At 38.9% G+C, this 64,648-nt stretch overlaps 1 protein-coding gene across 1 annotated transcript; it reads left to right on the top strand.

The window, feature by feature from the left end:
- The first annotated feature begins 27,532 nt into the window (after positions 1–27,532).
- On the top strand, positions 27,533–55,015 carry LOC114647071 (urokinase-type plasminogen activator-like). Its single transcript, XM_028795588.2, has 11 exons — positions 27,533–27,783; positions 35,156–35,254; positions 37,005–37,029; positions 37,628–37,726; positions 38,597–38,768; positions 43,505–43,602; positions 44,987–45,170; positions 47,621–47,769; positions 49,784–49,909; positions 51,994–52,136; positions 53,656–55,015. Exons 2-11 carry the CDS (start codon positions 35,189–35,191, stop codon positions 53,848–53,850), a joined length of 1,257 nt encoding a protein of 418 aa, XP_028651421.2. The 5' UTR covers positions 27,533–27,783; positions 35,156–35,188; the 3' UTR covers positions 53,851–55,015.
- Positions 55,016–64,648: the final 9,633 nt, after the last annotated feature.

Below are 64,648 nucleotides of genomic sequence, written 5' to 3'. Positions count from 1 at the left end.
CCTTGATTGCCCATTTCTCACCTCCATACATCAATACTGGTCTTACCACTGTCTTAAAATATTTACCTTTAACCTTCACCTTAATTCTTTGATCATATAATACTCCTGATACCCTCTTCCAATTGTTCTATCCACACTGCACTTTGTGGGTTATCTCTACATCTAATTTTGCATTTTGTGCTACTGCTGATCCTAGATATTTAAATATATCCATTCTTTTGAATAGTTCTCCCTAGAGGCTAATTTCTGAATCCTGGACATCATTAAATATCATATATTCAATCCTCTGTCTTTCAAAGCCCTTCTCCATTCTTCCAGTTTATTTTCCACTGCATCTTTCCTGGTACTACACCATGCAATATCATCAGCAAAAAACATGCACCATGCGGACTCATCTTTTATGCTATTACTCAACACATCAATAATCAGATCAAAAATCTAAGGACTTAAAGAAGATCTCTGGTGCAGACCGACTCTAACTGGAATCTTGTCTGTTACCCCAACACTGCTTTTAACCCGAGTCTTCACTCCTACATACATATCCTGGACAATCCTCACATACTTCTCTGGTCCTTCTTTCTCTCTCATGCACCTTCAGACCTCTTGATGTGGTACTCTATCATAAGCCTTCTCCAAATCAATAGTGAAATGCAAATCAATGCTGCAACAACATACAGCTGATATAAAAATGGTGGCATGGTGGTTAATTCTCATCACAAGCAGATTAGGTCTGAATATGGCCTGGGCACTCTTTACTCAATCTGAAGGACAGTTCTCCACAGCTATTGAATCAATATAGGTTAATGTGAATGTTACAATAGGCACTCCCTGCACTTCAAAAGGTGTTGCACTGGCTTTTTAATCCCAGGTCATGGCTATTTCCTGTAATTATACATTGCTATCCTCCAGTGCTTGAACCAAATCGCTGGCAGTACTCTATGCTGATAGAGTGACATTATATCATATTGTTGTGTTGTTACAATACAATGACATTCATCCATCCTTCCATCCATCCATTTAAGATCCCCTTGATTCAATATACAGTATATTGTCATTGGGTCTATCCCTACAAAAAAAAAAAAACAGCCATGGAATGGGTATTAGTCAATCATTAAACACACTTAAACTCATTTAGAGTCACACATCTGTGATGGTCTGGGTTGGCTGAGCTGCCATATCCCTCTTTAGCCCAGGACTGTTGATAATCATGTCAAGATGAGCTGTGCAATGAGGACGCATAACCAGTGAGCGATGGTGCAAAAGTGCTTAGGTGCTTTTATTATCAAACACAAATCATGCAAACGCTACGGTGCTAAATCCATAATAAATAAATATTCCAATGAAACAGGTTAAGTGGAGGTTGAAAGTCAATGAATAAATAACAATAAATATATCTATTAAAAAACAGGTTGAAATCCCAGGCAGAATCATTTCCTTTGAAATAGTCCTGAGCCACAGTGCTTTCATTCTAAAATCGACGCCTCCTCTGCCATCCCTTTAGAGGTGACCACAGCCAGAGGAGATATCTACCAACATGCATAGTCAACCTTTAAGGGGATCGGGTCCCTGTCACCATCCCAGGCATTCAGTCAGAGAAACAGCCCTAAGTCTTACTCTGGTCTCTTCCACCGTTCAATGGCCTTCAGCCTGGAGACATCCAAAGAGGTTGGTTGCTCCTGCTCCTAAGTGTGCTCAATAAGAGCAATCTCTGCCAAACCCTCCCAAGCTCTGGCCATGTGCTTCTCTCTGGGCACATTCCCGACCGCCTGCTTTCTCTCTTCTACTGGTTCCTTTATGATTTCTGCCTTCTCTTTTACTTTCACTTTCATTTAATTTATCCTCCATTTCTCTTTCTTTGTTTCATTCTTCTCTGTTCTCCATCTCAATCCTTCTAAATTGTCTCCCTGTTTCTTGCTCTGGCTCCTTTTTATACTTTATTTGGGCGCAAGTGCTGCAATCACAGACCCCGGAACTCAAACAAGAAAATGTAAATGTGGGCTCACAAATCTTACCATCAACACTTCGGAGCCACTCGACCATGCTACTATGTGCACCAGCACCCACCATGAGCCTGAGCACTTCTTTATTTATTTAAAAATCATGCACAGCCACTGACTTCATCACACACTATACTACACCATCAAGCTAAGCAGCATGTCTTTGAGATTTGGATGAATACCAGAGGACCAGGAGGAAACCCCTCATGGATGTAGAGAGAATGCCTTCACCCAAGAAAACTCCAACAATCAAAATGCATACAATAATTTGAGTGCTAGGTAAGAGAATGCAAAATTAATAGGAAACTGCAAATGCAATCTTAGGAATAGTGAGAACATTATCAACATATTGACAAAAGGTAATATGATGGGGTCGGAAAACACCACAGATATACAGATCAGATGTGAATAGTAAGAGCAGTTGTACGGGGTGTTGCACGAAGAGCAGGGTGCTCAAGGGGCAGCTAACAGTCAATAAATGAGGAGCAGTTTGAATGGGTGCCATTGTATTTCTGTTCTTTTACAGAGTGAGCTACTTGCGTATTTGTTTGTTTTGTACTTACGTGTTCCACCTTTGTTAATTCCTCACTGTTCATTATTGTGACATAGACAGATGCTTCCAAATTAATTCCTTGGATTAGATGGTTTTGTGAAATTTAGTGTACCGTGACGGGATCTGAAGTGACTCCAGCGGCACACCCATCACAATGTGAATTAAGTCTAGGCATGAATCACTTGTCAGTATCATGGAAAGTCCCACTATTTATATTGATGACAGCAGCTATTTTTTCCTGAATAGGTCTCATCTTTCACACATACGTGCTCTAACAGGTTTTATTTATCAGAAATATTCTTTTTATAGTTGGTTTTAGGCTAGAAGTGTGTGGGCAGCAGTGAAGTGCCTGTATATTTTTTTACCCTCATATTTACTTAGATTACTCTGCAATTTAATGGCAGCCTATTCGGGGTTGTCTCCATCCTTGTGTGTATTGCTGTTAGGGTTGATTGTGGTCCCTCGCAAACCTAAATTTTTGGGAATGGAAGACAAATCAAAAAATGAATTACTACATATTGTCCACAGTGCACACACAGTAGGCTCATCTACAGAGTTCTGTAGTCATGGAAAGCTGCTGCTCTTGTTCTTGGTCCATTGATTAACTGGTTTAGACTTAGTGACAAACTAATCTTCTGGCCTACAATGTTCCTCATTATCTAAACTAATTTTCTTGCTTGTTAAAAGCACTACAGACTTAGCGAGACAGGTCTGACTGCAGCCTGCAATACCTATGACTTAGATCAGGTAATTCCCACAACGTCAGTCATGAAAGGCCCTTTGAGGGAGATAACCCTCCTACAACCCTAATCTTAACCAGAGTTTAACGGGGCCCTAATCTTAACCATGGTGTTATTCGATGAGCATTTCCTGACTGACGTTGGGGGCATTTGTGATGTTGGGGTGTTACGTGACTGACCTCATAGGTACTTCGGTCTGCACTTATGCTCTGTTGGACTTAGCAGCCCCCATTTCTGCCAGTTTTAACAAAGATGACTTCCATAAAAATTAGGAGGAAACCTCCACTTTTTGGACAGTGACTAATCCATTCTCAACACTGTCAGAGGGCAGGCAGTTAGAGTGGAGCAACCTTTATATAGTATCATGTCCTAAAAGCAGTTAAGTCAGAAAGTATATATGCATCACTTTAATCATGCACAAATTAAAACTGCACCAGTAAAAAGATGAACTTGGACAGGATTGCTGCAGTCCTTAAATTCAAAAGGACAAAGTGATGCCATGATAGCAACCCATTAAGGTGCTTATTCATTATTTCGAAGTTATAGACATGATTTTCATTACTTTGTGTGTGGTTGTGTGTAAACATGATAGCACTATAGAAAACTGTCTACAATATAAAATTAATTGGCAGGCAGTTGGAAAAGATCTCAAGCTTTCAAGTTCTTTGTTCAGTCCTCACCTCTTATTCGTAGTCTGACAATGAGCAAGTTATCTAAGCTGCCTTTGCTCCCATTAGAAAAAATATGTAAACTGGACAAAGCAATAGCAGAATATGACTTTTATGATTTTTATTGAATTGAATACAGGAGATAAAAATTAAAACAAACATCCATCCATCCATTTTCCAACCCGCTGAATCCGAACACAGGGTCACGGGGGTCTGCTGGAGCCAATCCCAGCCAACACAGGGAACCAATCCCGGGCAGGGTGCCAACCCACCTCAGGACACACACAAACTCACCCACACACCAAGCCAATTTAGAATCACCAATCCACCTAACCTGCATGTCTTTGGACTGTGGGAGGAGACCGGAGTGCCCGGAGGAAACCCACGCAGACACGGGGAGAACATGCAAACTCCACGCAGGGAGGACCCGGGAAGTGAACCCAGGTCCCCAGATCTCCCAACTGCGAGGCAGCAGCGCTACCCACTGCGCCACCGTGCCGCCCCTTAAAACAAACATTTAAACTCAAATACATTAAATAGAAATATCCTCATCATGATCTGTCCACATTATCTGAGAGGAGCCCAACAGAGAAAAGAGGAAAAAGTCAAAAAAGCCATTAGTGAGTGTAGTAGGCCACCTGCGAAGAAGCAAGAGGGGTCAGACAAAGAGGATACGGCCACCAGCCACCCAGACCATAGCCAGCTCTTTCTGATTTGGGGGTTATAGAAAGACGCCTTCCATTAATTACCAAAACAGGGAAGCTGATGATTTCCATTGAGTGGCCAGTATAGCAAAGGTACCCTGATATAGAAATAAGAGAGACAACTAAAAATGAGAATGCAGTAATTACATATTTACTCTACTGAAGCTGACCCTTGAAGTTAAATGTAAGAATACGCCCTTATCTAGTCTGAATACTCAGTTATCGTAACACTTGGCATTTAGGGTAAATGTTAAACTTTCATTTTGTGTCTGTCTGGTGTTCATGTTGGTTTACTTTTTTGTTTTTTGCTATGTGTATGGCTTGGATGGGCCTACTAGTATATATAACCTCTGGTCTACTCATACGATCACCTATACTTATCAGATTCTGCTAGTTCCAAGAAGCACAGCCTTGGTCAAGGAGGAAATAGATTTATTTGGTAATGGAAAAAATAGATCTAGGGGACTTTGTCTTTTAGTCAGGATGTGGCTATGGTTCCTGTGGGAGGTTTTGGTGGTCACAGATGCCCACTGTCTATAGAGCTCCTTACGAGTATGAACTAGGCAACAATGAAAAGTCTGTGATCTACCTTATAGTTCCTCTTCAGAACAGACCCACAACTCAAGGGTTGAAAGTTGACCCACAACCATTAGATGCTGTTCACAATCATTCTGGTTGTGTATTTCTAAAGCTCAACCAAGTGTTTCAGCCTTGATTGCTAATATTTATATATATGTTTTGGCAGTGAAATGCTGAAGAATGAATTCACACTCTTGTATGAGTAGGGGAAGCTCCTTCTTATTCCTAGTGAGGGTAGATGCAGGGCCTGCTTCAACATCAGCATGGTGGAAGAACTCATTGTGGATACTGGATGAGAGTTGCACCCTACCTGTCAACAGCAAGACTTCAGTGGAGTCCATCACTTTACAAAACCCTCATGTCAACAACCTGCAAATGATCTTCACTTTCAAGTGTATATCAATTCTCTTTAGGCAAGCAGAACTGGTTGGGCTCAAAGGCCTTGCATCAACAATGCGCCCCTAGAGGCATCTGATGGCACAAAATGAAGATGAGATATTTGAGAAAGGAGGAAGGAGCAAGAGAACAGTAACTGGACAAGTATAAAAATAAACAAAGCAAAATAGATTATTGCACTGATTACAGAGATAAGCATCAAGTCAAAAACACAAGCAAAGGATTACAAACATAAGAGAGTAGCGAAAGCAAACAATGACTCAACGGTAAAGTCCAGTTATGAGTCCGTTCAAGTAATAAAAGCCAGTGAAGTCAAACAAATGATCCACTTTCAGGATTCAAAGTACTGGACGTGGAAGAAGACAGCAGACTACTGCACTTCAGAATGTTTCTCAGCTGCTGGAGTGTACTTCAGTTAATATGGATAGGCTTTTTTTTCTGTTTCATTATTATACAAATTTGAGCCTTGAGTAACATATTATCGCGAAAAAACCTGTTCCTGTTCATACTACTTGGTAAATTTCAAAATAAGTGTATTTTTGTAACGGAAATGGTTTGCTGTGGGTGAAATAGCTCATTGGTCAGAGGATTCTGATACACAGCTCCATGGCCATGAGTTTAATTCCTGTTTTGGCCACTATCTGTGAGAATTTCATATAAAGTATTTTCCTGAAGTCCTTGTGAATTTTGCTTGGTACTTTAGTTTCATCTGATCCTCAAGATGTATTTGTTAGATGAATTCATAACTCATGTATAATTCCTAATTCCTTTGGAAGTTTTCATGTTTTATTGTTATATAACATTGAATTTAATTTGGCTTTATTGACAATGATCAACCGAAGAAGTCTCTTTGATGTCAAAGTGAAAACAGATTTCTGCAAGGTGGTCTAAACTAATTGCAAATATAAAACACAACATAATTGATTATTTAAGTATTCACCCTCTTCCAGTTAAGTTGTGGCTGCACCATTGGCAGCCATGACATCTTTGAGTCTGTGTTTCCTAACATTTATATTAACTGAACTCCAAGGGATATTCAGTGACTTGGATATTTTCTTGTTCCTATTCGCCCAACTTGTGCTTTTCAGTCACCTTTCATGGAGTTGCTTGGACTCTTCTTTTGTCTTCATTGATTCGGTTAGGCCATGATACTGACACACCACAGGTTGGACCTTACTGATAAGCTGTATTTCGACTACAATCAGTTGGAACCCCAATAAGTGATCTCCATTTAACTAATTGCATGACTTTTAAAAACCAATTGGCTGCACCGCTGATGTATTAGGTGTGTCACAATAAAGGTGATGAATATTTATGCAATCAATATTGTTGTGTTTTATATGTGTAATTAATTTGGACCACTGGGCAGAGATATGTTTTCAGTTTGACATTAAAGAGTCTTTTATGTTGATTAATGTCAAAAAGGCCAAATGAAATCCACTGTAAAAATGTGAAAAGGTGACTACTTTTTATAGACAGTGTTTATGCCAGTGCACCCAGCTCCAGTATTAGACTGGTGTCCAGTCTGAGCTTGGATTATGCTGCTGGAAGATGCTGGTCCTCCTATTAACCTTGCAATGCAAAAAATGTTCACCAAATGGATGAATAGATCATGTATTGTCTCATGTTTTATTTTCAATGGAACAGTTAAAAATGCAAGCTTTTAACAAAATCCAATAAATAACTTGTAGAAAGTCACAGACACTATGCTGTCCACAAGTAATTAGATTTACTGTCCTGAGAAGTTTAAGGCAAATGAGACATTCAGTAATTTGCATATAAAGTAATTTGCTGTCATCTACATAAATATGTTTTAATCAACAATGTTTAATATTTTATGTAAGATTCTTTCTAACCCATGTCATGCACGCGCGCTTAGGGAGCCGCGGAAGGACCCAAGACGTAACGTGCAACCTCATGCCAAATGGGAATGGCGGAGCACTAACCTCTCTCTTTGTTTTCCTAGAAAGAAGGAAGTGTCGCCACCCTGAATCCACAAGTCTCTGACCACGCCTACCCACTTACTCCTAGTCCTTCCCTTTGATGACATCGTGGCTCCCAGCATCCAGTTCACCAACAATTCCCAGCATTCCTCTGGCACTTCCGGTCCCCCCTCTATAAATGTCCCCATTTTGCCATTTTTCTTTGTCTTGTGTTGAATGTATTTCTATTCCCTGGACCTAATTGTACCTTATTGTGCAGAGTGTACAGTATACGGGGCCAGAAAACCCCAAACCTTCTTACGTTTCTCTTGTCATCATTTACACCCATTACACTCTGTTCACTTTTTTCTGATAAACAGTTTTGGTCAATCAAGACCAGGGACCTGATGTATAACAAATTGCATAGAATTCACTGTAAAACATAGTGTACGGACAAAACTAGAAATGTGCGTATGCACAAAAAAATTCAGAAGCATAAATCTCTGCATAAGTAAAGTTCTACTCACTTTTCCTTTATAAATCCCAATCAATGTGAATTTAACCCACATGCATGAGCATGCAGCACTACCCCAACTCCTCCCAGAATTAGCTTATTTGAATATGCAAATCAATATAAATAGCCTCTTCCATTCAGTGTTTTGTTAAAAGACAATGGTAAAAGCACATGGAAAAAATAAGAATTGCTATGAATGCGAAATTCAGATCCTGCTAAGTGAAATGGAAGCAAGGAAAGCATACTATTTGGTGGCTTAAGCAGTGGTATAAACAACAAAAGGAAATTGATGGTGTGGCACAGTGTGGTGGAGGTACTTAAAAGTTCAAGTTCAGAAAGCCACACAGTGCCCGAAATAAAAAAGAGGTGGTCAGATATCAAAGTTGACTTGAAAAGGCAAGTTGCAGCCCACTGTTTGAGTATCAACACCACTGAAGGTGGTAGTGGAATTTCTGCACTCACACAGTTTGAGCAACGACCTGCTCCAATTAGTGGTGAGACTCTTACAAGTGGCATTTTACCAGTGGGTGGGGGGGGGGGGGGGGGGTTGATTTTTTTGCGCTTACCATTATCCATTCTCCATTTGCATGTTTAATAAGACAAACAAGCAGACAGCAAATGTGGTATTACTATTAATTTTTTTTAAGGCAACATTATAAAAGGTGACACCTGGCGGTGATGATGCTGCTGTCCTGAGCCCATCTTCAGGCACCCCTGCCTCAGAAACTGCCAAGGGTAACATCTGGCCTTGTGCTGATAGATGCTATTCCAGAGTCACAAAATGCAATAGTAGATGCTGTAATAGATGTGGAGAAAGGAATTAAGAAATATAAATGCTGTACTATGTGATACTGACCACAAATTAAATGAATTGGTTAAAAAATAAATGCTGCATCTGATTACCTGTTTTTACACTCTGCTAATTACATTCAAATGAAGTTGTAATGCTGTCCAAATTGGCTGATTATGTGATGGGTCAGTGTCAGGTTCATTATATCGCATCTCTTCAGGTAGGGTCAAGCCACAATTGTGTGCCAAATTATGCAGCATACTATATGCTTGCATATTGTGACACAGTTTCTATGGACTATAGAGCAGCACTATCCAAGCAGCGCCAATGGCCCTAAGCTGCCTTGTAGTACATTCTAACACTGCCTGACTGGAGGTCATTATAATGTTGCTCTTGTTCAGTCAGTGGGTTGACGAGCAGGGTGAGGAGCCACATCTTCAGCCGGTACCCACTGTTACCTAATTAATTGTGGTTATATGGTTACATCATACAGATAACTTACAATTTTGACCAAAGGGGTAATATTAAATGTCTTATCTTACCGAGAACCCAGCTATTGCACACAACATAATTTTCAAGTTTGTTCCCAACACTACTATTCCCTGAATGAATGAATCATGAGTTGAGCCATCTAGCCACAACTTTAATGAGACACATTTTCACATCACATATAATTTGCACATTAATAGGGTAGAAATGCTTCCTATTTACATGAGCAAATTCATTCTCTGAATGCACTTTTATAGAAATATGCGTGTAGTTGACCTCTCAAATTATATTTGGAAATCCAGATTTTGCTGCAAATTACGCAATAATGTTTGCCTGTTCAATCACAGTGCAAGGAAATCTTATATATCTGCTTGACAAGAGGATAATACCATTCCATACAGTTGGCATGGCATGACTCAATGATGACTGAGAAATACCCAATTGGTCAGCCAGTTCACATTGAAAAGCTCCTGTGGCTAAAAACCCAAGGGTGGGCAGAACTTGCAAAGGAGCAGATACAGCACAATTCCTCAAAGTCTGCCTTTGTAAAGCCAGCCCCAGTTCAGCACACAATTCCAACAGGATAGCTCTTGGAAATCAAAATCGATTTCCAGAAATCGAAGTCAGTCATCGTCATGGGACAAGAAATGAGTATGATCTATAAATACACACTCTATTCTAATTCTTCCATTTGCAATGTCTCCTAACACTAAAGCAGATAGTTTGGCTATTCCATGCATCATTATATTGTCACAGATTGATTACGATCAAGTGAATTAAATTTGTAAATAATATACAATTAATTTTGGTGTATTTGATAAAGCCCACTTCATGGATGTGAATCTAAAAAAGAAAGGGAAACCACACAGAAACAGTAGCTATGCTTTGATGGTGGTTGCTGCCCATTTACAAAACTGAGCAGAAACATGTGTACCCATGGTCTGAGCCTGCTGTGAAAATGTACATAGCTTTATGCCATATTTCGTTTTTATATATCCTGGAGTCAGCGTGGAGTATTCGTGTGCATATGCAGTATTTATACATGAGGCCCCTGGACTACAAGATTTCATAATAGTACTTACCCTCAAGATGCCAAACGAATTAACTGAACACCTTCTATGATAATTTGATTAATATTTTAACTAAAAACAAAGTAATTTCTGTTAAAATTGTTTTAAGACTGTTGGTGAATCACTTGCTTATGGCCTTGTGCTATTATATTCGTATTGATGTTTTATTTCTACAAGCTTCACCAAATCAGACCTCATGTATCTAATCTCATTATGGAATTAAAGTAAACTAAACATTTATGAAACTGTAATGTAACCAAATTTTCAGATGCAGTTTCCTGACTGATGTTCTGATATTCTCCTTGAGGATTTACTGATATTTAGTGGAATCAATTCTTCTCTGTATATTTGCCTTATATCTCCTATGCCACTAACTGCCATACATTCATGACAGATCCAAGGTGTTGTTTTCTACAAACACTACTCCGTTTTTCTACAAATAAACCTTTAATGCTTGAGGCCAAAGAGTTCAAATTTAACATTATCTGTCCACAACACTGAATTCCAGGATCACTCTCTTTCATGCAGGTGTTGTTTTGCATACTTAAGACATTTTTGTGTGATGAGATAACAGGATGGCAGCTCTATGAAGGTCACGTGTGTGTAAGTAAAGCAGCATAGTAGAGCGGTGCACTACAACTCCTTTCTCAGATAAACCTGCCTGCAGGTCCCTTGTAGTCATATAGGAGGTTTTGCTGTGCCTTCCTCCACAGTACGTGAGTTGTTCTATTTGTCAGTTTTCTTGCTTTTCTAAAACTTTATCTTAATCTCCACGGTTCTCCAGTCATTTCGGACTGTGGAAATTAGCAGCTGGAAGTGCTTTAACATCATTTTATAGACTTCCTGTAGAGAAAGAGAGATTGGTTAGTTTAATTTTAAGATACTCAGTTAATTACTTAGAAGAGTTTGTAGTTATTTAGTATTCCACAATGTTTGAAGAGTCAAATAATTTAAAGGCTCTGGAATTGTCAACAGCAGACAATTCCTAATGGAAATTCTTGACCAGAGCTAATACCTAATAAGCTAAGCCATACCAGACCAGTTGTATTTATTATTTTTTACTTCAGTATCAACAGATATTGTAATTTGGCCAGGATTGCCCCAACTTTTCCATGGAACTGTATTTTTGAGTCAAAGTAATCTAATCCAGGGTTGTGGGATCAACATTGAGGAATTGTTTTGTTTTGGTAGAGTTCTATATTACAGTAATCCCTCCTCCATCGCGGGGTTGCGTTCCAGAGCCACCCGCGAAATAAGAAAATCCGCGAAGTAGAAACCATATGTTTATATGGTTATTTTTATATTGTCATGCTTGGGTCACAGATTTGCGCAGAAACACAGGAGGTTGTAGAGAGACAGGAACGTTATTCAAACACTGCAAACAAACATTTGTCTCTTTTACAAAAGTTTAAACTGTGCTCCATGACAAGACAGAGATGACAGTTCTGTCTCACAATTAAAAGAATGCAAACATATCTTCCTCTTCAAAGGAGTGCGCATCAGAGAGAGAGACTGTCAGAAAGAGAGAGGAAAGCAAACAAAAATCAAGCTGTTTGGCTTTTAAGTATGCGAAGCACCACGGCACAAAGCTGTTGAAGGTGGCAGCTCACACCCCCTCCGTCAGGAGCAGAGAGAGAGAGAGATAGAGAGAGACAGAGAAAAACAAACAATCAGAAATCAATACGTGCCCTTCGAGCTTTTAAGTATGCGAAGCACCGTGCAGCATGTCGCTTCACGAAGCAGCTGCACAGATGGGAGCAACATGAAGATAATCTTTCAGCATTTTTAGACGAGCGTCAGCGCAAGAGAGAGAGAGAGAAAAGTAAGTTGGGTAGCTTCTCAGCCAATAGCATCCCTTGTATGAAATCAACTGGGCAAACCAACTGAGGAAGCATGTACCAGAAATTAAAAGACCCATTGTCCGCAGAAATCCGCGAACCAGCAAAAAATCCGCGATATATATTTAAATATGCTTACATATAAAATCCACGATAGAGTGAAGCCGCGAAAGGCGAAGCGCGATATAGCGAGGGATTACTGTACTCTACTTTCCTCTTTTGTATTCTTTATTGTATAGAATTTATCAGAATGCCTCAAATCCCCTCGACTTACCACTGTTTATAAGGTATTGTACTTTAGAACTTCTCCCCAGCTTCCCTTCTAAATTTTTAACCTCAGGCAGTTATATCGAGTAAAAGGACAAGTAGGAGTTAATTTAGGTATTATTGACAATATTCAGAAAATAATAATAATAATTAAGCAGAGTCTAAGTGAATATTGATATCCATACAACCTGATAATACTAGATGTGTAGTTTCAGGCAGCATACAGAGTTGTACTTACTCAAATGTCTCCGGTCAGTTCATCATTTCTAGTCAGCATTCTTCAGGACAGGCTGCATGCCGGTCTCAATATGGCCACCGAGTTGTGCTCTTCGTTCTGTTGTTCTTTTTATGGCCATGGTGTTAGAGAGGGAGAGGGAGGGGTACAGCGACCAACTTTATATATTTCTGTCCAAATTCTTAGACCAATAGGGCATTGTGGTACAGATAACCACTCCCAAACAGTCAACTTTAGAACAACAGAATTCCAAACAACTCAACCCCCAGTTGCTTTGTTTATGGCTTTGTGGAGCTTGTAGACTCTCAGTCCAAACACAGTCAGCCTTGCCAAGCTGGTCTGATGCCCCATCCCTTCACTGTCTTTTTACACCTGCCCTGAAGTATTGGATACCATTAGTTTAGCTGAAGCTTGACAGCTATGTAGTTTATGGCTTTCCTGTGGGGGATGTCAAACCAGTTTGAGGTCCCCCCCCACCAATCCTGCAATAAAATTCACATCCTTAGTCAGTCCTAAAGACTAAGGGGGGGTTGGTTGGTTAGACAAGAAAGCATTGCTGTTCTTTTTAAATTTGCTTTGGCTGACTTACAAATTAAACATATAAAATATTTATCAAAATATCACTCCACCACAGAGATCTCTACTTGCCCATTTTGGTTATTGTCAAGGTCAGTCTGGAGCTGCTTTCTAGCACCTGTGTTAACGCTGATGCTTGATGTTTTTCTCTACAGGTTTAAACAGTAAGATTTATATACAAATGGCACTAAATCTGCACTATCGATGGCTTACATGTTATTAGGATTTGCAAAAGCTTCTTGTTAATTAGATTTTTGCTGACAAAGCTGACCATCAAACTCCTGAACTTGGAACTTAGTGTCAACCTTTGCAACTGTACTTTGGATTTCCAAGCTTACAGATTTCAGCATATGTAGATTAGCTCTATCACATCCACCAGGCACTCCACAAACAAACAGCTTCAACTTTATTATTGAATTGCCCACCAACATGATGAGATGGCCTACAGAGAGGAGTTTTATCTGCTGACTCAGTGGTGGCAGGACAAGAACATCACCCTTAATGTGAGCAAACCCACTGAGCCGATGATAGACTGTTGGGAGCGGAAAGCAGACCAGACATTCATCTACATCAGATAGGATTCTTAAGAGGGTGAGTAGGTTTGAAGTTCTTGGAGTGACAATCACTGACAGACTGAAGTGGGCACTACATATGTCTGCTATTGTCAACAAAAGTCCACCAAACTCTTTTACTTCCTCAGATGTCTGCAGAAAGGTTAGATTTCTACATCTGTTCTCATTATCTTTTACTGGTGCACAGTGGAGTCAAAGCCTGCTCCAAGATTACAAAGCACTGCAGAAGGTGGTGATGGCAGCACAGAATAGTCCTGAGACCCGGCTGCTTTTTGTTGAGGACATATACAACACTCACTGTTTTACAATAGTAAACTTTATTATTAAAGACCTCAAGCATTCTTCACAGTGGGTCTTTCCAGTACACCCTTCTGGCAGGAAGTACAGAAACATTCACATTTGCACCAGTAGATTCGGAAAGAGACAGAGAAAGTATTTCTATCCACAGACTATACAATTACTGAACAGCCAGTCATAATAACAAATTCTGAATGTGTTCTGAAGTTTCGAGGTAAGGAAGTTATGCAGGCAATGTGGTGTGTTGTAGTGGTTAAGGTTTTGGTCTTCTAACTTTGAGGTTGTGGGTTCAACTTCTGTTACTGACACTGTGTGACCATGAGCAAGTCACTTGACCTGCCTGTGCTCCAACCAGAAAACCAAAAGAAATGCCACCAATTGTATCATAAATGGATTGGATGAAGATGTCAGCCAAATAAGTAAATGTAATGCTCTGCAATCATAGTGCTGGAGTGTGGCAACGTGATGCAAGTTGATCAACACATGCTTCTACTGTACATGTGACAATGATGAAGTAATGAACCCATATATTATATACAACTGTTTCTATAATTTGCATTCTGTTTATGCTGTGTTTTTGTAATTTATGCCTGTGTTTGGATTTTTACAGGTGTATAGAGTCATTTGTTTGTATTGTGTTACTGTCTTCATTCTGAGGGGGCATTCAAGTAAGAATTTCATTGTACTATATACATCTCTCTGCTCCATACTCACACTTTCTGGAGCTTACGGCTGACCCCACCATCTTCTTGGTGTCCCTACCACTGGTAATTTCCTGCCTATAGGGCACCACCTCCCCATACTGCAATGTATGGGCAGAAAGTCTTGATTTCACATTATCAAAACATTCCAAGTGTGAAGAGTGAAGTGCTCCAACAAACTTAAAATATTTAACTGTATTCTCAAGAGCAACAGTGTTGTGAAAAACATTTGTTCTGTTATCGTATGTTATCATAGTTTGATCAACATTGAGCTAAATGATAGGCAAAATGATAAATATCCGAGTGACAATGTCATGTGCAGTTCCTTGAATGAAAGTTTGACTTTCATGGAGTAACCAAAATGATCTTTCGTGATCATCACTAACACATTATTTAACTTTGATTGCATTGTACAATACCTCAGCTGTTAGCTAGAAGTTACTGGCTACCATAGCAGTATCTGGTTTAATTGGAGTTTGTTTCCATGTTTGGTCTTACTGTTACATTTGATAAAGCAGAGTAGGACAGTCAGTGTGTTGTCGTAAAAAGCATCACTAGAAATGAATTTTATGGTTGGGATGGATTTCTTTACAACAGGTCAAAGGCCCTTCTCTAAATAACATCCATGACTAAAGCCTGATTATCCACCCCAGCGTCATGGTGGACTGTCAGGTGTAAGACAGGAGCCAGGCCTGCACAGGCCTCCAGTCCATCACTGAGAACATTCATTTGCTTATTTACACTGGCCGCGATTTGAGTATCAAACTATTTTAACATGCACAACTTTGGGATGTGGGAGCAGAAGTAGAGGAGCCTGCGGTTATGGATGTGAAGAGTAATTACAGCAACACATACTGTATACAATCAGTCAGTCATTGTCCAACCCGCTACATCCTAACACAGGGTCACGGGGTTCTGCTGGAGCCAATCCCAGCCCACCGTAGTGCACACACACACACACACCCACACACCAAGCACACACTAGGGACAATTCAGGATCGCCAATGCACCTAACCTGCATGTCTTTGGACTGTGGGAGGAAACCGGAGCACCCGGAGGAACCCACGCAGACATGGGGAGAACATGCAAACTCCACGCAGGGAGGACCCGGGAAGCGAACCCAGATCTCCTAACTGTGAAGCAGCAGCACTACCACTGCACCATCCCCATACTGTATATATGTGTAACAAAATGTCACATAGCAAGAGCCGACAGACAGCAGCACTAACAACTGCGCCATCATACTGCTATCAGATAAGCAGTATATAATAAATCAATGCCCGAGACATGAATTAAAAAAAATGTTGCTGAAAAAAAAACATGAGGTACAGACATTTTTCAGTTAGCATCCTGTCACGCCTAATTTTGTCCTCTTTGATGCAAAATGGGAAAAATATCTTGTGTTTCTAATCTATTCTACGTAGTCTCTAATGGTTGTGTCATCACATGTTGCAGACAATGCCTACAGCAAAGACATTTGACCGAGTGGCTGGCGACAATAAACCTTGCACCCCCTTGCAGGAAAGAATTCCCCAATGGGCTTCTGGAAGGGAAAGCAAGGCGGAAGGAAGTCCATCATCCTGTAGCCACAGACTGCAACCCTCTCTGTGGCCAAATGAGATTAAAGCAAAATACAGTGTTATCTAAAAATCACAAAGATGGGGAAGTGTGCCCTCATTACTCTCCCTTCTCCTCAGACACGATGGTTTGGCAACGACACCAAGGAAATCCGTCAGATGGTTTGTGGTGAATGACTCTTTCGAATGACTGTAGGCTATAACAACGAACTTTAAATCATAATGTTGCCAGTTCAATTTCTGTCCCACTGTTACTATGTGACTCTGAGCAGGTCACTTAACTTGCCATGTTCTTGTGAAAGAAAAAAAAAAGATAGATAGATAGATAGATAGATAGATAGATAGATAGATAGATAGATAGATAGATAGATAGATAGATAGATAGATAGATAGATAGATAGATTCATGTACAAAAGTAAGTACGCACCATGGAAATGGTTGACGTTTTTACCATATTTGAACAGGCAAACAGTAGACATTCATGCAAACACTTCTAGAGTTAAAGGTGATATACCTGAACAAATGACACATAAAACTGGCATGATGAATTCATTCTCATAATCAAAATTAACAAAATGCAGATTTATAAACATCCCTTCATTTATCTCAACTTCAAATCAATAAAATTGGAATCAGATGTTCCAGATTAGGTGCCTATTATTATATGATTAGAAACCCCTTAGGGAATATGCACATTCTGTTGACTTGTGTTGTGTCATCATGCCAAGACCAAAAGGGCTCTCTAAAGCCTTCAGAAAGAAGGTTATGGATTAGTCTACCAAAGAAGTTGAAAAACAATCACCAAAATTATTTGAAATCAGTTATCAATTAGAAATCAGCCATTTCACTGTGAGAAAAATTGTCAAATAAGTGGTGTAGATTTAAAACGACTCCTGGTTTGTCCAGGATTGGCTGGCTCAGGAAATTCATCCTAAAAGCTGACCCTTTGATACTAAAAAGAGTCTCCAAGAACCCCGCAATTTAATTGAAGGGTGTGCAAGTAAATCTTGAAAAAGTTGGTGTCAGAGAATACATCTAAAATTAGAAATTAAATTAGAATTAGTGCACAAATATGAACCTTCAAGGAAAATGTGTCAGGAAAAAGCCTTTGCTATTCAAAAAGAGCATATGAATAAGACTACAATTTGCTATTGAACATCTGGAACAATGTGCTCTGAACAGATCAATTAAAGATAGATAGATAGATAGATAGATAGATAGATAGATAGATAGATAGATAGATAGATAGATAGATAGATAGATAGATAGATAGATAGATAGATAGATAGATAGATAGATAGAGTTGTTTGGCTACTGTAACAATAGGCATGTTTGGCGCAAACTAAAGACAACATTTTAGGTGAAGAACGTCATATAAACTGTGAGACACGGTAGTGGAAATGTTATGGTTTGCGGTTGCTTTTCTGCAATCATCAAGTGAACTATAAATTCTGCATTATATCAAAGTGTGCTTGAGCAGAACATTAGGCAAATTGTCTGAAAGTTGAAGTAGAACCAGAAATGAACCTTCCAAAATGATAATTATCCAAGCTACATTAGCAAATCCTCCAAGGAGTGGCTCAGAAATAAAGAATAAAGGGTTATGAATTGGCCTGTCAAAGCCCTGGTTTGAGTCTCATTCAAATGTTGTAGGGGATTTGGAAGGGACAATACATGTAAGAAAACCTACAAACATCTTGCAACTGCAGGAAATGTGCATGGAGGAGTGGTCAAAAATTTAACCAAGTCAATGTGGGCAGTTATGCAGAATGTCTACAAGAAGTCACTTCTGTTAAAAGGGGTAATACCAGTTTCTGAGGTCAAGGGTGGACTACTTATTCCTCAGTATACCATTAAATTTGTTAATATTTTTTCTGCATAAATAATTGAAAAAGCACATTTTCCTTGTGTTTTTATTCAAGTATACCACTTTTACCTGTAGGCACTGTTTGCATTTAGATCTACTGCTTCATCTGTTCAGAAACAATATGTTGAGAAATTCAACGGTTTACATGGGGAGAGTAAAAAAAAAAATTGTAGTGTCTGGTCACGTAAGTCAGACAAACATATCACAACATCCTTTTCGAATATTGCAGCATACTTTTGAGCAGGCACAATTATGTGTCTGTCTTTTCTGGGAGACAAGAGATGATAAATCTTGATGAAAGGCCAACCCCGCATATTATAAATAAAATAATTTTATTATAATTTCTAGTTTCTTAAATAAAGATTTATCAATGTATATTGGGATGCTCTGAAATAGAAAATAAAGCTTGGGAAACATGTTCATCTTGACAGAATTGATTCTCCTTGCTAATGTGAGTTGGAGAGTAGACCATCTGTTCACATCTTGTTTGATTTTTTTTCACGTTAATAGCAAAATTGTGTTGAAAATGATCTTTATATTTACTTATGATGTTTACCCTTAGATATTGAAACTGTTCTGATAAAATAAACAGATAGATGTTCAGTCTAGTATTCTGTGCTAGTGAGTTCACTGGAAAAAGCACACTTTTATTCAAATTGATTTTGAGTCAAGAAATCTTTTAAAATTCTGTTAGTGCCTTAAGAACTACTGGTAAAGATGTTTGTGGGTCTGATATATATTATACCATATCATCTGAGTAAAGTGATATTTTCCGTTCAAGTCCTTCTCTGATAATCCCCATTATCTCTAATGCATTTCGAAAGTGAATGACCAATGGCTCAATAGTAGTTTGAGATCACATTGTTAATATAGAAAGAGGCTTCTGGACTGGTATAAATAAGTTTTGTCTATGCACATATGTTTGGGCCAAACACAAATTTGTGCAATGTGGTGAATAAGTAGTCCCATTCCCACTCTGCTTGTCAAAAGCTTTTTCTGTGTCCAAAGATAACAAGATCTCTGGTGTGTTTGATTTTATGGGTGAGTATATTACATTCAACATATGCCAAAGGTTTGAAGCCAAGTGTCTGCCTGTAATAAATGCAGTTTTGTCTTGGGATATTACAGAAGGAAGCACTTTCTCAATCCTTCTAGCTAGAACTTTGGAGCATATCTTAACATCATTAGTCAGAAGTGAAATTGGTCTGTATGATGCACATTGTAGTAAGTCCTTATCTTAATTTGGAAAGACAGCAATTAATGCTTGGTGAAAAGTCTGAGTTAGAATTTTGTTGTCTCTAGCATCCATAAACTTGCTAATAATAGTTTAGCTAACTTAGCTGAAATTTTTTTTTATAAAATTTCACTGGATAGCCACCAGGGCATGCTGCTTTCCCACACTGGAGTAAGTTTATAGCATGCAGTACTTCTGTGAGTGTCAGATGTTTCTCCAGTTTCTCTACACTAGCAGTATCTAGCTCTGGTATTTGTTTTGTGTCAAAAAATCCTTAGATTGTGTCTTATCTTCTTTAAACTGAGTAGGATATAAATATCTCAGGCATTTTTTACTAAGTTAATTTACATCTGTGAAATGAAGCTGAAGCCTGGTGTGATGGGCGGCCTGAAATTAAGTAATTAACTGATTAATGAGTTTTTATGCAAAGTAAGATGAAAATTGTTTTTATTGAAGACATACACATTCACAGATTAACACAAAAGCTATTGATAAACATGTTTAGTGCAGCAGCCAAAGGAAATGACAGTACCTTCTGAGGAACATACTTAGTGTTACAGACCTTATGTTTCTGTCTCATCAGATTATATAACATTCTAAGAATTCTGAAGACTGTGAACATGCATTACATCTTGCCTGAAGTAGGGGCGTGAGTTGCCTCAGAAGCTTGCATATTGTAATCTTTTTAGTTAGCCAATAAAATGTGTCATTTTTCTTAATGTCTCACTGCATCCATAATGGCTAACACAGTACAACATCCTAGTACTAAGAACTGTGAATTAACAAATGAGAAAACTGTCATCTATGCATGACAAGAGCTGATACATATGTGGTTTTACAGCCAGTGTTACACACTATTATGGTTATTAAGGATCATTCATTCATTTTACGGGAAGCTTTTAAATTCATCTAGCATGAACAAAACTGGAACATCTATAGGACAGTAGTGAGACCAGCTATGTTATATGGGCTGCAAACAATGGCACTGACCAGAAAGCAGGAGACAGAGGTGGAGATGGCAGAGTTAAAGATGCTAATATTTGCACTGGGTGTGACGAGGATGGACAGGATTAGAAAGTACATTATAGGATCAGCTCAAGTTGGACGGTTGGGAGACAAAGTCAGAGAGGCGAGATTGCGTTGGTTTAGACATGTGCAGAGGAGAGATGCTGGGTATATTGGGAGAAGGATGCTAAGGATAGAGCGGCCAGGGAAGAGGAAAAGAGGAAGGCCTAAGCAAAGGTTTATGGATGTGGTGAGAGAGGACATGCAGGTGATGGGTGTAACAGAGCAAGATACAGAGGACAGAAAGATATGGAAGAAGATGATCCGCTGTGGCAACCCCTAATGGGAGCAGCCAAAAGAAGAAGAAGAAAAAGAAGAAGTTCTCTTGTCTGAAAACATATAAAGGCAGTTTTCTACCTTTTCAGCCTATGTAAGTGAATGTATTCTGTAACAGAGAGGTTCTTTAACATTACCACTACAGTACATGCTGAGCAAACTCAGTCATCTTAAGTCTAATTTAGGTTTTCAATGTAGCAACGCTGTCACACCGCGTAATTATTTTTTTCACTTCCTCTGAATAAATAAAGCACATATCATAGATAGATAGATAGATAGATAGATAGATAGATAGATAGATAGATAGATAGATAGATAGATAGATAGATAGATAGATAGATAGATAGATAGATAGATAGATAGATAGATAGATAGATAGATACTTTATTAATCCCAAGGGGAAATTCACATACTCCAGCATCAGTATTGGCAGTCCAGTCCAATTTATCATCCAGCTGCACTCCCAGGTATTTATAGGTCTGTACCCTCTGCACACAGTCACCTCTGATGATCACAGGGTCCATGAGGGGCCTGGGCCTCCTAAAATCCACCACCAGCTCTTTGGTTTTGCTGGTGTTCAGTTGTAGGTGGTCTGAGTTGCACCATTTAACAAAGTCCTTGATTAGGTTCCTATACTCCTCCTCCTGCCCACTCCTGATGCAGCCCATGATAGCAGTGTCGTGAGCGAACTTTTGCATGTGGCAGGACTCCGAGTTGTATTGGAAGTCCAATATATCGGCTGAACAGGACCATAATATGTTTAATGATTCCTATTATTCCCACAATATATACCAAAGAGGAAAAGAAATGTGACATTTTCTGGAATGAGAACTTCACTATAGCATATTGTACTTTCTGAAGGAGTGGTCAAATTGTTTTAGCCCTCTGATAAGCAATCCAGCGTAATAGGATGGAAAGTCCTGACCAATAAAATAAACACATTTTTGGTTTCCAGATTTGTTACTTGCCCCTTTATGTGTTTGTTGTGAATGTCATCTTATGTTGTTCTTTGACACTGGAGCATGATTGATGCCTCAGACCTGAGATGTCTGAGTTATGGCTGTTGTACACTGACACCTTTAAACATTTATCACACTTAGCAAATGCAACTTGTTTCCTTTCTCATCACAGCTGTATGTCTGATTTTATTTTTCTTATTATTAGTTTTGAGAATGTTACATTATGTTATTCTAATGACTTTTTAATATCATTTTTCAGAGTTGGAGCCTCTCTTTTCACCTGCCTACACTGACCTGCAGTCCAACTATAGCTTTCTGTGTGAAGGGAGCATGTCACACTGTCTGTATCCTCATTGCCTTCCATATTTCATGACCAGTAGAACACTTTCCATACAAGTTCATAAGCATCAAATTAGTTAATTAGGTAGCAGAGATTTAGTGATGTTATAGAAGACACAAAGCTAAAGCCATTAACAGTAAAGGTCTACAGATTCTGGAAACAGTGCTAAATTCAAAATTCTAAACAAAACTACATTTGTACCTTGTATAATTATAACTATAAAAGTATTCAAAAGCAAAGCCTTTCCTTACTTTTCCAACATAGTGACTGTGTATGATGCCATGATATTGCAGGTTACATGATGCCTACACCATCTGACTAGCAACTACATAGCATCATATTGGCCAGACACACACAATGACAGTGCCCATGAAAGCAATAAACACAAAATGAAGGTATAATTGAAAGTATAATCTTACAAAAAGGCAATAAATTGATGGCATTCAAATTAAAATAAAATAATTCTTCTTCTTTCGGCTGCTCACATTTCGGGTTGCCAATCAATAAATAAATAAAATAAATAATAAATCAAATAATTAATAAGTTAAAAATCAATAATGGGATAGTATTTGCACTTGATACTGTGTTGGCAGACATTGCCTAAAACACTGCCAGCTGGAGCACAAAAAATAATGATTCATATTAATCCAGTAACTGAAAAAAAAGGAAAATATGTTTTGAAAGGCTCAAATTATTTTGGTCCTGCGTCATATTCCTTGTCCACCCACACCACTAGAGTGCCACTTAGATGAACTTATTCCAGAGGAACTCAGAGAGGTATAAACTACACTGAGGCCGTCCACGTAGAACTTCAGAGCCCTCTGACAGCTCCTCATGCGGATACCAAACTCAATTCTCTAATATGCCGTACATGAAACAAACAATAAGCAGACTGGCACAGCGTGAGCTCTGTGTCTCTGCCACCGATCTTCAGTACAGGTGGCATTGTGTTCTACCATAGGAATACAATATAGGCCACAAATTGTTCAGAAATTTGCCATTTTTGCCAAAAACTGATACTTTAACTGGTTTTGAACAACTGATAAACAACATAAATCATTATATACTTTATTTTTTTTAATGATGATATTATTTTCATGTAATATTAGGTAAAATATTGTTAGGGATAAACAAGCAAAAATTATGAATATCACAGCACTTATTTGTTTAAAATAAAATGAAGTCATTGGTGGAACCTTCTGCTTCTATGCACCTTCTCTTGCATTAGATTTTAACTGAATGGCACTTTTCAAGTGTACATACAGTATTTGCACTATAGTATATTGAGATAATTATCAATATTGTCTAAAATAATTGTGAGAATTATGATTTGTCATATCACCAAGCTATTGAAAAAACAACCATTGAATTGCTTATGAATGTGAAGGATGTGAAGTTAAAAACATTATGTCTTAATGCTTAGAACACAAGATTAGAACCCTCATCCATCTTTGTTGGTGTAGTACCGTACTTGCACCTTCTCCCCATGTCTCCCACCTCCCAAAGTCAGTTTTGTCAGCTACTTAAACTTGGCCGTGTGTGAGGGAGTGTGGCTGCATGCTATATACAGTATGGAAGTCTGACACTGCACTGACACCATGTCTTGTCCCTGAGGCTGTGCCCAGTGGATCAGGGCTTTGGTAACCGTGAAAGAAATCTAACAGTAGAAGCTTGCTTGTAATCTGTCTGTATAAACCAAAAATCGGTCCTGGGGAACCATTGTGGCTTCAGGTTTTTGTTTCAATCAGATTCATAATCAGCACAGATCTCATTTCATTAGCTGGTATTGTATTTTTTTTCTGTTCTCTTATTCTACATTCTGAAAAGCACTGCAGCATGAATTTTACATTTATAAGACATTTAGACATATTTTTATTTTTGCTTCAGATTTAAATGCTTAACTCTCTTTTGTTTATTTCATTATATTCTGCCCTTTCTCTGTGCAGTTTGCTTCCTTCCTTGTATCTTAACAATGACAATTAAAATGAGCAGAGCAGACAGCCAGGCATATGACACTGACTCGTGAAAGGCTACAACTACTTTAGAGTCAACAACAACAACAACATTTATTTATATAGCACATTTACATACAAATGATGTAGCTCAAAGTGCTTTACAGGATGAAGATAGAGAAAAAACACAAAATATAAAAAATAAAATTAGGCAATACTAATTAACATAGAATAAAAGTAAGGTCCGATGGCCAGGGAGGACAGAAAAAGCAAAAAAAAAACTCCAGATGGGTGGAGAAAAAAAAAATCTGCAGGGGTACCAAGGCCACAAGACCACCCAGCCCCCTCTAGGCATTCTACCTAACATAAATGATCTCAATCAGTCCTCATGGTTTTTATGCTTCACATGGAAGAAATTAGATGATGATGGTCATGTGGACCTCTGGCCTTCAATCCATCATTGTATGGACATCACGGTGCTTTGATCAGGTGGTGGTGGTGCAGATCGCCACCACAGAAAACCAGAAACAGAACAGCAGAGAATGTAAGGGTTAGTACAGATTTCAGAGCCACTATGAATGATAATGATAATTAAATGCATATACAGAATATCGGGGTTACACTAAAATGAAGGTATAAGAAAGCCATGTTAAAATAATGGGTTTTTGGCAGTTATTTAAAGTGCTCCACCATGTTAGCTTTGCGAATCTCTATTGGTAAGCTATTCCAGATTTTAGGTGCATAACAGCAGAAGGCCACCTCACCACTTCTTTTCTCACTTCTACACCACAAGTTTAGCTCTTGGGATTATAAGTAGATACTCATTTGAACATTTAAGGTTACGATTTGGAGTGCAAGGTGAGAGACATTCTGAAATATAGGATGGAGTGAGATTATTTAAGGCTTTGTAAACCATAAGTAGTATTTTAAAGTCAATTCTAAATGGCACAGGTAACCAATGTAGTGACATCAGAACTGGAGAGATGTGCTCGGATTTTATTTTCCTAGTTAAGATTCTAGCAGCTGCATTCTGCACTCGTTGCAATCGATTGATGTCTTTTTTGTGCAGTCCTGAGAGGAGTGCGTTATAGTAATCTAACCGACTGAAAACAAAAGCGTGAACTAATTTCTCAGCATGTTATAAGAGGTCTAATTTTTGCTATATTTCTTAAGTGAAAAAATGCTGTCCTAGTAATCTGATTAATATGTGATTTAAAATTCAGGTCAGAGTCAATAATTACCCCTAAATTCTTTACCTCCATCTTGACTTTTAGTCCTAATGGATCAAGTTTATTTCTAATACCTTTTTTATAGCCATTTTTGCCAATCACTAAAATTTCTGTTTTCTCTTTATTTAGTTTGAGAAAATTACTACTCATCCACTAATTAGTAAATAATGGATTAATTAAATAATTGGAACACCTGGAGAAGTAGAATGACAATAAAGATGAAAATATTGTTAAAAAGAAAAGAAATACATTATTCCTGTATGACTGCTTAGTACATTTTAATAATTTTTTTAACCAAACTTAGTTTTCTAATTTCTGTACTGTTCCCAAAACACAGAATCTGAGAAATAACAGTTCACTTAATTAGTCCAGGAGTCCAATTAAAAACAGAAGCTGGTTGGAATAAAAACCTGCTGCCACAGTGGGTCTCCAGGACTGAGTTTGAGAGCCTATGGTGTAAATAATTCGTAGGCTCTGTTAAAAGGTTTAAAGATGTAATCGGTCTACTTTTGTGGTTCAGAAACTGTTTATTCACAGCCCAGGACAGGAATCCACCCTGGATTAACTGCCACATCCGGTATGTTAACCATGACCATCTATGTGATAGCAATAGATACTTTGTATTATCTCTAATATCAGAGTTGTAAGGTTTTTGTTGATTCTTATCTGGGGGAAGTCCACCCATGAAATTCCTAAGTGCATTTCTTTGAGTTAGAGCTTTAGTGTGATGTGACAGCTCTTCACTTATAAATTGCACATGCAAAACAGACATCACTCATTTTTACATCATTGCTTCCTGTCATCTCTCATCATCTCAAAAAGCTTTTCCTGGTGAGGATCACAGCGACAGCAGGCCAGGCAAGTCAGCCCATCCACACATCCCTCCATTTTCAGAACTGCTTATCTTGAGAAGGTGGCAGGGAAGCTAAAGACTAATCCTGCAAGCATTAGGCACAAAGCAGAAACAATCCCTGGACAGGCCACCAGTCCATTACAGGTTGAACACACACACACACCTCAACTATCACAGACAAATGTAGGAACTTAATTTCAAAATGTAAACAGAAATCTTGACTTAATATGTGATCATTTATTTTCCACACCTGTTTATTCCAATGCACAGTCACAAGTGACAGCAAAAAGTACAAGAAGAAATCCAGCGCCCCCTAGCTGGAATGTCTGTTTTATTGCAGGGCAGACTCACTCTTGTCAAGCTAATTTAGAGAGACATGATTGTCTTTATGATGTTGGAGTCAAATCCTGGTCCTTTGAACTGTGAGACATCAGGCCGAACAACTGTCTAACAGCTTCAGAGCTACTGAAGGTAAACACTTGGAAAATGTAATCCATATTACTAACCGAGAATGGTAAACCGGATGGCATGGATGCAGGTACACGGCGATGGGACCATGAGACGTACTGCGCAGGCGCGTACAGCGCGCATCTCATAAACCGCGCGCAAAGTTGTATCCACTGCGCACGAAGGAGTCACGGCCCAAAAACGAAAGAGCTCAAATGATGCGAATGACAAATGAAGCAACAACGCGCCCATGGCTAACGACTACCGACAGCCACACATTTATATAGAAACTGGTCCTAAATTATAACAATTAGAATGTTACATTTATCAATGGATTTCACACTTCATTAGTTCACCAAGCACAATAATTCTAGTAAGCGGTGGCACAGTGGAAAGCAGTACTCCACTTCTTAATTCGAGACATGGCTGTGCTTTCCAGTCCTGGCACTATCTCCGTGCAGTTTGCCTGTGAGCTTTCTACAGGATTCTCCAACATCATAAAGGTTCACATCATGTTAGCTTAGGTGGCTCCATGAGCATAGATCAAAAGAAGAAAGAAAAAGAGGCAGCGAGTCCAGAAGTGTTCTTGATTCTAGTTCACTGTGCTTAATACCTATTATTGTTTGTGAACTTTTCACTTAGTAAATGTTGCCATGATGGTCAAAAGGGATTTATATTCACTCAATAAGGATTCATTCCTTTGTCCCGTGTAGCTACAATAGAAATAGGAAGCTGATCAAATTACACCCAAATTAGCACAACATGTGAATGTTTGTGGCAGAAGAGCCTGGGGGTGAGAGAAATGCCCAGGATGATTCACGCTTCTAGGTTTCTGTCTACTCACATCACTGCACACTTCTTTCACACACGCTGTTTTTTTTTTTCCTCTAAATCCAGGAAGATTGAAGCCATTTAACTTATCATGAGGAAAGCGTTGGCTGCACTGACAGCTCCACCCACACTGCGGCTTGGCTAATGCATGCCTTTATAAAGAGGAAAGCCTTCATGGCACGGCAGCAACTGCAGACAGGCAAGCGTTCCGCAGAGCATCCAAGCAGCAGCTGTCTGACATTCTGGTGAGATTTCTTTTTACTTTGAAATTATTTTCATGTTTACTGATAGCTTCAAAATCAATAGGACTTTGAGGCTACTTTAATATTGTCTTGAAAGGAATTGGACTCGTAGTTGTTAGCATCGTCAATGCTAGATTAACTATCTGGGCTAGTAATGTGGCTTACTTGTTTAGAATCTGGACTGATCATCATAAGGATGCAGGTTGAGATTGCTGGCTAGTAGTAGATAAATTAAACTGCATCTCTTCTGAGTGGCACAAAACTTAAATTCTGTATGTTTTATACTGCATATATAAAGCATTCTGGCTGTTCATGAATAATGATAATGATTATAATGCATTTTATTTATGTAGCACAATTCTCATGCTCAAGGCACTTGAAAATCACTGCAAAAGATATTTGCTTGTAAACAATATTCCATTTTTCTATATCTGGATGTGACTGTATTGGGTATTACAGTACATTCTATTATGTGTGAAATATTTTTTGATCAGCCTTATCATACTTAACACTACAATACTGTATGTTAAATCATATAGTGTGAGTAAGCAGAGCTGGAGGCTTCTATAAACAGCTAGTGACCAACTATGCTCTTCAGTTCAGCCACAATGTTGCCATCAAGTATTATGAAAAATACAGAGTAGGATGCTCTATGAAAAATCAAGAAAATAAAATTCCTTTAAAACACACAGAGACCAGACTTTGAGGAGCATTTGTGCAGATGTGGCTCAGGGTGAGAGTTTTAAACTGGGTGTTAGCGCCAAAGAACTCCAGTAGGGAAGGCGAAGTGTGAGAAACTGTGTAGCGGGGAACATAATACAGAGATGGAGTGGTTGCATGACCTAAAAAGCACAGAGATTCGGTAAGACAAGCAACAGAAAGGAAGATCATGAGTGTGAGTGAGAGGGGTAGACAAAGATGTGGGGGAGAAGTAAAGGATGGGACTGGAGCAGTGATAAGTAGTGGAGTCATTCACTGAGGGTAGATCAAGGTGAAAATGGTGATATCATCCAGGGGAATAATGACAGAAAAGCTTGTAGGAAGAGAAGTGATGAGACCTGGAGAGCTTGTATTTAAGGTAAAAGTCATTAATCCAAAGGTTTGCAGAATAGTACAAGATTTGGATTACAAAATGGAAATTCAAAGAGGCAACTTTAGGAAGATGTGGACATCACATGCATGGAGGTGATAAGAAGAAGCCATAGTGAGACATCCTGAAGTCAGTAAAAGACATAATCAAATAAACTGCCAAGTGCAAGGTGCCAGTTCTAGTTGAGCGAGTAGATAGATAGATAGATAGATAGATAGATAGATAGATAGATAGATAGATAGATAGATAGATAGATAGATAGATAGATAGATAGATAGATAGATAGATAGATAGATAGATAGATAGATAGAACTTTATATTTTCCCCAGGGAATATGTGGCTTTTTATAGAAGCTCTTTAACTAAATAAATACACAAATATATAGATAAATATATATACATATATGTATATATATATATATATATATATATATATATAATATGCTCACACTATGGCCTGCATACACACCGCAATGACTAAACATAAAGAAAATTTAAAAAGAAAGCAAACTTCTGACTTGGCAGTCACATCCCAGTGAGGCACTATTCAGACGTATTACTGCTGGTATAAAGGAGCCCCCGTAGCATTTCTTGACACATTTCTGATGAATAATCTGTTGGCTGAAAGTCCTCAGTGTTAGTAAGTCAGAGAGAGGATATGCAGCATTGTTCATAATGGCACTCAGGTGTGTTTTCATTGTCTCCTTTGCCAAGACCTCCGGGGGGTCCAGAGTGTATCTTTGCCCTTTTAATTAGCTTGTTGATTCTATGGGCCTTTTTTGCAGCCCAGTCCACCACAGCGTAGATGTGAAGGATGTCACTTCCCACATTAAAGGAATGTGGTCTCCTAAGATTCTAGATCCAAATGCTAAAAGCTTGCCCATCCATGACATTATCTTTTATGTGAGGCTTAACAAGAGATGGATCTAATGTACACTTCCCATAAACCATTTGGTTTGTGCAGAAGCTGACCCATGGTACACAACTTTAATAAGTGAAAGCGCAAAAGCTTACCAACTTGTTTATTACCCTCTGCAGATTTTCTTGGCTCCGTTTTGACAGCAAGGCTCAAGCTTGTCTTTCATGACTGTCATTAGCAGGCCCAGCTTATGGCTTTTACACATTTAATTACTAGGTGTCATCAATGAGCCATCCCATCTGTCTACTCCAAACCTTTTTACGAGTCATTTGATTCATTTGCTCTAAACCAAACTGTCAGCATTTTGTGGAGAAAGTGTAAAGAAGTGTTACTCAGTTTTAGAGGTGTGCTATAATTCTGTGACATCAAAACAAAGGAAAACCTGTATAGTTAAATGCTTAATGAATCCACAAAAATGCAGGGTTTACACTTTCAGACAATTAAATTAGCATTTTGGAAAGCAGTAGGTGTCATAGGCATGTCAAAAGGTTAATGCACTACTTATTCCTACCTGAGAGTGAGAAGCCCTTTGAACCTGACAGGGTTTGAGAACACCAATACAGTATGAGATTTCCAGCAATAGAAAAGAGATACTGTATATTAGACTCATGGGCTCGAATAGCTGATATGGAATAGTTAACCCCATTGTGTGTGCCGAAGCTTGTTAAACAATTCTATTACGTGTGTCTCTTACTGATCTCCCAGTTAATACCTATGCAGGTACAGCCACAAAGGTCTATAACTTTTCTACCTGGTGCTATCATCACTTTTCCTTTTGGGACTCTGGACTGGGGTTGAGACACACTGGGCATGATGGCATAGAGAGATAATCTTTAAGCGTGAAAAGGGCTTGGTAGAGCAGTGAAGTGTGGGAGCCATTGAAGGGAGCACATCATCTACATTATTAATTCTGTGCCATCCATTCCTGCATTTATGTGTATGACTAGTGAATTACTGCCTGTACAGTTCATTGTAACCAGGGTTTTATGGTGAATTATTTACTTGCACTTCATTAAAACTCACCAAGAGTTAAGAGAAAGCCTCATCTGTGCTTCTTGTATTAGTTTTCTGGCTGAATGGACATTATTTGGGGCATGTAAATCAAACACCACACCACTGCAATTTAATAAGCCATTGCTGCGACACTAGCCTCGCTTGGGAAAGCTTTGACAATTTTCACACATTCTCATGCAAAACACATGGCTGAATTAAGCATTGAAATTCTAGTCATCTTTTTTTAATAACTTAGTAAATTTACATTGGATGTGAACTATTTGTCCTTAATTACCATACTTAAACATACTTTGTTGGAGCTAAAATGTCTGTTATTAGACAAATTTGACATCACTATGCTTTCCAAATATTTGATAAGAATTAATCTATGTATTACTTTAATTATTTATATTACAAAATATTTTACTGTAATATATAATGTAGTAAATATATATTTTTATAGCGTTAAACCCATCCATCCTTTTTCAGACCTACATAATTCAGTTAAGGATTGCATCGTTATCTCATATAGGGTGGGGGCCTCCTGAGAAAAGGCCAAGAAGGATCAGCTGCACCTAATATAACTTCTGAAACCAACTCAATCCACTTCAGGGCCACAGGGGATAGAGTCTGTCTGGACAGAATTAGGTGCAGCTTGTCAAGCAACCCTGGATGTGCACTCCCACAAGGCCTGTTTAGAGCTGACAGTTAATCCAACTTTGGATGACACAGGGAGAACATACAAGGCAAGCCACCCAGGATTCAGACCCTGTCCCCTGAAGCTATGAGATAAAGGTGCTAGCTGCTGAGCTAAACAGCAGTGAATATCATTCAGTATGAGAAAAATGGATCTGCTATTGATATTTGCACTCTCACTCAGACACAGGGAAAATGTACAAGCTACAGACCTAAAGACCTTCACTATTCCACTTACCTTTAAAATATTATCATTGGGTCTTGCTATGATGAAGAATACTATATTTATCTAATAAACTCATTACTGTGCAGCATTATTAAAATAAAATAATACATTTTAATGTACATATATTATATATATCTGAAACATAATGAGGGATTGGCAAGGAGCATCAGAGGAGCTGGAAGATGTTGCTAAGGTCAAAGTGGCCCGGTCAGTCCAGTGATCCCCCTATGAGAGAAAATGATGACCACAATAATAATGATGATTTGAAATCTGTAGTTTGATTTCCTTAAAGTCTTGTCAAATATCCTGTATTTATTAAACACTAATTCTCCACCCTTCAACAATGAACACTTTCACTGCGAATATTAACTGTGCCTTATGTTAAGAGTGTGCTGCTTGTGGATTTTCAAATTCCTACTTCTATGTTTGGTATGATAAATGTTTTTGGAGAGTCCTAACATATTTAAACCAGCAATGAAAGTGTGTGTGACATTCTAAGACTTGAAGCCAGTTGACAGCAACACTGTGCAAGGCAGAAACCAGTCTGGATAGGCAGCCCGTCTATCGCTAGGTTCACTTACACTTCAAAATGTAGATTAGCCTTACCCATATGTTTTTGGGGATGTGGGGAGAAAAATCCAAACTCCACACAGACAGCAATGGCAAGAGACAAGATTCACACCCACACCGGTGAAGTAAAGGTGCTAACCGCTGTGCCAACTGCAATTCACTTACTTGGTATTTTGAAACCAAAAAAACAAAACAAAATATTACTATTTTGCAAAGCAAATTTTAAGAAAATATCTGCTTTGACGGGGTTTTCATATCTGGAAATCATCTTTATCTTTGCAAACTGTTTGATGTGTGCACTAATATATGCACTAGACTAGAAAAGAAGGAAAGAAAGAAAACAACTCCTTGGGTGTTGCCTCACTGTAATGGCATGCAGTTTTGTGGGAGTAATTACACACTAATCTGAAAGCTGGAAACGCAGCATTGAGGAGTACCATGTGAGGCAATGTGATTTCAAAGCAAAGTTCATAGTTTGCTTGCATGAATCTCAGGACACTAGATTATGAACTTTTAACTTTTAGCAGCCGCTAAGTGCCTCTAAAAAGTAAAGCGAGTTTGAGGTAGCACTGTGTTTTCATTGCGCCATTTCAGTTTAATCTCTGAATGTGATTGAGAGAGATGAAAGGTGTCAGTGTCTTGCATTCAGTGCAACTGCAGAACGCTCATCCATTCTCCACTGCAGCAGTAGAGATCTGTTAGCCGCTTTGCTGGAGTATATCCACATGCTGCCATGGGGGCAGTGACCAACTACTGTAGTTCCCACGATGTGAGCAGACTATGGCAGTCCTTTTGTCATGACTTATAATTATAACTTTGAGCTTTACTACTTGTCTAGACCGTGAGGTTACTCACCTTGAAATATTCCGCTAATACTAGGCTATCCAGCTTTAGCTGAGACAGACGGATAGAGGTGCTATAAGGTGCTCTTTGTACTCAATACATTAAACTGTAGCATTCAGAGTAGACATCTCTGCTCATCTAGTTCATAATGTATTAATGTTGTAATGTTCGTCATGTGACAATGCCTTGCAATTGTTAGATATGAGCAGGCAAAGCTATGAAATGTATGGCCCTGCCAACTGGTCTTTTTACCCTGAATTTTAAAAGTCAAAGCTGCCGTTTGTACTAAAATTCACAATAGGAACATCAACCCAGTGGTAAGTGTGGAGAAGAGCACGCTGTTATGTAGTTGAACTGACTAATGTTTCGGATTTTAAACCCCCCGGTTATCTGATTTTGTTCCTGCCTGTGCCTTACTGGGTGACCCCAAGCAGGTCACTTAACCAGGCTGTGCTCCAAATGTTAAACAAATTTGGAACTCGTAATAATTTATCCTGACCTTGCAAGTTTCCTAGGATAAAGACATCAGCCAAATGACAAATAGTAATTTAATCAGTCTGCAGTTTCCAAAATGCCTGCGTGATCTGCATATCATTTACATGTGCCTTCATTTGTAAATCATTCTTATGGAAACAATGTTATTTGTGGTGAACCTTCATTTAAACCTCAAAACTTAGTTTATGTGGCACCGGCTGACTAAGAGATGTGGGAAAAATATGTACATGCCTACATTTGCAAACCTGCTTAATCCAATTAAGAGTCGTGTATGGCCGGATCCCATCCCTGCAGCACTAGACACAAAGCAGGAGACGAACCTGGACAAATGCCATACACACACTGAAGATAATTCAGAATTCCTCAAATAACCCAAAGTACATATTTTTGTGGATATGTGAGGAAAACTGGAATATCCAGAGGAAAAACTAAACAGACAGGAAAATTACTGGCAAACAGAGACATAAATGGGGTGCAATATTTGAACCCAGCACACTGGATCATTCTTTCCACTTTAATCACTGGGTCACTGTTAGATCAAATGGGAAAGTAATTAATAATAATGGCTGGAAACGACCACAGAAGTCTTACAGATATGCAGCCTACAGAGTAAAAATGGAAAATATGGCTGAGCATCTTTTCACAGTGCATTGACCTTAGAGAAATAAGCACAAATACTGACAACTTGCTTTATCTTCAAGAAATTTCTAACAGGACGTTTCTTAGTAAGATTAGCCGCTTTGCTACAAATGCTTCTTTTTTGTTTATGTGGAAACAAAAAGCAAGCGACATGATGGCTGCCGAAGACTGAGTTTGAATGCTTGTCTGCGTGGAGTTTGCACATCTCCCTGTGTGTCAGTTGGGTTTTCCTTTGTATAGTTTGGTTTTCTCCTTTCACATTCCAAGTCCATGCATTTTAGAGTATTTAACAACTATAAAATGGCCCAGAATGAGTAAGATGGCTTGAGTACACTGCAAAAAATGCCTCTCAGAAAATAAAACAAAAATGATTTTTAAGAAGTTGATGTCTAGAAAAATAATAGGCAAAAGAATAAAATAATAAACAAAAGATTAAAATAACAGGCCCAATTATGTACCAATGTGGCAAGAACTTTTGACTTGGTGAAAACAATTAGAACATTAATAATAGGAAATAAAAGATTTTGAATGTTAACACATCTTAAGTAGATAGGTTTAATTCTGGAAAAAAGAAAGCATATCCTGGTTTGCTCCTCATTACAGTTGATAACAGGCTTTTTTTTCGTGAAAATCTTGAAATTTGACTTAATATAAAGGTCAGATAACTCAAGACCATCTTGATTTAAGCAAAATAATCTTGCATGCACAATGCTAGATGAGAAATGACTACTGGTTAAAATATGCGTGTCCAGATTTGGTTCGCCTAAATGTGCCAAAGATGTTTTATGATGGTTTTAGGTCACCAGATGAATGTGAAAGAAACACTTTTGACCGGCTGTACTTCATCATGGGCTTCTTAGTGGCTGTAAATCCATTTTACTAATATCAGACTTTTTCTTTGTCAGAAATACCATAAAAGGAAGAAGAAAACAAGAAACATGTCAAATATGAACTTCCTCCTTCTTCTAGTGACCTTTTCATTGTTCAGCTTTACATTGGAAGCTGTAAGTATTGGAAAAAAAAATGTTTTGAAAAAAATGTGCTCAAGTAAGGAATATGAGGTCATAGTCATACTTAGCAGTACTTCCTCAAACAAAAACAATTTCCTCTTAGTTTTCTAAATTGAGATAATAGACCGAGATACACTTTACTCCTTAATATTTAAAATGATAAGATTGTGCTGAGCCTCCCGGGGTCAATTGCAAGCTTTACCATAAATATTTTCAGAATTGTTCCTTAATCTCTTGTGTGAGGATGTCCCAAAGAATTGGCGAACCTTCATAAATTGAAGTGGGACATGCGTACATACAAATGTATCTAACACATGAATAAGAGATGGGTACACAAATGTGTAATATTAAAATTAAAAATAAAACCAACATATTGTAGACTCAGACAAATCATCTTTAAATCCTCCAGGTCTCCTCTCTCCAGCATTTAGGTTTTACCTCCTTAAGTCAAGTTCACAGGCTCACAGTAGACTTTGCTCTTCACTCAATTGGACTTCTTAGTGAATGCTTTTTACCCCACCTGTCAACCAGATACCCCTACATTTTTTATTCCTTTATTTTAATTATATCTGGTCTTGCAATCGATAGATGGCACAGTGGTTAGTGCAGCTGCCTCACAGGTTCAAATTCCATACCCTGTCCTACTTGTGGAGTTTGCACATTCTTCCAGTTTCTGTCTGGTGTTTCTCTGGGTACTTGAAGTTTTCTCCCCACTGCCCAGCATGTGCATGTTAAATTATTTGGCTATTCTAAATTGGCCAAGTGGGAATTGGTCGTGCAGTGAGCAAATGCCCACTCCAGGGCAGGATCCTGCCATGTACCCAGTGTTACCTAAAATATAAGCTCACTCAATCCCAAAACGGATTAAAAACATCCATAAATGTTATATTATGTGCAGCTCACCATACTTGGCCTCGCTGCCCATGACAGACCATAACAATTCATTCAAGGCACAGAAATATTGTCATGTCATGTTCTAACTAGCTTAATCCAGATCAGGGGCACAATTTGGGCTGGAGTCTATCCCAGCTAGCATAGGCAGGAACAAACCTTGGACAGGGTGCCAGTCTATTGCAGGGTGAACAGACACACACAGTCTAAGGGCCAATTTAGTGTCTCCAGTTCACCCATTCTGCATGTCTTTGGACACCAGGAGGAAACCCACATAGACACAGGGAAAACATGCAAACTCCCCATAGGGAGGACCCGGGATGCAAACTCTAGTCCCCATACTGCAAGGTAGCTGGGCTACCACTACGCCATCATGCTGCCCACTAAAATATTGACTACTCTAAATGAGACAAAAAACAAACATAAAGGTAATCCCAGTGTACTGTTAAACAAAATAACAAGCACAATTTAACATCTAGTGCGACTAACATTTTCACAGATGCTTGTCTGTGATCAGACTGAAGAAAGGTGAGGCTGGTTCCAATTATGAAAGCGATGAGGTGGACGTGGTAGGCTCAGAAGCTCCAGGGGCAAACATGATGCCATGTGGCCTCAATATGTAGATTTCTGAATCTGCAGAGGGCACGAGCATTATAAGACAGCGCCATCCCTTGACTTGGGGTGGAATTACAAGTCAACAAACCATGAAGTTCTCTCCCAAACACACATTTGTGACACCACTTTAAAATAAATACAAGAAGGAGTGGATTACAATATTTATTAATTAATTTTATTTAAAATATCTGCCATTATGTGAAATTTATTAACATGTGCTTTTTTTCTCTTATTATAGAAATCAAGACCGAAATCAAAAGCAGGTAATTATTTCCTTTTAAAAATTCTTTGTTACCGGTGACAACTTCTGTTATTGTGTCAGACATTAGAACTGCAAAAATAATTTGAAAGTCCTTTTAACTAACTAAAAAGAATGATCAGGTTGCAAACCAATATGGTGGTGCAGTTAGTTAGTCCTGCTGTCTCACAGATCCAGGACCCGACAATATGGAGTTGGCGCAGTCCCTCCTTGCTCGGGTCAGATGTTCCACTTTCCTCACACTTCTTCACGACTCTAAACTTGAGATTGACTGCAATTTGAACCCAATCTGCTGGAGCTGATGGCTGCTAACTCAAGACTTACTTTCAAACACCCTCTAGGGAGTTTTTTCTTGTCATTGTATTGCAATAAAAGTGCGCTAACAAGGAATTTCTGAAACCAGATAAGAGTGGAAGCATTAATATGGGGTGTAAGATCACATGTATCTGAATAAAGACCAAAGTTAAGAGCCAAATGTTGATTTTACTAAAATACCCATCTAATGCAACCACATCTCCAAAACAAAGTGACATCAAATATTAAGTTTAACAAAACTGCTTGATCTGTAACATTTATATAGTATTTAATCTTATGTTTTATAGGTTGTATTTGTTTAAATGGGGGAACATGTCTCCAGTACTACTTCTCCAGTGAAAAGTGTCGATGTCCCAGGCATTTCAAGGGGGATCATTGTGAAATAGGTATCCACTTAACTCTTCCATGTTGCTCTCTTGTTACATTTCCTTAATTTTCCCCTGAAATCTCTAACATTTTTAATGCAAAATTTTTCAAAAAATGTTTGTGGTTAAACAAATACACAGCCCATGTACACTTAAATATTCTCTAGCTGGCCAAAACACACGTTTAATTACGTCAAACTCTTTGATTTCTTTCCATGACTTTTTCATGATTTAGGCTCCCACAGACCCCTGGTTGACTTGGCTTCTTAACACAGAGCTGATCAAACTTTTAGCAATGCAAAAGACAGACACCGGGAGTTTAAACCAGCACGGCATTTCTCATTCTTAAATTAGGTGTGAGACCCCTTGGTCTCCCTTGGTCATTTCGACTCGTAGATACTTGGTTGTTTCATCGGGCAAGGAGGTGTTAAAGGCCCCTTACAGGCCTGTACAGAAATGTATTCAATTGTATCGTAAATGTTTTTTGTCACCTTGAATAAAGGTGTCAGCCAAATAAGTAAAATTAAGTCTTGGTAGTTTGCTCCAGATTCTCATAAGTTTAGAATAAAGAAGTGCTTTCTGACTTCAGTCCTAAATGCATTGGTGTCCTCAAGTACATGATTCACCATTAAGTTGAAATATTTCAGCTGGATCTACTTTATCAATGCCTTTTAGGAGGATCTGGATTAGGTCTCCACATTGGCTCTTCTGCTAGAGACTAAACTGGTTTAATTCCCTGAGTCTGTCAGAGTACAACATGCCCTTAAATCCTTAGAAATACATGGAAATGAATTGATTTTACTTTAGTACTGTAGCATAGATGAAAGTGACATGAAATCCCCTTCCTTGTTATGTTTCCATCTTCTCTAAATGCTGATTTTGTCTTTTTAGATACGAGAGCAACGTGCTATAATGGTAGTGGCACTCACTACAGAGGAACTCACTCAAGGACTGAGACTGGAATGGAGTGTCTTGACTGGAGTTCTCGACATCTTGACTACCACTACAATGCTTTTCAGACTGATGCATTGAAACTGGGACTTGGTAAACACAATTACTGCAGGTAAATAAAAATATATGCAGACTGTTTGTGAGTGCAATTGTCTTATGTAACTGAACACAACACAGCAATCCAAGTTTGGAAAGCCGAAGCACATAAAGCAGGAGTGTCCAACTCTGGTCCTGGTGGGCTGCAGTGGCTGCAGGTTTTCATTCTAACCCTTTTCATAATCAGCTAGCAGTTTCCATTGCTAATTAACTCCTTTTCCCTTCATTTTAATAGCCTTGTTTTAAGGATTCAGTCCTCTGAATTGATTTGTTTCTTCGTTAAATGGCAGCCAAACAGAAATGAGATGTGAAATGAGCCAACAGATGACCAGCTAAATTATAACATCAAACTCCAGCAATTTCACTCCAACCAGTTTCTTAATGAGAAGCCAATTTTTGCTGTTAATTAAAACCATTATTGAATATCATGACTTGTTGCTGCTCTCATTCTGCCACAGCAGACTGTTGATTTTCTGCTTTTTCTAAGACCACCATCAAGATGTTTTGGTGACCTGAGCAGACCAACATAACAGAGACTTTGACCTTTCTTTATTTTCAGATTAGCTGGTCATGTGGCAGCTTGTTTTGTGTCATTATTGTTTGGCTGCTCATTAAGGAAAAAGAAACAACTAAGGGGTCTGAGTCACATCAATTAAAACTAAGGCAAAACAAGTTGATAAATTCTGAACAGAATGATACCAAACATATATATGTAGGTTTTAAAGTTAGCCCGATTTAAAGCATGACAAAAAACGTGACATAAAAGTTGCAAAACAGCAGCAAAAACGGCTCACTAATTAAGAAGATGATTAAAATGAAAACCTGTAGCCACTGTGGCCCACAAGGATCTGAATTGGACACCTCTAATATGCAGTGTTAGCTGCACTTGACACAAGGCAAGAAACAGCCCAAGCAAACAGGCCACCAGTCAACTGTAGGACCCGCTCACCCAAGGGGCATTTTGCAATTGCCAAACCTTTGTGCATTAGGGAGGAAAATCTGCACCACCACATATAGAAAATGAAAACTCCAGATGAAGAACATCCAGGCATAGGATTCCAACCCAAAAGGCAGAATCCATAAGGCAGTAGTGCCAACCTGAGTTTGTGTCTCTCGTTTATCAAGTGTGACTGCCTCAGTACGTACAGTAGAACTAACATGAAGAACTGTTTCATATTTAAGTGAAAATGAAAAATGTGCAAAAATGAAAGGTTTAGCAGTGTATTTGTGTTAAGATGAATACTTAAAATTAGAAATGTCATTTGAGTATTCTACATGTAACATTAATAGGCACAGCCAATCAATCAAGGAGGCGTAAGACATATTTGGGTGCTCTCCAGTTTAATACTATCAATGTTCATTTGAAGCTGAAAAGTATTAGAATGGATATCATTTGTTTAGGTAGATGAAAGCGGTCAAATGCACCTCAAAACAAAGCAAATCCAAATATGCTAATAGACAGCTTTTGTGTTTATTGAGCCATAGAAACTCTGATGGAGGGAATCTAATTATAGCCTGGTTGTTAATGCCATGCACTATGACGCATATTTAATCCTCTTTTAGCTTTACTGTCAACTCTTTGTGGCTAAGCAAAATGATGCCTGGAACATTCATCTCTTTGCTGACATGAGGAAAAATTTAAATTGTGACAAAATATCAGATTCCTCCACTTAACCATCTAAGAAATAGAATACAATGTGAATGAAAGGCCACTGAAGTTTATAATGTTTTCCTTTGTTTTGCCATTTTTTTTCTCCACTCCCTTGCTTTTGATTTGTTGACGTCTTGTTCTGAGTTCTTTTCATCCCTAGTTCTTTACTGTAATCTTTGTCAGTTTAAACCCTCCGGTGTTTCTTTAACTCCGTCTGGAGTTTCCAGAGAGCACCAGATAAGCCCCTTGCATGGTTCACTTTTTTCAGCTGTAATCTTTGGCTCTCTTTTGTACTTCCCCATTTTTGTAAGGGTTGTGATTAATTGACCATTTAGGCTTATTGGGATTTTATCTTTTTTATGTTTGGTTTTTTTTGGAGTTTAGTTTTAGTATTTAGATTTTTTGAATTTGATGTCTTTGGCTAAGTTACTTTTTCTGAAACACTTAAATTATTTCAGCTCTTTCAATATTTTCTTTGTATTGAATTTCATATTTGATTTACATTTTTTAGATAAGAAGCCATATTTTGCTTTATTCATTTTTATTTAATATAATTAATTATTGAGGTATGGTGTTGGAAAGGTGTTTTGGTGGTTTAGGCTTCCTATTTGGGAAATTCATAATGGTTCCTCTCAGGTTTGATTACACAGTTTGTGCAGAAATAAGATACTTAATATTTACTGTCTGCTATGGAGAAAACCTTGACTACCCATATGTTAATAACTTTCAACAGAAATCAATATGTTGAACCTACTCTATATACAGTATGTCAAATCCTAAGCCTAAAAGTGCAACGATTTTGTGCAACGATTTTATGTCACGTTTTTTGTCATGCTTTAAATCGGGCTTACTTTAAAACCTACATATATATGTTCGGTATCATTCTTTTCAGAATTTATCGAACTTTAATGTGATGTTGTTAGATTTTCAGATTCTTATTCCGTTTTTAAATTATAAACTAAAATATCAAGAAAGTTGTGGGGTGGCCTACTAGGCCACAACAGGGGGGCTTGTACCATATCTTTAAATACAATTGCTTTCTCTAATGGAGCGGCTCAGTTGCGGGATAGATGGGGGCCTTGCCCCTGGGTTTGGCGAGCGAAGCAAGCAGTGGGCGGATCCTTCTAGTAATAAATAATAAAGTAGTTGGTCCATCTTTTTGTAGCTGTGGTCTCTGTTCAGCTCCACAGCTCAGACCAGAGTGGTCTTTAGGCAGCATTTTTATTCTGGTTCAAGATGAAGTTTGTCACATCTACTTAGCACAATAAAATATAAGACACAAGGTCTCCTGATAGACCTTGGGAGGTGAAAACACATGTTAAGAATGATAGTTAAGGACAGGCACAGGTCAGTACCAAGATGGAAAAAGATGGTGCTATCAAAACGCTAAACTTGAAATAAAAGTCCATCCATCCATCCATTTTCCAACCCGCTGAATCCGAACACAGGGTCACGGGGGTCTGCCGGAGCCAATCCCAGCCAACACAGGGCACAAGGCAGGAACCAATCCTGGGCAGGGTGCCAACCCACCGCAGGACACATACAAGCACACCCACACACCAAGCACACACTAGGGCCAATTTAGAATCGCCAATCCACCTAACCAGCATGTCTTTGGACTGTGGGAGGAAACCGGAGCGCCCGGAGGAAACCCACGCAGACACGGGGAGAACATGCAAACTCCACGCAGGGAGGACCCGGGAAGCGAACCCGGGTCCCCAGGTCTCCCAACTGCGAGGCAGCAGCGCTACCCACTGCGCCACCGTGCCACCTGAAATAAAAGTCGAAATATATAACTATATATTATATATATATATGTATAACTAAGGCCCACATGGATTTGAAGCTAACTGTGTTGAAAGAACTGATAGAGTACTCACCGTAGGAACAGGAAACAGGAAATCTTTAAATAAGCTAAACTTGTAAGTTTAAAACTCATAATATACCAAAGCAAGTAACATAACACCCAGCAATACCACAAAGACAACAAAGGGTAAAAAAATGGAGAAGTCAAGCAGTTCAGAATAAACCATTACTGATTTTATAGAGTCACGTAGAGATTTAGGTAAGGCCACAGCAATTAGCTTCAGCAAAGGCTTGTCCTTGTACTCTGTGTAATAAGCGCTATATAGCGCATGACCCAGCACAGACTGATGCAGAGACACGTGTTAAATCACACAGGCTTTTTATTTTTCTCTTCAGCCATGGGGCATGCCTTCACTGTGTCCCACATGCCCAACACTGTCCCAAAGCACTTAAATACAATACCAACAACACTCTTCCTCTAGCACCACCACTCCTCCCAGGCAACCTCGTCCTCTTCCTCCCGATTCTGGCTGTCGAGTGGTGGTGGCTGGCCCCTTTTGTAGCCCACCCAGAAGAGTTCCAGGCGCTTGATCACCTGGTCCCAGTTGCACTTCCGGGTGGGGCTGAAGATTCGTCCAGCTGTGCTATTGATTCCAGGCAGCACCCCCTAGCGGCCACCCCAGCTCCCAACCAGGCTGTGGAGGACTCCATCTCCCATGGAGCCAAGTGGGAGGTTGGGAGATCACCGTCGGCCAGGGAGGCTGCCACCAAGCGTCCTGGGGGAGGTATTGAGCTGCCCATGATTGCTCCCCTGGAACATACACAGCAGGGACAAGGGAAAAGGTGGGAGCAGGGATGGGTGGGAGCAGGGATGGAGACAGCAGCCAAACACTGACACAGCTCAGTTTATGTACAGCACGTGTCAGTACAAGTGGCTGCTGATTACCCTTATGAACTTATTAATAATAATATTTATGGCCTTATTAGTATTAGAACCTTATTGTTATGACCTTGCTAATATTACTTACAGCCTTATCATCTGTAAAGAAGATTTTTATGGCCATGTTTTCTATAAACTGTTCCTCTTGAATGTTAGTGACTTTTTGAAAAATACAAAATGTAAAGATAGAGGTGTTTAAGACCTCAAACCAAACTGGATTGCCAAATGAACACTAGAAACCCCATGGCAAAAAGAAGGAACCTGAACATTTTCATTGTACAATGTCTTCTTAGTAGAATTTCTTAACAAATAGCTTGCTGCATATTTTACAAAATGCATGGTATTTCTCTTGCAGGAACCCTGACATGAGCAAGAAACCCTGGTGTTATGTCAAAAGGCGACGGCAGGTCATTCGTGATTTCTGCTCAGTGGAACCTTGTGAAACAAAACTAAGTAAGTGGCCGCCCTGGACTTATAGATCAGTGGTCACAATTCTTCATTTCTTTTTATAGATGTTTAAGATTAGATGGTTAACATTTACTGTGATGGACTGACATCCTATTTGGTTTCTGCTGTACAACTAATGCTTCTAGATATGGCTCTGCTTCCTTCTGTTATAAAACGTGAAAGATCAGAAAGTAGATTGATAGATGTAGTATATTGCTGTCTAGAGTGATGTTTTGACAAGACTTGGTACCCCTCAACTGTTAGACAAGGAAAAAACGAAGCAAACACCCAACCTTTATTTAATGTTGTTATGTGTACAGAGTACAGTGAAATTCTTACTTGAATCTGCTAATCAACATGCAACAGTTCACCACTCTCTAGTGCCATGATAAAGGAGTGTAACAGCCTTATCTTGAAACTTCTGTCTTCCTGACCTGAAAAATCTCAGTACACACGTTCAGGTTGTTGCTTGAGCATCAAATAACCACAGAGGGCAGCAGATTGCTCATAGTGATCATTACTGATTAATCGCTTTATATTTGTACCCATCAATCCAACCATGTTTGCTCTATCAATTACAGGACTGCAGGGTGCTTTATAATCATACCATAGTAATTTAAACGATTATTTGTTTATTTCATTAAATGAGATAACTGAGTTGATAAGACCACAAATGTAGAGACAAGGTGTCTTGTAGAGTTATACGGATTAATTGATGTGGGAGGACATGGAGCCATACGATCTGGAAGGACCTTGGAGATGAACTGCTGCTGTTTCAAATGCATTGGAGCCAGTTATGGTGGTGTGGACATCTACTTGAGGGAATTCCTGCTGGAGATGCGTTGTAGTTGATCTGAGAAAGCCATCTACCTGGAAGAGTGGGAAACTGTTAAGATTAAGGATGACTCCATTTGGCCCTGATCAGCTTCTTACCTCCATCAGAAAACATAAAACAATTTCAAAAACACTTACTACCAAAGCAGTTAATATGAGGACTGAAACCTCTTTCAGTAGCTCTGGGTATAAAGCAGAAAATAGTTATGGACGGAGCACTAGTCCATCACAAGACCCAGTCACGTACACACCCACACTGGGCAAATTTAGAATTGCCATTTAATTCAACCAGCAAAACCAGAGTACCCAAAAGAAAAGCCATGCAGACAAGGACAGAATGTGCTGACAGGCAACAGCTAAGCATGGGATTTTAACCCTGGATGTTGGAGCCATAAAGTACTAATTGTACGAAAATACAGTTTGTAGAATGACTTCTTTAAAGAGCACGTGTTCTGTTTCTAAGCAGGGTGAATTACCAGAATGGTTATTGGCTTGAATCCACTTCTCCAGCAGTCAGCACTTTTACTGATTTCTCTTTCTCTTGCTTTCCCGACAGCATCTACATGCGGCCAGAGAGAACAACAACAGTTTAAGATAGTCGGAGGCAATGTCGCCACCATCAAATCCCACCCTTGGATGGCTGCCATCTATCACCACAAGAGGCAGGAGTATTTTCTGTGTGGTGGGAGCCTGATCAGCCCCTGCTGGGTCTTGACTGCCGCTCACTGTTTTCCTCCTGAGTAAGTATTAATTAAATAAAAATGTGTTTGGCACCTTAAAACTGGCTAGTCTGATATCTGTATGTATGCTACCAATCGATCAAACGCTCTTGTGTCTAAAGGAGTGTCCTTTTTAGTGTCCTTGAGAACGTCTTCTTTTTGTATTTTTAGGTTTAAAGTCTGTCAGTAAGTTATTATAGAAACTATATCTGTAAACTCTCTGTAAAATATTGTAGAATAGAGTCACATATTAGATATTGTGGCATGATGCAGACACATTTTTTTTATATTTTAATGTTAAAATCAAATGATCAAGCTCCTCAAAAATCTTGATCTTGCCAAAACGATACATGACAATAAATAAATGAATCAAAACATTAACGGTGTATGAGAAACACATTGGTTTGAGCTGCTCTTAAACATGTCAAAAAAATGAAATGGCTTAAGCTTGCTGTACCACATCGAACATTCAGTGTTATCTCAATAAAAACTATATAATGATCTAGCTCCTCTAATAAAGGCCAATGGGGGACTTTTAAAAGGTGAGCCTACAACAGCAGAGTGGCCACAGAGGTATGACTATGGGGAGCAAAGTGTTATAATTTGCATTTTTCTTTAAATTTTTGGGCCTTTCCTGAGATATTTTTGGAAATATATATAAATGGGCTGGCATCCCGGCCAGGAGTGAACCCTTACCCATTTCTTACTCGGCCTGGAGGCCAGTGCAAAGGAAGATCTGAGGGGGATGATGACTGGTGATTTTTTCTCCCCCAATACACTAGATGTCACCAACCCTGGGCTTCGGGGCCCATCCAGATTCCCACAGAGCATGCTGGGAACTAGAATGCCGCAAGGGTTTACAATCCAAGCTTCTTGGGACTTCTGTCTGACCCAGAAGTGCTTCTAATGGACCATTTCCAAGCAATGGAAGTTCACCCGGGTCTGAGATTGAAGGAGCTACTCCACTTTACCTCGACGAATCAGATTTGGGAGGCAGCGGCCGACACTCATTAGTAGGGCTGAAGCAGTATGAGAATATTCTGGTTATACTTATATGTTTTTGGCTGTGTTCATTAAAGAGTGTTGGTGAGAAATAAAAATCCTTTATTTGAAAACGGAATTGCGTTGAATGACATTGTGTCTGTGGTTTGGGGCCCCGTGGCATCTCCTTGTGGTCACAACGTGTATAGTTAGAGTTGTGGTTTTTTTTTTAATCAAGGATTTTAATTATAACTTCAATTTAAATCCAGAAAGCACTATTAAAAATTTGAATTCCTTCATTTTCCATAATGCAATTTTGTTTATCACAGATGCCACCATTTTGTGGTGTGGCCTTATTAGGTCACAGAAGTGAACAGCTAGTGATGTCATGGGGTCACGGGCATAAAAGTCATGACAAATACTTATTCACCCAAGTTTACGGAAAACTAATGTTTAGCATGTCTTTATTTAGTTAGTGTTCTTTATAAAATGACCTCTGCTCTATGTATTTTCAACCAGGGTTTTGATTTTTGCTTGACAACAGTGTATATTTGAGTTATTGTTTGTATTTTGATTTTCTGCCAATTATTACCCTCTATGCATATCTGAGCACAAGGGCAGAGTCACCTCATCATGCAGAAGCAGAGACTGGACAAGTTAAGACTTTCGTTAATGTACTTCAGGGTGGTGGCAACCAATTTAAACTTTTCCAGCCATTTATCTTGCAATCTGCTCATACATTGCAGGGCCATGGGGAGCCAGTGTGTCTTCTGGACAGACTTGGCACAATGCAGTAGTAGGTGACAGCCAATCACAGGGACACACTCACACACCACCATGACTAGACCAGACGAGTGTGGAATCACAACTCAGACTAACCTGCACAACTCTTTTATGTGGATGGGGAATATTAATTATGATCACCTTTGGATAGTGACTTTAATGCAACACCCACTTTAATTGTATATAACATCTATCTAAATTGAACAGCACATAAAGAAACTTTACAGTTTTGAAGCTTGGGCACAATTGCCTACATGTATTTTCTTTGATAACAGACAGGTAAAGTGACTTCCATAGGATCATGAGCCAGAAGCAGGAATTTAATTGATAACCTTAATGTTTAAAATGTAACACCACAAGGCCACATGTGCATTCTGGTGTGTGGTACCTTTACTGTCTGCATAATGTTAAGTTTTCTTACTTTTATATTCATATTCTAACTTTTGCAGTGTGTCTGGCCATGTGTCACACAGGGAGCCAGTGGAATGATCCAGACTTTCATTTAGGCTTTCACACATGTAACTTTCAAGACATCCATCTACACCTTTTTGTATTCCTTTGTACTTGGCAAAACTATTTTATTCAGAAAAAATAAACAATTTAGTAATTTTTCCAAAGTTAATAATGCTGTTAATAAAAGGCATTTTGTACTTTCTTTAGACGTAAAATCAATATTTCTAAAGCTATACATCTTGCTTTCTTCTCAGCGTGGCAACAAAGGCTCATCAATATGTCGTCTATTTGGGAAAGAACGCCCTGAATGAAAGCAACCCTCTGACAGAGCAAAGATTTTGGGCTGAGAAGATCATTCTTCACTCGCAGTTTGATGAACAGAAAGGTTTCAATAATGACATAGGTAAGATGAAATTCAGCTCTCAATAGAAGAAGTGTGAAGGGGAGAAGATTGTTTTCAGCACACATGGTTTTAGGTGGGTGTGCTTCATAAAAACAAAAAGTGAAAAGAACTCATCAGGCTTGTTTGGTTAGTTCCTTGGGGGGGGGGGGCTTTATGTTGCTTTACAAAGTTCACTAAAAATGCACCAGGAATCATGAACTTTCTGGAATGAGTATTGGCATTCAGAGAACTTGTAGAAACCCTTTTGATACTTCCAACGAGAGGTTGACACTAAATCCAGTCGGCTTTGTTTAGGTGGAAGGTGCAGTAGCACAACATAACATTGTTTCATCCAGCTTAGAATCACAAAAGTCTATCCCATCGACAGTGGATGCAAGACAGGAAACAACTCTGGATGGGATCCATCTCGAGATCTGTTCATGCACAATTTGAATTACTACTTTAGCTAGCCTGCACATCCTTGAGGATGTGGGAGGAAAATCACAATACCTGGAGGTAAACCTTTGCAAATTTCACATGGATAGCAACTAGTGGTGGGACTCAAACCCAAGACACTGGATTCTCAAAGCAGTAGCACTAATTACTGCCCTACCATGCTTCTCTAGGTGTAGTAAATTCCTAAGTAAAAGGATTGGACCTGAGCCCAAAGGAGAACCAAGATATGTGGAAGTGATATGGAGAGCTCACTCTATACTGGAGGAAACCTTCAGCCTCCCACAGTGACAGTCATATTTTTGTTAAGGCAGAGTCACAAGTACAGTTGGTTAGTTTGAGTGTTTGTGTTGTTCCTTCTGCATAGCCAAAAGACTTAATGGTTGTGTTTAACATCACAACAGTTGTATTCTCATAATTTGTGGTAACCACGGGAATCCCACAACAGTTTAAACTGAAATCTATCAGCCAACTGTCACAGATTCTATTGGCCAGATGGGATTTTTCCGATGGAAAACAGCCCATGGAGTACAAAAAAATTTCAAAACTAGCAAAAGACAAAAACACCTTTAGTTTTTACCCTCGTACTGTACTGTAGGTGCCTGTGATTTGGTGTGAATGGAGAGCCACCATACAGGGTCAGCCTCATCATATATTGCTGGGCCAGAAAAAATGAGTTCACATTGCACCAACTCTGGCTCCCACGTCCCAGAATTAGTTGTGTAGGTTAGGTTCAGGTGCGCAGCATCCCCATTTGGTATCAAGAGGCAGCATGGATTGATGGAGATCCCTGACCACAAAAGTGATGTCAAGGAGTGAGAATGGCCAGACACAGAGACAAGGAGGCTTCTGCAGGGTTTTCATGGGTGCCCAGGCCTCTCCCAGCTGCATCATGGAGGGGAAACAACAACATACAACAGAATCAGGTGTCGGGAGATACAACAGCATATAAGAGCATCACTACTCAAGTCATGTGGTTTGAATTTGATAAAGTGTGTAACCTTAGAAGTAACAGAAGACCTTAATTTGCTGGTTAAGTTAAGAGTGGGGTAAATGCAATGAAATGTACAAGAGGGATAAGGATAACTTCTGGAAATGAGAAGGGAACATTCATGAATTTCACTGAGTGGCATATAAGAGCATTCTCAGTGAGGCTCAGTCGGTCAACAGGGTTTGCTTTGTTCATTTTGGTTTACTTCTGTGTTTCTTTTCTCCATTTTGTTCATTACTTTCATATAAAATAAATCCTACCTTTTTACAGTTGGTGGCCTTGTGGGAGAAAAATGTAATTACACTGAAAGAGAAATAGATTCCTGTGATGGCCTGGTGTTCTGTCCAGGGATAAAAGCTGCTATGCACCCTGGCTCTGACCACCATGACCTAGAATTAAATGAATCAAGTACAAGAATGAGTTGAGCTTTCTGAATGCTGTGTTATATTTAGAGACACTGGAGTTTCATTAAAACAGCAAAAACTGAGCAGTGTACAAGTTCTTGACTGATTATTAGCACTTATATTGTGACCTCTCTGAGCAAAAATCCTTCTTTTAAAATGACTTTTCATTTGTTTTTCTCTTTCACAGCCCTAATTAAAATCCAGTGTTCAAAGGAAACCAGCACAGTGAAGACAGTCTGCTTGCCTCCTCCTAACCAGAAGCTGCCAGTGGGCTTTACTTGTGAAATTGCTGGATATGGAAAGCAGGGTCAATGTAAGACAACAACCCAGTTTGTGCCTTTGCATTGTCATTGTAATAGAGGATGTCCTTATGGATGTGGCATTTGTTGGTAACACTCTTGAATCAAGACTAACTAGGCATGTCTGTTAATCAATTAGTGCTAAGTAAGAAGATCTCATTTGACGCTTTGTTTGGCGTTAATAAGAGTTACAAAGCACCACTTACATGAAGTGAGGGTCTACTTACACTGCCTCGCTTAGTTACTTATTGCTATGCCACAAGACCTGAACAAAGGCTTCATGTTATTTTGCAATAAGTGACAAAGAGGTGCATTATGGACAGCATCCCTATTCTAAAACAGATCCCTATTCTAAATAAGTCCAAGGTATTTTGTACTTTTTAAAGTTTTTTATTTATTTATTTATATATATATATATATATATATATATATATATATATATATATATATATATATATATATATATATATATATATATATATATATATATATATATATATAACAGTTTGATATGACTACTCAGTGTCAAAAATCATTTTTTTAGTTGAGTGTAGTGGCCTAACTGGGTTAAATTCATATATAACATGACAAGCCTTTTCACCTTTTCATGAACAAAATTTTTATTACAATAAACTATAGATTCTTTCCACAAATCCAATGCTATTTTACCTGGGCAGGAAAATCATCTCTCCGTTTAATGCGTTATGTTTTGTCCGCTATTCAAAACTAGATCAATTCTACTTTTAAGCTCACAAAAGAAAATGAATCTGAACTTGGATTAGAATATAACTGATCCTGAAACATTTTATCTATTTACCCATCGATCCATCCATTAAATATTTAATCTGATTCACGGAAAGATGGAGTCTATCCTGATAGGATTGGATGCAAGGCAAGGACCAAATCCTGGTCAGGTTGCCAGTCCAGTTGCTCTCACTCAAATGGTGCCAATGTAGAGCTGTCTATTAGAAATGTTAGACAAGCAGTCTTTATTTTATATGGCACCTCTCCATAGTGAGCACCATCCCAAAACACTTCATAATGGTACACAGGCAGGCTAAGTGACTTGTCCAGTGTCACAGAATGGGTCGGAGGCAGGAAATAAACTTGTAGCCATGGGATTTACATTTTAGTTCCTTATAGTCTTTGTCTATATTTTATAGCATTCAAACCTGCATAATCCATTTGAGCATTACACCATAATCTTAAAAGGGTAAGGGGCCATTCTGAGCAGAATCTAAGAAGGATCACAACTTTTTCAAACCCACCACTTAAAATCAGAGCTGGCAGATTTTGTCCTGGCAGCATCATCATGCACAAGTCATGAACCAACTCTGCATGGAGTGCCAAACCATTGCACAGCAAACTCACACTAGGCCAGTTTAGAGATGACAGTTAATCCAGCATACATGTCTTTGAAAACCGACGCAGTTATGTAGCAAACATGTAAAGTCCATGCAGATAGTCAGTCCCCAGGCTTGTGTTTGAACTCAGGACTGTGGAGTAGAGAGACAGCAGATCTAACCACTGTATCAATCACTTCCCTGATTATATTCTTAATATATTCATCAAGTTCATTACCATAGTAACTAACTGCCACAAGTGTGCCCTGGCAAGCAGCGCCAGGTCCTACGTTTCAAGTCTTGCATTATATGACAAAACTATTGCTCCTACTACTGATAGGACAAGCTGTGTCTCTGAATGGCTTTGAATAACAAGAACAAAGGATCTTGCACAGTACTGTTATTACTGTATCTTTATTGTGCTACTCTTCAATTGTTTCTGTTTCATTTTAAATGTATATCTCCTACTGTTTCTAGAGTTTTAATTTTATTGTACTTCTGAGCTTACAAGCTTTTCTGCTTTATAGAGCAAGATGTGAAGGTGCATGACGTTAATGGGGTCATAAAGGGGGCCTGTATATTAATTAAAATACTTTCTGTAGTCTATAGTCCTGCTGGACAGGACCCCCAAGGCATTTTTCTATTTTACTGAAACAAAAAGATAAAAAGACAATCACATTCTGTATAAGACCACTGCTTACTGGGCTATACAACAGTTAACACAATTGTGACGTGTAAAATATGTCTTTGCCTAGATTCCTGGGAGTATTCCAAACTTTTGAGAGACGCATCAGTGGAGCTGATCTCGGAAAACACTTGCAGCCAGTACTACACCACTGGGATAACAGATAACATGTTCTGTGCTGGCAGTCCTAGCTGGAAGACTGACGCCTGCCAGGTAAGCTCTCCAAAATATCTGTGAAAACAGAAAGCCGAATTTCGATAGCTATAAAGAAATTGGGGTCAGAATCTATGAACTAACCTTGGAGCAGGCGCTAGTCCATCCCAGGACCACTCATGCACACAGCCACATTCATACAGGGCCAGTTTAGGATAATAGTAATTGAATTTATCAAATACAGTACTTCTTTTGGAGCAAAACTAGAATATTCAAAATATGAGGACATGGGCAGAACATGCAAACTCCAGGAAGATGGCAATTTGGTGCAGAGTTCAAATTAAAGACTGTTGAAGCGGATTGGTGCAGGCGCCCTCAGCCCCAAAGAAGGCACTCAGAGTCTCAGGACAGGCACCAGAATCAAGATTTATTGTACGACGCACATACAGACTCACTTCAGATGCAATGAGCGAGCAGCCATGGACAGCTCTGACATTTATTACAGTTCTTATCACACAAGTCATCTGACTCTTAACATTCTCCTGCTCTAGTTATGCCCCTAATTAATTCCACCATTATTTCTCAGCTGAGAGGGTGTCAAACCCCTCTCTGTCCATCATGTCTACAGTATCTGACAAGACCTACCTGTACTCCCAACTAGCTCAGCACTTGCTACTGTTATTTACAGCCAAAGAGTTTACATTTCCTCTCTACGCATTTAACCTTTGCTTATGAACTATTGGTGGTTTCTAGCTCATACAGAATAACAAAAAATATGTAGGCATAAATCTTTTTAATCCTAATTCTTACATCTTAATGTTTAGTGAAACATAATATTTACTTTCCTCATGTGCCTATAATACTTTTCTAATATGTAGAGATTGACAATTTCAAGACTACATTTTTCTATAAGATCCAAGAGTCTTCACCACTAGCTACTGTGTAACCCCATAAAAATGACTTACAAAAATCTGCCTAAACTAATTCAGACCCAAAAATGGGTACTTTAAAAAGAGGTAACATTTTGTGACACTAACAACAACGTTTTAACACTCCTTGATACAATAAATAAAGAATCTGGAAACACTTTAGTTTGGGTACAGCAAAAATGCACCCATTACTGATTTACTTTTATGTAACAAGCACTTCTTTGGTTCTTCATAACACTTACAAAGCATCAGTGAAGTGTTTATTCATCTCTGCAATGTGATTTACTAGCAAACCTTCATTTTGGAGTGGTCCTATGTGGCCTAACTGAGATGCATTTCTCTTGATATTGCATCTTTAGTGTCAGACCTGTGAATCCTTCATATTAACAAGTCGTTTTACCATCATGTCAATATGCCACACTGCACAGCAGCGAATAACCTGTCTGCTGATTTTTTACAAGTGTTCTAAAGACCAAAAGAAGCCTTTGTGGAAGGTCTTGTTACATAAGCGTAAATGAGTAATAAATGCATTTTTGCAGCACCTAAATTAAAGTGTTTTCCAGAACTTTGTAGAATGGTTTTGCACCATTTGAACTGCAAGCATAAGAATGTGAAGAGAAATGTAACCGTCTCTTTTTTACTTAATGCAGGGAGACTCAGGAGGACCATTAACTTGCGAAGTGCTTGGACAAATGTTTCTCTATGGCATTATTAGCTGGGGTGATGGATGTGCCAAGGAGACAAAACCTGGGGTCTACACTCAGGTTACCAAGTATAATCAGTGGATTGCAGACAACACTGGAGTGGCAGCATTCAGCACAGGAGTGATGTACCCAGAGAAATGATCTGCTTGAACTGGAGGGATGTGCAAGAGATAACGTGGCACAGAAATGAAGTGACAGGGCCTTAAATGGTGCCACACAACCTTATATGCTGTACTGTAAGACTGGGATGGAATATTCAGTAGCATCAATCTCAGTGTAAGAGATGGCCTCCTAAAGACATACAAACAGTACACCTACCACATTTTTTATTTAATGAAAGGCTTTCAAAAACATGGAGTTAGTGCTAACTAAATAATACGTCAAAATGTACTGCAACAGAACTGAGTGGGAGGTCAGCTCATTGTGGGCATTGCTTTACGTCCACCTTTAACAGGGTGCCATGGCTGACTGAACCATTTAATAATGTCAGCTAGCTCCAGACTTCGGCCAGTAAGATGGGTTTATATTATTTATTTTATTACCTATTTATCTTTGTCATTTTTGTATTTATGTATTTATTTGGCCAGTCTGAATTCATACTTTGTAAATCTTAATATGTCTTTATTTATCGCAAGTATTTAAATTAAGTGTTTGGAGTCTTATTTCAGAGGCTTGTTTTTTACCAGGGTGTCAGATCCCTCAGTGAGGTATTCATATTTTCTAGACCTGTAAACTTATCTCTGTAAACAAACATACATAATTAGTGTATATAATACTCAAATCAGTGTGTCAGGAATGTTATTTTAGTCCCTTTTCTGCTATTAAAAGTTAGAAAAATGTTGTTAGTCAAAAACAAATCAGAGTAAAGAAACATCCAGCAATACATTTGTACCATTCTGGCTGGCAAGTGTGAATTTTATTTTTTTGACTATACATTTCCAGTACAAAAAATTGTTGGCATGGATTCCTCTTATTTAATGGCATTTACCCTAACCGTATTTTTTAATATGTTAAAAATGGCTTCCCTTTATCATTAATTCATTTTACAATTTGTAATGAATATTACTTAGGGCATTATGTAAAATGTTATATTACTTATCAATTTATACATGAACTACTATTTATTAACTTTTAAAATGAAGGCTGGTACTTCAGTATTTTCTTTGAATTTAAATGTAAAAAACTGTAAAAATATAACTTTTTACATATGGGTGGGGGTCTATTGGCAGATCACCTTTGCTGAAGTTGTAAATTGGTGAGTGTTCTGAAAACTGCTAATTAACATTAAATAAAAGCTGAATTGAAATATTGTACTGTTGATTGTTTTAATATTCGTAACTCCCCGTGGCATCAATTTCTGAACCCATTTATCCCAGCTCTTTGTCATGGTGAGTAGTGCCCACCAACAATGGGTACAACGCAGGAACCAATCCAACATCTGAAATGTGCGTACACAACCTTCTGTGCAAAACAGGAATTACAAAAGAAAAGTTAATAAGAAAACATGCATATACTTACGATATCTCAGAACCATGGATATTCAACATTCCGGAGGAAGTGGGAAATGACGACACCCCTGATCAAGTAGTGAAACACAGCCAAACCAGCCTAAACCTTACTGAATACGTCCTCTTTGAGTTTCAGTAAAAGAAAACACGCCTTCCGTGTTTCCGATGTTGGTTTGTAACAAAACAGATCTGGAAATACAGTACTCATTTTATTGTGTATTCCTGGTGCTATTTTTCTTGAGGTAGGGATACATTTGACGACTCACATGTACAGTAATCCATATCACAAGCTGTTATTATAACATGCATTGATGTGACAGACTTATTAAACCTTAAAAGTGATGAATATGATGTATACACTCTGTTGTACTGGCCTTTTAAGGGGCCCAATGCTGCATAATTGCGCTGAAGAACTTACTTGGGTTTTTCTTCACTTTATATCAGCTTCCTGCTGTCACTTTTCATGATTAGAATTCAATGCAAAATTTTATTATCAAAAATCACATTAAGTAAAAACACCAACCTAATTCACTCCCTGTGTATAGAAGGCTATAAATCTCACGCCCTGCAGCCTGATCATAGCCTAACAGTTTGACACAACATGACTTAACGGGCACTGCTTGACGACTCTGTAAATTGTCACATACAAAGCGAATGAGCTTTTGGAGACCAGCAGGATTTTTTGTCCATGATGATGGCAGGCTTATGAGCTGATTTAGACTTCCAAGAGCAATTCTCTTGAATTTATTTGCTGAATTGGCCCCAGCATTTGAAAAACAGACTGTCCCAAATCACTCTCTACCTGTTCATATCCAGGTTTTAACAATGGTTGGCTTTCCAGCAACAGGCACCCACCAGAAGAAATAGGCTGACAGGCCAGGAATGTCTCCGCCAAGCTTCAGCTCAAAAATGCCTGTTGTTTTAAAAACCATTAACCAACTGACAAGGCCCCTACATTTAGTTTCTGTATGGTGTGGGTGCACAGATCAACATAAAAATGCAATTTGCAGCAGTCTCTGGTTCTCCTAAAGTACTTGGTACAATTGACTGCACTATTATAATAAGGACATCTAGTGAGAATGACGCTGCTTAATATGGAAGTGTTCCACTAACTAAGTCACCTATGATGCCAAGATGAGACTGCTCTGGCCTAATGCCCAATTACAAATGTCATTTGCAGATTGAAATCAGAGAGAGCAGATGTGCTTTTTTATCCTCCCGTTGCAGTCATGCATTCTCACTCACTCTGCCAGTGACAAGCAATCCACTTCTTCTCCTGGGATCAGATCTTTTTTTTATTTTTGTTTTTTAGTATTTTTTGGTTTACTTCATGGCAGCAGAAAAATGCTCTGCCTTTCAACATACTGTATGTGTGTTTGCTGGTGACACCCGCACTTAGGCCACCAAATAAAAGTTCTTTGCATGCCCCTACATTAGTGACAACAACTTCTTTCTCACGGTCTTCATAGTTTGTCTCTCTTCTCTTGACACCATCGTCTCAACTTACAGATAAATCTGTACATTACAAAATTTATTCCTGAGGTTGATTAGCATGGTCCATTTGTGCTTGTTTCAGGGTGGCACACATTTACAAGACAATTATAAACTTTAAATTGCATATAAATATGTGTTTGCCAGGTTTTATAAATATGATTTTTTTTTTGCCCTTCTCATTTTCCCATTTTTTTTGCATACCCATTGTGATGAAATAACGTTGACAAAACATCAAAAAAGAGTTGGGGAATTGCCCCGTATAATATCTGGTTCAGGTTGGTCAAAACTAAATGAAATAAATCAAACATTCGACAACCAAATAATGCTGACATGATCGTTTATAATCAGGAAGTCAGGAAGTTAGAGGGAATCGGAAGTGATGTCATCTGGATTGGCCGGAAGTGACGTCATCGTCAAGGAGCCGGGCATGACGTTATCCGTGGGAGCCAGAAGTAACGTCATCTCGGAAGTAGTGGTTGGTGCAGAGCCATTTTCAAATATCTGAAATGTTGTTGGTGAGTGTGGATAATTATTATTTTTCTTCTTTGTTTCTGTAAATGTAGAGAGAGAGATATCAGTACCCCAATTCAACCCTTCGTCGGACATTATATCACTCACCTCTGGGCTTGTTGACTGCCTCCTAAGCGCACGTGTGTGACACCATATTTTCAGACATGAATCCATGCAAAATTTTATAAAGAGACCTCTGGACATTGGCATCAGTTGACTATGTAGCAATGCTAATATATATAGTGTTGTGAAACCCTGTGTAGTGGGAATTGGCTCCATGCTACATTTTGTGCTCTTGTACTGTAGTTTCTGGATCAAACATATACACGATGAGAACAGAGAGACACAGAAGCAAATTTATAAAAGTGAAGAGTTCATTATTTATAGCTGCTTCAAACAAAAAGGTGCAAAATCTAAATTCAAATCAAAACAATGCCATGTCATTAAATAAAACCCAGGCCTATTGACACACACACACAGTATATCTATTATCTATATCTATTATTCATTATTTATTATATTACATATCTTACACATCAATATTGCTGCTACTTCTTTGTCTTTGTCTTGTCTTTGCGCAATGTCTTGTCTTGTTTGTGTTTTAATTTTAATTTAAATTTTAATTCTATTTTTAAATTATTATTTGCACGTCATGTCATTATACTGTGGACCCTGAGCTTCACAATTTCGTCTATCTGTATACTTGTATATGGTTGAGATGACAATAAAGTTCACTTTGACTTTGACTTTGACTAAAATATAATAAAAATAACAAACAGCAAATATATACAAAAATCCAGTTCTTTCCCTTCCACCTGGGCCTGCCAAAAATCAGGAATTGTAAAGAAATCAAAAAGCTATTTACATCAAAGAAAATAAAAACAGTATGAAAGGGCATTAACACTCGCTCACCATTCCACCTTCACTATGCACGTTGATCTAAAAGTTTGCCAGACACCAAACCCAGTCAAAAGAGGACCTCTAGTGTCTGTTCCCCAGTTTTATATGTTGAAAGGGGACTATGGCAACCAATCCCCACCAGCACACTGTCATTCCTCCAATCAGGGAGACAAGTAGCGACGCTGCACACACTGTGCTTCCCCTTCCTCCCAGAATTCATTTGCCAGAGACAGCCAGAGGACCATGTGTCATCGCAGGTCTACGCCAGTAGTTTCCGGACAGAAGTGACATCATGGCTTGTCTAGACCAGCAGTTTTGTAATAAACATTTATACGTCATCACAAATCAAATTGATTGACACATTAACCACATCAAACCCAAACCCTAACAAAACTAACCCCTAACCTTAACCATTTATCCTACATGCTAACCATACTAACCCCTAACCTTAGCTTCCATCCAACTGCTGGTCTAGAACTGCTGGCGTAGACCTGCAGTGATGTGTGGTGCTCTGGCTCTGCAGTTAGTGATATTAGTGAGGCATCAACTGGCAAGTGATCCGTAAGAAACTGCCCCTGTCTCTCGCTCTCATGCAGTTGCACTCTTGCTGCTAAGTACTCCTCGTTTTTTAAACTTTTTTGCCCGGTACTTTGCTGGCTCTTATGGCTTCTTTTTAACTAGGCAATGCTCCATTCCTATTGCCTCTTTTCATTATCATCAGAGAAAGGCAGCGGACCTCTCCCATCCTGTGTGAATCAGGCATGTGTGTCGTGGACTCACAAAACTGGAGCCGCTGTGAATCCAGAGATTCGAGTCACCTCCTTGTCCCCCCAACTCAGGGTAAGTGTGCACATTTCTCAATGGCCATTTAAAAAACACAGGTAATGCTTGAAATAGTTATACTGCTATACTGTGACAAGCAACTATCACTTTTCGTAGCATGTTGCACCACAGGTGTACTAGGAATTATTAAATTATATTATGCATTGTTTATTTTGAAATAATTTAATTTAATATACTGGATAACTAGAAATGAATATTTATACAGTATAATCAATTTTGTAGCTTATTTTGAGAAAAATATGAATGTACTGTGGTGGACAGCTGGGACGCCTCCATGCTGGGAGCACCAGGGTAGCAAGTGAGGCCAGAGTGTTACCTCCCCCGGAACATTAGATGGCAGCCCCCTGCAGGGCTTCATGGGAGTTGGAGTTTGGTACAGCCCTGTTGGGATCTGCGGGCGCTGCCAGGGGGTGCTACAATTGCTGCTGAGCCCTGGAGAGCAGCTCTTCCGGCACGCCCGGAAGTGTTGCTGGAAACATATCATTAGACACCTGGAGCACTTCTGGGGGCCCTACAGTATATAAGGGGCCAGCAGACACCATTCTGGGAGCCAGAGTCGGGAGGAGGAGGACGAAGCTTGCTGGAGAGAGAGAGGATGGAGGAAAAAGGAGAGAGGTAAAGAAGAAGAAAAGAAAGGAAGAAAAAGTAAAGTGTGTTGGTACTTGTTGGGATGCTAAATAATAATAAATCACGTGTGCTTTTGGTACTTGTGTCCTTAGCGTCTGTCTGTGTCAAGCCTGATTCTTCACAGTACACAATGCATATATCATACTAATTTTCAAAAATGTATGGAACAGCTTTTGAAATTTTGAGAAGTTAGGTGTATTTGTTTAGATTAGATACATCAGTATTTTTTTAGATTTGATATACCAAGATTTGTAAGTACATTCTTCTGAACCTGTCCGGGGTGCATGCCATTTATAGACAATGCCTCATTTGGCATTTCCTATATATTGTAAATAATTTTTGAATTCATGGCAAAGGCAATGTTGTTAAAAGTTCAAGAATACATTAAATGACTGCAGATAGAAAATTATTTTTAATTAAGAGAGTCATTACTATAGTGACTGTAAAAGCCATTCCATACTAAAATGAAATATGCATTATGTGTCAAAAAGCACTGATCCAATGTCTGTGGAATGCAGCGTATCAATATTGAAATTACTCTAAAATCAGAATGAGGGAATGATTTACTACTGCAGAATGGGGCTCACTTGGGTTCACTAGTAACTCTAATGACTAGCAACACAAAGTGCTCTGCATTTTGGCAAACAGACAAAGAATGACGTTTAGTGTTACATCCAGCCAACTTCTGAGCAACTGCTTACACCATGTGGCATTTGTCCACTGCTGGTGTCATAAAAGAACCCAGACATCAGAGGCAGTGCTGATGGCATGTAGGGATTCCTTATATCAGTCTGCAATTCTTCTGCCGGAAAATGGCACCTGGCATAGCAGCTAAAATAGCCCACTCAGTGGATGACATAATCTTTCCCATGCATCATTACAGTCTGATTGCCCATTCAAGCAGCAGATGATATTGGCTTTTAGGGGTGATGACAGCCCACCTGTTGTTATGGCAGTGTGCCATTTGACTGTGCAGAATACAACAATGCATTCATCATCTTCATGTATTGACCTGATTGTCATCAGTACCGGGAAATAAAATATGACCCACTACCAAGATAACTTGACTCCCGTCCCCCGGACTTTTAAAACACGTTGAGGAAAAAGTAAAATAAAGTGATCAGTCCTTTAAAGGACCCCATCAGTTTGGAAGGTTAGACCCACAGTAAAATTATCAGTCAATTAAACCCCTTTTTGTCTTCCAGGTGAATATGTGGGCGTCAATGTATTATTAGTGTCCAGTTTCATTTTTCAGCTTGCGTTTGGGTGAAAAAGTGTGGAAACTCCTACTTTTAGTTTTTATACTTGGAGTCAATTTTTAGACCATATGGGACACAGACTGGATTTCTGTATAACTGACTCCTCAGATCTGATCTGATCTTCATAAAAGTCACATTAATATTTAAATATAACCTGATTTAACATTACAGCATTAGAGCAATTTGCTCAACAAGCTTGCAGATTCTGTTCACCTAATTTCTCCACAATAACATTGAGCCCAGATTTGAAGGTCCCTACAATCCCAGTCTCCACCTCACTACGTGGTCAATTATTCCATGGGTTTATGTTTCTTTGTTAAAGACAAAACTTCTAACAACTTTCCACCTGTGTCCCCATGTTCTTAGTGACACATTATTTTGAAGTAACACATAGGATTTCCTGCACTAATTCACTTCATAATTCTAAACAGTTTAGCCATGCCGAGTCTTAATCTATGTTGCTTACACTGATAATACCCTTCAGTCTCTCCTCTTAGCTCCTACCTCTTTGTCCTGGAATCAACCTAGTACATCTCATCTGAACTTTCTTTAGCACTGCTATGACTTTAATATGGAAACCAAAACAGCAAAGACATGGCCTTATTAGGCAGTTACATAACCTAAAGGACTTTTTTCAAGACAATTGTATTCCTTCTCAAACATGCTACAATTGCATTTGCCATGTGAAATTGTTTCCAAAGTCCAGTCCAAAAATATCTTGCCCACACTGGCGCTTTATAGTGGAGGCAACGGGGCACATCACTAACAGAAAATAAATGCCTAAAACCTACTGAATATATCCTCTTTGAGTTATAATAAAAAAGTATATACCTTCCATGTTACTGACGCATGTTTGTGACAACAAAAGGGATCTGGAAATAATAATTTTATTGCATATTCCTGGTACCATTTTTCTCAAGTTAAGGATATATCTGATATTCACTTATGTGAGTTCCCACATATATACTGTAAAATAAAACACAGAAAACAGGTAAAGAGATGGGGCACCATAGTGAACCCCATATACTTGGCAGCCTGGAATTACAAAAAAGAATAACAATAAGTTGTCTTTTCAGGGACAGGTCTTCTATCAATCCCTCTCAAGATGGAACCGGTTTTGACTTTGGAGGACAAGAAGAGGGGGTTCAGGTAATTATGATCCAGAAGTGACATCATTGGTGTTGCGGCTGTCAATCACTGCTTCTGCAGTGGGAGGAAGAGAAGAGACAACAAAGGCAACAATGCCAACTTCTGGATGGGAGTGTAATTACATTTATGTGAGCCATGAAGTTGTCTCCTAACCACACGTGTGTGACGATATGGAAGTAAACCAAAACAAAACCAATCACGTGGTAGAAACAATATGCTATGATTTGGTCTTTCGAGAGGAAACCACACTCACAGGAGGTTAAAGGCTATTGTGGAAGACTGCAAGTGCTGCGGTAGTACATAGAGCTTGTTTTCATTTTAAAATGAATGAATCTCATAATATTGGTGTTTTGTTTGTTCAGGATCCACATGTATAAGCTATTTTACAATGTGTGTGTAATTACAAGATGTGGATGAATACTCAGCAGCTGTCTTGGCTTAAAAAAACTTGTGTATTCCTTAAGTTTTAAGGCTTTTGTTTTCCATCTGTACCAGTGTATTATTTTAATTTATAGAAAATGCTGGACTTTGGATACCCTCTAATTTATAGGGCTGAGGGCAGTTCCTGACAGTAATTAGCAGGTGGACCCACTCCTTGGAGTACAACCCACAAAACACATGGAACATAGCTGAGGTGTTGAGACTTACACACAAGCAATGGCAAATTAACACAAATAAACTCAATAGTGTACATACAAAAAAAAAAATGAACAAAGACGACATAAAACGTGAATTTGAAGCCATGACAGCCACTGGAATGTGTATTGGGACATTTTTTGCCTTAGATTGCCCTTGATGGCAACTCCTTTTTTTTCCTTGTGTGCTCTATGAAACTTTATGTATTTACAGAACATAATATAATTTGATAATAAATCTTTCATTTTATGAAGATTCTATGTGACACTTTTTGTATCTAGTGTCACAAATAATTAGACCAAGAAGTCAAAGAAAGGTTTGGGGCAGCCACCCATATATTCTCCCTGGTTACAAATGGGTTATGAGATATTGCACAGATGTGCACAAGTCAGAGTCCAACACAGAACTGATTAACTGGTTGTAAGATGGTGGTTTAAAGGCCAAAACAGGATATGATGTCATCAAAGGGGCCGGAACTGGAAGGGTCCTCCTCCATGGGTTCAGAACTGGAAGTGACATCATCAGAAGAGCCAGACCAGAAATGATATTATCAGGGTCAGGCAGAATTTCCCATGAAGAGCCAGCAGGACAGTGAGAAAATGAGTCAGCGCACTCCGCCACACCCTGGTCTGGCGTGGGATTACTCTCTTTCAGGCTCTTTAGCTGCCTCCCATGCGCACGTGTGTGACACTAACCAGGGTTTTTGGTGGGATTTCCCCCTCCAGTGGGTATTTTTAAATGTATCATTTGAACTCTTTAGTGCTTTTGGGCATTTAGTGTTAACATAATGAAAATAACATTTCAGTGAACCTTACAAGAAGAGATGTTGAGGTCCATAAAACTGACATGGGCTACGAAAGAATTTTGTAAGATCTGAGCAGCCATCAGTCAATAACCTAAGAAAAATCTAAGAAACTGAGTACTATAAAAATTTCCTACTTCAGAAATTCAGTACCATTTCAATTAATACCTTACAGAGATTACTGGATATGCATACGCTTCAGTGCTCAAGATGTGACAAAGAACCCCAGAGCAAGCAGTGTAGCGGATCACAACTGATTTTCCATTACACAATACACCCCCATATGGTCAAGTGAGGCAAGTGACTGACAACATAGCTCACAATTATGGTCTTGGCCTGGATATATTATAGATAACCTGAGTCAAGATACAGTTTGAATTCCATCATGCATTGCACAAATGTATGAGGAGTGTTTTTGGTCAGTGGTTAAGTTCCATTTCTTTATCTGAAACTTTAATTCTGTTACATTAATGAAGTAATTTCCTTTAACAATGCAGTCGTAGAAGAATAAAACGAAAGAAGAACTCATTGCATTTATATAGTGCTTTTCGTGGACAGAGGGGAGAGCCACTTCAACTACCACCAATGTGCGGCATCCCCCCGGATGATGTGATGGCAGCTGTTTTGTGCCAGTATGCTCATCATACATTAGTTATCAGTTGGTGAGGGGGTGAGAGCACAGGAGATGATCAGGGGGCCAGAATGATCAGTCCATGATGGGTAATTTATACAGGACATTTGGAAACACCATAATCTTTACAAAAGATGGCAGGGATCTTTTATGACAACAGAGAGTCAGGAACTCGGTTTTAGGTCTCATCCGAAGAACAGTGTCATTTTTTCAGCACAATTTCCCCATCACTGCACCGCGGTCCACATTGATACCACAGGGTAAGCACGCCTGCTGACCTCACTGGCACCTCTCCCAGCAGCAAGCCAAGCTTTTCCTAGATGGTCTCCCATGCAAGTACTGGCTGGGCCCGAACATGCTAAGCTTCAGGTGGATGACTTCTTCAGTAGTGCAGGTGGTATGCCAGCTATGGACACTTTACTCAGTTTCAATTATTTAAAATCAAGGGGTTGTGCGTGCTTCCCGTAAGAAATGAATTCAAAAAAAAGAATATCATAAAAATGAAGAATTTCAGGATTCTGAGTTTTGTTTTGACCATTTCAGAAAGAGTTCGCCTAATCTTTTGGTGCTTGCTTGTTTA

The sequence above is a fragment of the Erpetoichthys calabaricus genome, chromosome 2 (genome assembly GCF_900747795.2).
Source record: "Erpetoichthys calabaricus chromosome 2, fErpCal1.3, whole genome shotgun sequence".
Lineage (NCBI taxonomy): Eukaryota > Metazoa > Chordata > Cladistia > Polypteriformes > Polypteridae > Erpetoichthys > Erpetoichthys calabaricus.
This window is presented reverse-complemented; position numbering and strand designations above follow the sequence as displayed.

Excerpts from the sequence above, each read along its gene's own strand:
- LOC114647071 (XM_028795588.2), top strand. The coding sequence starts at position 35,189 with ATGTCAAATATGAACTTCCTCCTTCTTCTAGTGACCTTTTCATTGTTC. Across the intron at positions 37,030-37,627 it reads AAGACCGAAATCAAAAGCAG|GTTGTATTTGTTTAAATGGG; the intron begins GTAATTATTTCC and ends TATGTTTTATAG. Across the intron at positions 49,910-51,993 it reads ATATGGAAAGCAGGGTCAAT|ATTCCTGGGAGTATTCCAAA; the intron begins GTAAGACAACAA and ends GTCTTTGCCTAG.